The sequence below is a fragment of the Dermacentor albipictus genome, chromosome 8 (assembly GCF_038994185.2).
Source record: "Dermacentor albipictus isolate Rhodes 1998 colony chromosome 8, USDA_Dalb.pri_finalv2, whole genome shotgun sequence".
NCBI lineage: Eukaryota > Metazoa > Arthropoda > Arachnida > Ixodida > Ixodidae > Dermacentor > Dermacentor albipictus.
In genome coordinates, this window is record NC_091828.1 from 39,465,848 (window position 1) to 39,537,193 (window position 71,346).

Consider the following 71,346-nt stretch of genomic DNA (forward strand, 5'->3'; position numbering starts at 1 on the left):
ACACTCAAAACAGTGAGAACAAAAAACAGCGTTCTTTCTGTACTAGCCTCCATTTAACTGCGTTTCCGGCAAAACTGTTCAACATACGAAAATTAACTTTGAATAAAATGTCATACAAGGTTTCTAGTAAGATACATCGCATGTGAAACAATTATAACTTTATATAGGCTCTAATAAAAAGAGATAAACCAATAAAAGTTTATGAATGAATGTTTTTTTTTTTCCTTTTCAACGCGGAAAACATTTTTGTGGTTTTCTAGGCTACAGCGCACTTATCACCTCTTCGAAATTGTTTTGTGTTCTGATGAACAGTTGATTAGTCACTATTACTTCAAATTGTCAATTTTCCGCTATACCTAATCACGCATTGTGGCCATATCACGCTGTCATTCTGATAGCGCCCAGACTATTAACACGTGACGTCTACGTCACCCCTTTCCAAGTGTACATATATCGCTCCCTCCCATGAATAAAGGACATTCGTTACCGGACCGCCGGCCGGCCTACATGGTGGCAGCGGAGCCCAGTTGAGATGTCGACGACACCGCCTACGAGGCTGCCAGTTCCATCGACTCTACTACCGACGCCGAAACCCCTGGATACGTCAGACGACGCCTGGCTTGGTTGGAGAACATGGAAGAGTGAGTTCGAACTGCTTGCCACTGCTACTCAATTGACTAAGCAGCCAACCGATGTGCAGGAAGCAACTTTTCGCGTGAGCATAGGCGAAGAAGGCCGGAAAGCATTCAGCACTTTCAAGTTTGACGCGGACGAGGACAGAAACGACGTCAAAGTTTTGATTAAGAAATTCGAGGACTACTATAAGCCAGCAAACAACTTAACCCTCCATGAATTTCGCTTTGGTTCAAGGCACCAGAAAGAAGGCAAACCATTTAATGACTGGTTGATCGAATTGAAAATTTTAGCCAAGAACTGTGAATTTGGACTTCCAGAAGACCGCATGCTACGCAGCCGTACCGTTCTAGGCGTCCGAGACAAACGTCTGCAGCAGAAAGTGGTAGCGGAAAACCCTTCTTACCAAAAAAAAACGGTAGAAATTTGCCGGATTGAAGAGCAAGGAAAGCAGCACTTCCAAGAGATAAGCGCAGCAACGGGCGGAGAGCGCACTACGATAGTGAACTCGGTTGCGACAGAAAAGAAGGTGTGCAGTAGCTGTGGCTACCAGATGCATCGTGGTGGAAAATGTCCAGCGAGAGGAAAGAATTGCAGGAAGTCCGGCGCACAGAACCATTTTGCCCACGTTTGCAAATCAGTCGGTGCCACGCGTAACGCCAGCCGTCAAGGAAAAGAGCTGCGGGAGGTACGGGCCGAGACAGACGATTTTTTTTCTTGCGGGGCTAGCAATAAACTCGCTTGGATTTGATAAATGGACAGCAGCAGTGTACATCGAAGGCCAACCTTTCACGTGCAAACTGGACACAGGAGCAAACTGTTGCGTTATCTCTAAAAACGAGCTGGAAAGATTACCTGCTAAGCCAAAGGAAGCCTGCAAGGTGACTCTAACGGCGTTCTTCGGTCACAGGATTACGGCACAAGCAAAAATCAAGCTTCTGCTTTGCGCTAACAACAAAAAATGCGAAGAAAAATTTTTCGTCGTCGAGCACGATGTTCCAGTCATGCTCAGCGGGGCAGTCGCCAAACGCCTAGGGTTTATATACCGCATACAGAAAGTCGCCAGTGAAGAACTATATCACCCAGCCCAACCTTTCGCATATGTTTTCAGTGGGCTAGGACCACTCAAAGGCGTGGAGTACTCAATGAAGCTAAAACCTGCCAGCGCGGGAACCGTCGTGCCTGCTAGGAGGGTCCCCGTCGCCCTGCAAGACAAAGTTCTGTCAGAACTGCAGCGCATGGAGCAGTAGGGCGTCATTACTAAGGTAAATGAACCAACCGAATAGTCTAGCCATATGGTGACCATGGTGAAAAAAAGAAAAAGTGCGTATTTGCCTCGATCCAACCGCCCTGAACACACAGTTGCTTCGAGAAAATTACCCCATGCCAACTTTAGAAGACAGTTCCGCGGCTGTCCGGGGCAAGATTTTTTCTACGCTTGATGCAGCATCGGGATTTTGGCAGACTAAGCTAACGGAAGAAAGTTCAAAAATCTGCACTATGAGTACGCCATATATACGGGTGCTATCGATTCCTCCTTATGCCCTTTGGAATATCGTCAGCCCCAGAAATTTTTAAAGCTGCAATGCATCGTTTGTTAAACGGTTTACCCGGTGTCGCAGTTGTAATGGATGATATACTAGTCTGGGGCAAGACAAAAGATGAGCATGACTGCAACCTGACAATCGTACTGACGCGCTGCCGTGAGCACAATCTGCGACTTAACATCAAAAAATGCACCTTCCTGCAGGCGGAGGTTCGCTACTTGTGACACATCCTCACTACGGAAGGCCTGCGCATCGACCCGGAGCGTGTTCAGGACATTCTGGAAATACCCGAGCCTAAGACCAGTAAGCAACTGCACATTTTTTTCGGCACAATGAACTACGTACACTCGCTCACAAAAAAATTGGAGGACGCTTAAGCTTCGCCTTCAAGAGTGGGACGCGACAGCGTTCCCGTCGACCCGCCAAGGGGTATAAGACAATGCGCTACGGCACAGCAATCACTTACGATGCGCCCCGCATCGGACTTAGCGCCCACCTATCACGCGGTGAGCGTCGAGCAACGCAGCGTTCGGCGCGTCAACGAAACGTGCGCCTGAGCGAACGAAACGAACCAAAGAACTCGGTGTCTCGGAGGGGAAACGATCTACGCCAGCCAAACGTCGTGATCGGCACGGGCAGAGAGATAGATAGTAATCTAAACCGGATGCACGGCGAAGCGTCGTCAGGGGAGAGGGAGTCCTGCGACGCGCCTGGCAGCGGTCCCAATGCGCGCGCGGCGCGCCTCCTGTCGGGGCAGCGCCGTACATTGAGAGGAGGGGGTCTTCTGTGTTTGCCGCAAGATGGCTCTGCGTGTGCGGAAAGCGCAGAAGAAATGCAGCGGAAACGCACTTCGCAACTCGTGTAATTGTGACTTCTGTACGTTACATGTTCATAATTACCGATATACACCGCAGTATAACTTTCCACGGCTCGTTTCGAAGGCAACACCGCATTCACTAGAGGCGCGTTTGCACCGCTTGGAAGCATCGAACTCGTGGCTGAGTGGTAGCGTCTCCGTCTCACACTCCGGAGACCTGGGTTCGATTCCCACCGGGCCAATCTTGGAAGTTGCTTTTTATTTATGAAGCGCCTGCCGTGATTTATCGCTCACGGTCAACGCCACCGACGCCGACACCCGACGCCGACGACACCGGCTTTTCTGCGACACGAGCTCCTTAACGCTATCGCGTTAATATTGCGGGGCGCGCGAGCGCGTGGCGAAACGACCCTCCTCCCCTACTAGCGGGGAACCCCTGGTGTCGAGACCGGCGCCTGCACGCATGCGCGTCCCTCGAGACTGCAAGCGCGCATGTTTCCGCGCTTCCTCCTTGCGCGCCGGCGATATCCGAATGCAGCCGCGAGGTGCCCCTCTTGCGTTTGGCGCTGTGGCGGCTTCGACGGGCAAAACTTCGTTTATACAACGGAAATCAAGAGCTCATTTTCGTCTTGCCTGTCTCCTTCTATGGAGCGCCTTTCCTCCCACGCTCTTCTGCAGGAGAACGCCCCGTTCGTAACAAGAAACAACGATTATTGGGCACGAAAAGGTGCAGCGTAGAAAAAAAATGACTTGTTGCGTTCACCACCTATGCGTCAGCGATTATGACTGGACAAAAAGCGGCCGCAGCGGCGCGCGCAAGCTCACGCTTCTAAACACGCTTCACATAGTTGTGCCCGTCGAAGCCGCCACAGTGGCCACAGCGCCAATCGCAAGAGAGCTACCTCGCGGCTACATTCGCATATCGCCGGCGCGCAGGGAAGAAGCGCGGAAACATGCATGCTTGCCGTCTCGGAGGGACGCGCATGCGTTCAGGCGTCGGTCTCGACACCAGGGTTTCCCGCTAGCAGGGGAGGAGGATCGTTCCGCCACGCGCTCGCGCGCCCCGCAATATTTTGTGAGCGAGTGTACGTACAGCGTTTCATTCCCAACATGTCTGTCTTGACGGAACCGCTGAGAGAACTACTGCGAAAAGATAACGCATGGGTCTGGACAGAAAAACAACAGGCCAGTTTTGAAGCACAGCGCCAGGCACTGATAACGGCGCCCATTCTTTCCTACTTCGACCCGAAGAAGGCAGTCACGCTTTCTGTCGATGCTAGCCAATCAGGCGTAGGAGCTGTCTTGATGCAAGACGGCCATCCCGTAGCCTTCTCGTCCAGGGGCGCTATTCTGGACATTCCGCCATTTTCTTCGGTGCGTGACGTAGGCCCGACGCAAACAAAATGGCGCTGGTGGCCCAGTTTTGCTTACGTAACGTGACGCTAACTTGTCGTTTCGCCTAAGAAACTGAAATGAAGGCACTGAATGTAGCGTTATCAGTAAAGCAAAAGTTTTCCTCCGCAGTAAAAATAAAGCAGCTATCTCAAAGCATATGATTATTCGGTCGAAAACGCTTCTCGCTTCCGTCGTCTGCTGCGTACAAGACGTCGTCTGCTTCAATAGCTAGGATGCGTGTCCCCGGAAAATGGAATGAGTCGTCGCATGTTGGCGCCAACTCGCTTGTTTTCTTGCTTGAGACAACATACGCGACCTACCAGTGGTGATGCGCTTTAATTCTAGGCCACGTTATCGCTATCTTGTGAAACCCAAGTGACTCAGCCCGACTCGGCTGGCTGAGAAACGGCCGAATTTCACCGATAGCGTTGCGCGCGCCAGAGAGATCCACAAGCGCGACGCAAGCGCCGGCGCTGCCATCTCTTTTTCATTTCGCTGGTTCTCGCACCGCGGGAGGAAACATTAAGGCGCCGCCTTGCGTACATTTCTTTTTATAAATTAGAAAGAGCCCGTCGTCATAACTTTTGATTGTGCAAAAAGGCATTATACTTTATTACAATACAAATGCAGCAGTGAAAAGTGGACAACATTGACGAAAGTTTGCTATGTTCAACCAATATTATTTCGTATAAACGCGTTGTTTTAAAAAATGATGGCCCCAAACACAAATGCCAACACCACCCGAGAGCGATGCAAATACTATGAGCACGCGTTATGAACAAAAGATTTTCGTGGCGCCAAACGACGGGGAAAGTGTGGCGATACGCATTCCTCTCGGCTGCCATTGGATATGGCTGCTCATTAGCATAATTCGCGCGGCTCGTCGCAGCAAAAATTATGGCGGAAAATCTCAGCAATGGCGGCTTAGCGCAACGTCACGCATCGTCAAAATGACGCTTACGAAACAGCCCTTCCTGTGACGCACATCACGAGATATTCCTTCAGCCAATCAGCAAGCTGGCATGGCGCATATCTTGAATCGCCAACACATATTCGCGCAATTGCACATGCATTGCACTGGTTGTGGATGCTACCGCTCTCATTCTTTTTGAAGCGCTAACATCGCAATATAGCTGCCAAGGACCAAAAAAATGTATTAGTCCACAAAATTTGCAGCTCCATGTCCCGTTTCGTCATCATGATGAAAACGCAAAATTGCATTTTGCAATACTTCCGTTTCCCGGCACAAATGTTAAAGCACGTGACCTCTCGACAGCCAATCAGAGAGCAAACATGGCGGATGATGCGGCCGTGCAGCCGCCATGCGTGTCCAGAATAGTACCCCAGATCTCTAACAGAAGCACAGCAGCGTTATGCGCAGATTGAAAAAGAAACGCTTGCGATAGTACATGGGTGCACGAAGCTCCATGATTATATTTTCGGCCAAGCAGACGTGATCGTCGAAACGGATCACCGGCCTTTGATACCGAAATGTCACGTTGTTTCACGTCAGTCCCACCATTTGTGAAATGTGGAAAACTAAATATTACAAAGCAGGAAAAACCCGGGAGGTTTCTTTCTCCACATCTCTGTGCTTGACTCACTCCAGTCGCTGCGCCTACCCCGCATTTCTTCAAGCACGCGTGTCTGTAACCAGGCATTCAATGTGGTCCTACGGGAGCTCACTCATTTGTGGTAGCTGGGGGAAAAAGGAAAGCGCCGCGCACGGCAAATCACGAATGAATGCCAGCTAGCCAGCAGGTTCGGCTCTTATTCCATTGTGCCCAGGGGGATAGCAGATAAAGTAAGATTCCAAATATTTCCTGGATGCTCACTTTTGTTCACAAAGGACTGTGGAAGCATTTTTCATGGGCACACAGAAGTTTCCCTCGCTTTATATTAGTTCCCAGACTCCTATGACAATATCTGGATACTTGCTATCTCCATGCGGTAAGGTGCGATGTGTTTAGGGGAGCACTGTACTTGCCCTGTTGTACGCGACGCCTGTTCAACGATAGGATAAGTTGCAAACAATGAGCAAGCCTTTATTTCCCTAAGGCCAGCGAAAAGCGCGGATGGCTGCGTGATCTGTAGCATTGCAAGCCGCGCGCATTTCGCCGAATAACACGTGTTCGTTGAATACCATTTCGCCGATTGCCATTTGACTATATATGTATGCGGTATAAAAAGACATTGAAAATTTCGGTAAAAAACTTTTTTTTTCGCTTTCTTACCAGGAGCAAATTAAAACAAAAGCAAGAAAAGACAGCTTCCACGCAGAATTCTTCTGCAGCGATGCGACTCCTTTCGACGTGTCTAAAAGCTTGTATTTAAACCACCTCAATCCGTCCATGCTGTGGCAAGGAATTTGCTTCAACCAACCCTTAAGGCCCCTCACCTGTCGCATACTGCAGATTCCCCGTACTTTCGCAGCATATGAAAGAAAGTGGTCCGAGTTTGAAATGTGCCCGCCGAGCTATGCAACAGGCTCGCAGGGGATCACGTGCAAAGAACTTCCGTAGGTGCACTCGAACCTCTATGTCTGGAAGCCGTCGTCCGTTGCCCAGATGCGTTGATGTATCAAATAGATAGTAATCGAACACAAATTGATACAAATGTCGGTCTGCACGCTTTGATGTTAAGTACATGCATTGACGTGAAGTTGTGTCGATAGTTTGAACCAAGAAGCTGTGCTTAGACTTCTCTGATGCAATAACGTAACAGTTAAATTCTTTTCAGTGTTAGAGAAATGAATGTGGCGGGTTTTTCATAGCCCTACACGCAATCGTGTTTGCTACTTTTTCAGAACAATACATAGAAGGACAGTGTTTTTCACGCCCTCAAATTTTATATTTTGTATCTCTAGTTCGGACACCCAGTGAAGTTTTGAAACACGTGATTTCCAGTAGTTAGTCTTCCCCCGTATCCAGATATATCGTATTTACCCCTTGATTCATTGCACTCGAATAATGCTCGAACCATCACATTGTCCACTTTCGTTTTCGAGTAATCGACTGCAACATATTTCGGTAAACCATCAAATAAGTGGCCATAAGCAATCAACAGATTACAAATGCTGAAATGTATTTATAAATTAACATTTTTTGATGTACGCACACACGCATATTCATCATAGCATTCAGTGATACCTATCAGTTCATATATAATGGCTTCTTTTCCTCCTGTTTTCATCTGCAGGGGAGTTACAGCGACATGTAAACAGCATTCCTTGGCTTGCATTCCTTCCTTCACCTGTTCGCTTGTCGAATTCCTAATGAATAAGCTGCTTAGCAGTGGCAGGACATGAAACGCGGATGATTTCTGTGTGATGTCATAATTGCGCGACGCATGTTTGTGCTAAGTGCAGCACATGGCCATCGATCTATACTAGGTGATATACATACTGTCCTTCTCAAGTTTCCCTCATAGCCCAGCTCACACCAATTGTGAGCTAAAACCATGCCCGCAGGTGGACGAAGGAATTTTAAACAATTTCCCGCCATTGCTGCAAGAGGTGAACAGGCATGAGGTAATCCCGGTTTTATCACGTGACTTCATGACAGGGAGTGCTCAAGCCTGCAGGTAAGCATTATCTTTCGGTAATCAGCCGCTCTGCAGTCGCGGCCTCCTTCAGTAGCTCTTCGGTTGTACTTGTATAGGGACATCAAGATAACTGAATAATGACCTGCCATTTTACGTGCATGCATTCTTTAATACCGATGTAATTCTTCATTCTGGCTATAACTGAAACTGCTCTCTAATATTTTACGTGCAAAAGCGTGCTATAAGGACCCAATTTTTTTCCTTCTAACAGGCAACGAACAATCACTTGCGTTGTTCAAGTTGTTTGTAGCCATGAAGTTATGAGCGAACGCTGAGCGCAATTTTTGTAGCCTGGATGGTCCATCCTTCTGTGAGAGTTGCATGGTGCTCCTTACACATAATTACATCTAATTGTGGCAGGGTTCTTCTAAACCCTGCCACATCCTCAATTAGGTGTAAGGGAAACGTTTGAGTGGTTCCGCCTTCATGCAAACAGATGTCCGCACCTATGGCTAAGACATGTAATCCACCCCACCGTATACGTGGGCACTTGCGCGTGATGCCTAAGCGAGCCAACTCTCGCCCACATTACGTGGTTTTGCGAGCGCAGGTCACGCAAAATTAGTACCTCACATTCCGCAGCCAAAATTCAGAACGCACCATTGGGAGACCTGGCTCGCCAGCGAGGAAAAGGAGGTCCAACAGGCACTCCTCGACCAAGCAGGGCACGCGGGTGAGGGCAGTGGAGCCCTGGACTAAGGGTCCCACCCACCTGTTCTCGCAACCCTTTCCTTACAAGGTGAACGTTTTTTAATTCGTTAATTCTGGAAACACTGCGTCCTACTCTGCTTTTTTGCAAATTGGCAGGCTACCCAACGTCTCTACCTTGTGTTTAGTGCTTTTCTTCTGTTCCTTTGTAGAGAGAAAAGGTAGTGATCGCAATTAACTTCACTTAAAGCGAGATAAGACAGGTACTCAACAAATGGCAGCAAAAACACTGTCCTGCTAGTAACAGCACAAAATGTAGACAAGAGACGAGACAAGAAGAACTTGAGCTTTTGCACGTGCAACCGCTATCTTGAGCGCATAAAAGAGAAAAAAAAGAGTGCTTGTTTTACATGATGTGCGATCACGTGAGTGCGACACGTGTGGGCAATGGTTATAAGAAGCCGTGTTTCTTTCGGAATAAACGTTGTTGAAAGTCAGCGCTTGTGGTGTCTTCTTGTCTCGTCTCTTGTCTACATTTCGCGCTGTTACTAGCAGGATGGAAAACCAACAAGCCCAAGCTGCTATTCTAGCGAAAAAACACTAATACAGAAACTTTGCAAACCACTCAAGTCACCGAGAAACACCCCTGCTCACGCGCATCAAAACAAAAATAGATGGTCAGATCTTGTGCTTGCTCCTAATGCAAAGCACTCATGAACTTGTCTATGGCTGTCAGCAACCTATCCGTGTGCCTCGCAGATGGCCCTGCAGACCCCAAGAGCTTCCAAATCCAGCAATTCCACAGATCACTTTTTGTACAGAAGTTTTACACCACATGGGGGGGGGGAATGGCGGGGGGGCATACGGACCTACAAGATTTTAATTGGCGCCATGACACTCGCACTGTACTAGACGAAAACAGAGTGCACGTAAAATAATGACCTCCCCTTGTGATGCGGCGGAGACGAGCACCAGCTGCATTTATTGCAAGGAACCTGGTGTGACGCTTCTAAGACACATATCGCGCCGGCACGCGCGAAATTGCGAACGTCGCGGCCGGTTTGTGTGTGTGAAGGGGTTTCTTTGTGTTTTTGCGTAACGGAATTTTGTTTTCTTGTATAGTGAAACTACAATCCGACAGCTATCGTGTCTCTTCGCTGTGTGCAAGTCGTAGTTGACGATTTTTCACGCATTTTACTTTATAAAATTGAATCACTTTACTCAATTCCTTGCGTCACTTGGAAGGCCTGGGTATGTGTAGTTCGGAAATCTTTTTTTACGAAATCGCGTCCGATGCCGGACGCCGACGCGGGACGCCGACAGCGACGTCGGATTTTCTGCGACACAGGCTCCTTAACGCTATCACGTTAAAAATGGCACAAGATGAAGTAGCATTGCGATACATAAAGCTGACATAAACGCACAACTGATGGCGTTTGAAAATTATTTTATGTATCTTAGATTTTCTATCTAATGCGACTGCTCTAAACTGCCTTCCCTGCGAAAGTCCCTGCTTATTATTACGCCGCTGTCTTCGTGTCGTCGCTATCAAGGTAGCCCGTGATTCTCACATTCATACCTACCACAAGCAAAGAGATATCTAACTTTGCCCACGGGTACCACTGACGTCGAAGCAAAGCGCCTGCGGCAACAGGCACTCGTATACCAGGCGCGAACCCAGTCGAATATATCATGCGCAACAAACACGTACAGTAACTCGTGTGGAGATTTGCCTGTCACGGAGGTTTTGCAAATGCAGGCGCCTCTACACGTATCACGGACACAACAGCAAGCGGTATTGGCATGAAAAAAACATGACGTTAAGGACATCGCAGGGTTCTCTAGAAGAACATGGCGCTGTCCACAAGTAGAGCCTGCTGGTGTTGCAACAAAAGAGTTGAGGGCCGCAAAGACTGCTAGGGCCTGGTGAGTTTATTTCATAATTCTTGTATGAACCGTCTTGGAGCTTTATACATATATCCTGCCTTTTGAATGTAAAAGAGTAGCTGTTTGCGCGTCACTCTGTGTTTGAGACAGCTCCTTTTCATGTAGAAGCGAAGCGTATAGGCTCTGTAATGACGCGTTAAGCTTGTAAAATATAATGACGCACTGTGTTCACAATTCTTGGCAATGAAATAATAAAACTACTTGACTGATTATTTCTTCGAACCAAAAGCACTAATTATAATATTGTTTCATTCTACGTAAATATGTTATTCTTGCTCTTGTATCTTCAATTCCTTGGCTCAAGTATTTAGAGACCGCCGTCTCTGAATCAACGAACATTATTCAAGCAGATGTTACGTACGTAAATATATATATAGACTAAAATACAGATTTCGCTACCTAAATACATTTCGTATATTGGCTCGCTGCTCACAAAATTTCCAAGAAATACAGTCGGCTTTGCTCTATGAATCGGGTACTTGTGGCGGTGTCTTTCCCGCTGAGCCGCGCAAGTTGCATCCCATACCGCGCAGCTTAAGCTGCCGCCGTTACGGGGAATGACTGGTCTTCTTCTACCACTGTTGCCGCGGGTTCCCTGACATCTTCAACTTTAAGATGACGTCTCACTAGACTCCAACAGTCTTCGTTGAGGTCATCCAACAGCATTTGACCACCTTCGTGCCGATGGCAAGAGACGCGGTCTTTAACGACGCCAGTCACTCGCATGAAGCCATGCAAGCACTGGATGCTCTTCAGCCCAGCTCGAACCAACGTTTTGGCCTCGGCATCAGTGACTGAAAGCAGCTGCGTCAGCTCTTCCAGCAGTGTTGGATACTCGATGATCCGCTCGAGGGCTTCGGCACCGTACCTGCGGGGTTGTTGGGACGCCGAGATACACGTTGCTGTAATTTCGAAAGCTGCATTTTACGCCGAAACCGTATACAGGATGTCCCTGGCAACTTTAGGCAGAATTTAAGAGTATGCAGATACCACGTAGCTGGACAGAACAAAAGTAACGTTGTCTGCCGTCCGCTTGGAGATACTCACACAATTTTCTTTTTCCATACCACCTAATTAGATCATTAGTCGTAATTATTTCTTCAAATTCTCAAATATTGTAATTAGACGAAAAGGGTCAATGAGAAAATTGTAGAGCAATATGAAAATTTCTCGCTACAGCTTTCCGTTGCTCGACACGTGCCACATAAAAGTGTTTTTCCGAGCCTGAAAGAAGAAGCCCGGGAATACACGCAAAGCGCCTCGAGTGGCCACTCACGCGGCAGTCTTGCAGTCAGGCGAACGCATAAGGGGTTACAGCAAGTACGGACGCGAGCACTTCATCCGGTACTTTAGCCCTTTACATGTACATCACACCCACACGGACAAGACAACCAGCGTTGTCTTGTCCGTGTGGGTGTCGTGTACCTGTAAGAGGCTGAAGTACCGAATGAAGTTGGCTGGATCTTTATTTTTAAAAATGCCAGCGTTGTCTTGTCCATTTCCTACATGTGCTCGCGTCCGTACTTGCTGGAAGCACTTATACGTTCACCATGCACCATTTGGCCTAGCAAACCACACTAGTAAACTTGCAGTCAGGCATTCGAATTTTTTTTTTTTTTTGTAATTGAACAGGCCCAAAACGATGCGCGACTGCAACTACCGCAATGCGACTGGAATGGGCCAAATAAAGCTTCACACTAATAAATAAAACTTACCCGCAAGCAAAGAGAAAACAACACGTTCTTTCACGATGTTGCCTGCACATAGGAAGTAAGGTTGGTAATGATCGTTGCGAAAAGCTTTGGAATGATTCAACTCACCCAAACTTACCATTCCTGCGTTCACCCGAATTCATATAACAGATATTGGGCATATAATATTGTTAAAAATAAGCACTCTTGCAGTGGCATAATGCACAGCGTCAAAAAAAGGGGAAGGAGTAATCAATCAAATGAGTGGGACATCTCACACAACTGACACTCACTGCATGTACTTCGTAGCAATACTGAATGTTCTGACTGTTTTTTGAACTCAATTAGTTAAGTGTGTACGTTGATTGCACAAAATATTAAGCTTTCCGATAAGGTCCCTAATATTTTTCCTATAAATTTTAGAGCATGCTGAGAAACATAAAAATGAGTTTACGCATCGTTATTTATATGCCACCGTTTTTCGAAGCCCGCAAAAGCGCGTGAATAATATTTTTCTTTACATGACGTCACTGCGCATGTTTTGGCGTCACGATTGCAGTGATCTCAATGGTGCATTTAGTGAATGAAGCTCACACACCGTTCAGTAAAAGAGGCGATCTGTCATGGAGCCGAGTGGTGTCAGCACCTTTGTTTAGAACATCGAAATTGGTTGCCGTTGTGAATAAGAGCAGGCCGGCCCTGAACACGAGTGCAAACACACCCATCAGATTTTAATGAGAATCGGCCTTCATTAAAAAAAAAACATGATTGAATGCCCTACAGTCAAGACGCGCAAGACAGCAGTGACGTCCTGTTCGTTTTTTTTTTCACTATTACGCGGATTTCCTTCAAAGCTCGGAAAAGAAAGACTCTCGCAAAAGACAACGACCTGGCAGCAAGTCCATCTGTTTTGCTCAGCATGCTCTACAACTTTTGAAATGCGACTCACGTCAAGAAAAAAATTAATAAATTGTTGGATAAGTAAACTTAAATAATATGATGATATACTGCACTTCATCGAACAGTATGGCTAACTGAAGACCCCTGGTAACAATTTTCCGTGGTTCTCAATACTCTAAAAATATTTAGACCATCAATGGTGTTATTGCGTCCCATTGGTAACACCCTTACCGTTAGGGCCTTGTAAAATTTTTTAGAGGCCAACAACGGAGCTCTAACTAGACGTGCGATAACAAAACACGTAGCTTAAAACAATGTAATCATTCTGACAGCCGCGGGCGAAAATAAATATCCGACAGGAGGATTTCACCGCGAGAGATGTGAAACTCGCCTGTCGGCTACTTATGTACGCTCAATGCTGTCAGAATGATTGCATAGTTTTTAACTACGTCTTTTGTTATCGCACGTCTAGGTAAAGCTCCATTGTCGGCCTCTATAAATTTTTGAAAGGCCCAAACCGTAATTGTGTTACCAGTGTAACAAGATACTATGATTTACACCCTTAAGGGTGTAAACATTTTTACGGTGAACTCTTGAAGGTGTACTATACCGTATAAATAATGTTTGTTTCTAATTACGCGAAACACAATTAGGAACTCTGACGCAGTACATATTATATTTACTAAACAGCAAGAATTCTCGATAAGTTATCTACCTTGTCAAACACCCAACGATTAGTCTATAATTTAAAAAATATTCCTCCTCCTTTGCATATTTAGTGTCGCGCAAGTTGTGCGCACTTGTTACTATACATAATGTGTTACAAACTATAACAGTGTGCAAGATATGCTGCATACTATACAAACTGCAGAAAACGAAATATGTAGGTTGGAACTGAGGTTAAACAGCCCGAATCAAACAAAGACACAAGGAAACAAATGCCACAGATAAGCGCTGACTGCCAACTAAAAGTTTACTTGAAATTCTCTAGTCATTTTCTACCTTTTTTAGCATAGGCATGCGTACACCAGTCGCAATAGAGAGTTTTAGCAGAGTGTTTACGGTCCGCTCCGCTCAGACCGGCCCATCATAACAATTGGCACCCAGCCGCTCATCAAAACGCTACCGGGAACACTGACGCGCGTGCGCACAGCACACTTAGCGGCAGCGGAACGTGGGACGCTGACCACGTTCCGCTAGGAACCTGATTTAGCGGTGCGTCAGTGGGCGTGTAGTTGCTTTCGTAATCGTTTTACCGCCAAACTGAGAGCACGTCAGTGCCGTCTCTGGGAGACGCGCTTGTTAGATAAGCGAAATCAATGCATTCTATGCAGCCACCGGCGCGCGTGAAACGTGTGCGGAGCGGAGCGCAAGCAAACGCTCTGCTAAAACTGTCTATTGTCATCCGCAACTCATAAGCATCACAATCTGTCATCCAAAAAGGCTATTTCTTTTCCCGACAAGGCAAGAGAGGGAGTGCATATGCATTTATCTGCTTCCTTTCTATTGTAGTAAACCTCTATTATTTCCCGTTCCCTCTTACATTTTCCTTTCCCTGTGAATTTTTTTTTCAAATATCTGAGTGCACTGACACTTGTTACAATGTCCTGCTAAACGTATCCCATAGCCACTCGTTAGGTTATTGCTTTGCTGACGAGCACTTTCATTGAAACACTGTACCGTTTGACCTATATAAGTTTTCCCGCAGCTCAGCGGTATCCGATAGACAACCTTGCGCCTTCAGTCAGTGAAATGGGATTTACGATTTGTGTTGCACAGGGGCCTTTCGCGCGTTTTCATATGATTAAATATCGAGGACAGCTTACAAGGGGCACTCAAAAGCAAATTAATATTATGTATGTTGGAAACATTTTTTTAGATTGTATGGCAACTTGTGCAAGTATGGCACCACGTGCACTTGTTTGCAGTCTTTATTCTTTTTTTTTGTGATGTTCCGGAACTTGTTCTTTTCTCTTTCTGCAAGATGGCTTCACATACTGAAGTGATCACAGAACTGGGAAAGCCTGCGTTCTGTAATCGCGCTATCTGATTAAATCGAACTCATGCTTGCACGACTTACTCGGTGCTGCCTTAATGTACGTGGTTGCTATGGTTCTTTTAATCAATTTAGAGTGTGCGCTGTCGTAGCGCAACAAGGGTTTCTTAGATATGGGATGATATCCCCAGCATACATGCTCGTCCAAAGAAAAAGAGAGAATAATATCGAGAAACTGAATGGGGTTGTTAACAAGCAGTTCATACGGGAACTTAAGTCCTCCCGATAATATAATGAAAAAGTCCAAAAGTTCTTCGACCGCGTCATGAAAATGCACACAGGCATCTTTCTTTATAACGAATAAGTAGTCTTCACCGTATCTAAACACTCGCGTTACAGGCATGTCAACCAACTTAGCAGAAATTACCTTGCCAACCAAGGAGAAAAAAAAATTCAGATACAATGGGGGCTATGGCTGATCCTATACAGAGATGCCAGTGCGTTGGATATAGAATTGGCTACCAGAATTAATAGCAGTTGAATGAAGATAAAAATCTAGAAGCGTTAAAAAATTGTCGCTCTTGACATCTACAGAATTCTGAAAATTGACTTCAGTTGATGTAGGTTGATGCTGATAGACCACTGATTTCAGTAGTCGTTCCCCGTTGCTCAGTGGCTATGGTGTTAGGCTGCTGAGCACGAGGTCGCGGGATCGAATCCCGGCCACGGCGGCCGCATTTCGATGGGGGCGAAATGCGAAAACACCCGTGTACTTAGATTTAGGTGCACGTTAAAGAACCCCAGGTGGTCAAAATTTCCGGAGTCCCCCACTACGGCGTGCCTCATAATCAGAAAGTGGTTTTGGCACGTAAAACCCCATATATTATTAGTAGTCGTTCCCCGTGACGTGCACGATGCCCACTTACCTGTCGACCAGGGTGCCGCTGACAAACTGTGCCGCTTGTGTGACAAGGTCGGAGTTGCGTCGCGTTGCTTCGCAGACCGCGAACCACACTGTATCCACCCTGGATCGACTGAGCAAGCACCCGTCAACAGTCATTCTGAGAAGGTTGTGGTTGCACTCGATCCCAGCGTGCAGTCGGCGAATGAAGACGGCTGCTACTTCGGGCTCCCCGATTCTGACGTGCGCCCTGCGGATGCTCCGGCTGGAATTCAGTGCGTCTGCCAAAAGCTGTATCTCTGGTCCGTTCGTGGATCTTGCGACGACACGCAGCTCGTTCACGCTGGTGTTCCGACGCAGCGATTCTAAGATGACCGCCCAACCCGTCTTCGCCGCTTCTGGAAATAAGTGCCGGATCCATATCGTCAGGTGGAGCTCCTTCAGCGTAGTCGTTGAGGCGATGTAGTGAGCGATATCAGAGCTCAGCGCCTCGTCCACGTCAGGTATCCATACCTCGAGGTGGGCCGAAATCACGTGAGTGAAAGTGGACAGCCGGCGAAATGTTTGAGATACTTCACCGTGATTGTCTTGATAGGGGAAGGAGTGGAATTTCGAAAACCCTTTGCATTCTAGCATTTCGTGCTTGTCCAAAATGTACAGAGTTGTATCGAAAGAAACGTGCTCCTCGACGCCGCTCCTTCTGAGTGCACAGCACAGCTTTTCCCATAAGTGACGTTCGCTGCAGTGTCCCTTGATGGTTAACTTCAAGTGCCTTTCTCTCGTGGAGAGGAGATCGAACAGGTCCTCCCATCGCTCAGGTTCCCAGATACGCAGGGGCAACGTAAGCGCTTCGAGTGTCTTGCTTTGAGCAATGGTGGAAAGCCAGGGATCAAAATCTATTTGACACGATGTTGTTGAACCTCCTACTCGGCTCATCCAGGCATCGTAGGTCAAAATAGAGATGTTCAGTGTACGCAAAGCACGGTTGTGAGCTATAACCTTGGTCATTATGTCAGCGCTCTCTGCGTCTACGATGAAGTCTTCGAGCGTGACGTGAGCGAGAGTAGTGTTGCTTAGCAGGCCTTCAAGTACCCACTTAAGAGACTGCTGTCTAACTTCATTGTAGGCTGCTATGGTCAACTTTGTCAGCGCTTTGTCGTCCCGTAGGAACTTCGCAAACAAGTCGCGGTGTTCCGGACGAGCCTCACTGATTGCGGAACTATGAAACGATAGTTCGCTAAGAGTGGTGTTTGCCACCAGCGCCGGCAAAAAAATTATTGCACCACTTCCATTCATATGCAACTTGGGAATTCGGAGCGCCGTCAACTGTGTTGTCGTTCGTAGAAGCTTCGCGAGCGCGCCGCAAAACTGCACCGGACACTCGCACGCCGTCATGCATTCGATTTCTTTTAAGTTCACGAGGGAGGGTATCACGGAACAAATGTCCTTATGTACGGTGAACGTGCTGAAGTTTATTTTCAGCACACCAATGGAGCGGTTTCCTTGTAATGCATCACAAAGACGCACTTCAGACCCCTTGAAGCTCTCTGTGTCGATGTCAAGCATAGTCAGACAACGGTGCGTCGTAAGCAGCTTGTGGACGAGTGCTGCCGGCTGAAGAACTTGCTCCTTGGTGCATGGTAAAAAGGGCTGTGCAAAACTCATCAGCGACAATCCTCCGCGAATGGTTTGTCGCAGTTCCATTCGAGCGTTTGAGAGCAGTTTATTCCAGCTGCATACGTGCTTGGGTGTACAGCAAGTCCTGTTCTCACTTTGCGCGCATGGAAGGCTTTGCTGAATGGCTGCGCCAGTGTCCCAGGCCTTGACGCCCTCTAGGTCGGCCAAGCAACTTCTTTTCGACGTCGCCAGCTCCAACCCACTAGGTGCTAGTGTGTCATTCGCCAGGTATCCGGGTCCCGCCATTTTATCTGCATCAGCAAGAAAGCGTTTAGAATTTAAACCAGAATAATAAAATATAGAATAAAAGTGGTTTATTCGCTTATTAAACAGTGTTTTAGGCAGATTTAGGTAAGAGGTCTGTTAATCTGGCCCTCTTGCGTAGCGGATTAATCCCGGGCGGAACGTGACGTTCTTGAGATTCGCACTAATAATATCAATTCGATCACCATTACGTCTCCAGAATCATTTGGAAGCTCTGAGATAAAATGGCCCCTCGACTGTGCATGCAAGAGTGGGCCAAAACCTTTCACCAATACGTCGGACGAGCTTATGGGTTCCGAAATAGCGTCGCAATAGTTTCTCACTGAGCCTGCAGGCACAGAAACCATGTCAATGCTGGCCATGTGCCTACAACGAAATGTGCGATTGTAAAGGTAAAGTATGAAGGCCAGCAGTAGCCTACTTACTACATCCCGGCATTACAGTGCAATGTGTACTCAGTAGAAACAACTACGGTATATACTCTTGTAAGGACCACCCTCATGTAAGGCTCGCCCCCCCCCCCCAAATTGGAGCATGAATGTTTAAAAAAGTTGCACTAAGCATCACGCTAGTACCCTCACGATGGTTAACTTCGGCGAGTTCCTAAGAGGTGGCGCTAGTTGTCTAGCCAGCAATGGTATTATCATATAGGAGGTATACACTGGGACTGATCCCCCAGAGGGCGTCGGCGTCGTTCCGGCTTGTCCGCCATGCTTGCGGTCCGTGCGGCCTTTCCGCTCGGGTAGGTCGTGTAAAGAAGCCATGTTTTCTGATTTGCGAGTTCACCTCGGCAGCGACTCGTCCTTCAAGTGTGCCAGCATCTGCCAACAATCTCAGCAACGCGTTCGCAGTGCGGTCGCCTTTTGCAGTGAGTGTAAATACTAGCTATGCATATTTCCCGTTTTTGCGGCGTCGACCTGCTGCATACGCGAGAATGGTGAACTGCATTGTGTTTGGTTGCAAGAACAGCACAAAAAAGAAGCGCGGCGACGAAAATGTCACGCAGGTCGGGTTTTTCTTTTTTTCACTACCCAAGGTCGTGAAAAACCAATGTAAGAAAACCGAAGAGACGACTGCTCGAAGGAGGGCGGAGTGGCTTCGTCGAATCCACCGCAAGGACTTGGACGACTCAGCAAAGCTTTACCGAGTGTGCGGCAAGCACTTCCTTTAAGGTGAGCGCTGATATCTCGGAATGAGCGCTATTTCAATTTTAGTATACCTTTAATGACGCCCAGAGTACCGGTGTCGTCGCGTTGGCGGTTCTAGGGTCAGCGAATGTCTCAACATTCCCGCGACCGCCTCAACCAAGCAGTCAACCTTTACTGCAGTTTTCTGGGCTGGAATGATCGTTCTGTTTTGTACTTTGTTGAAAAAAGAAAATAAGCTCAAGCGAAGGTAGCGGGCACGACAAAAATATTCTTTGAACAGTGCTGTGTGTACATATGCAAGCTGGAAAAGAAAACGCGTTCCGTTTAAAAGCGTACGTCGTTCTGAATCAGCTACTGTTGACGAGCCACTAAAACAGCTCTGCTCGTCATCTTTGGGCCTCGCGTTCTATGCGGCTGTATTTCCGAAAATATGAGGCGCAAAACGAGTGTTCTTCGCCTAAAATAAAACAAAAACCTCGATAAAGAATTCCTAGTGAAAGCCTAGAACCCATACTGTGCTGTGCATGTAAATCCACATCACACGAGAAACAGTTTGACATTCATTTTTTGAAAGGTTGATAGTTTTATTTTTCGCAGGTCGACTAGCATATGCAATGGCCGAGGCAGACCCAGGCTGGGCACCATCACTTCATTTAGGACATGGAAAAAGTGTGGACTCTGAAGGTTTGGCATCCCGGTAAATGCCCTTACTTTTTCAGGTGCTAGGTAAATAAGTGTGCATGCTGAAGTTCGTTATGCCATCAGCAGGAATGGGCCACGTTTATTTTCAGATGCAGGAGAAAGCAAAGACGCTCAGAAAGAAGAGCCAGCCCCCTGAAAGAATGACAAGTGAGCCCAAACACAACAGTTGAAGATGACATAGTGATTACAGAAGACGCACTTTCATCTGCTGATGGTCAAGTACCAGAACAGCCATAGATTCCTGTCGAAGTCTGTAAAAAGAGAGGTACGTCCCAGAGAGCTCATCACCAGTAGTTATGTGGATTTAAGCAGTGGAAAGAAATGCATTTTGTCTAGAAGAAATTCCTGGTGCCAGGATCACACATATCTGCATCTTTTCAGGGAAGGCTGACTTCAGTCATGTGACCAAACTGACAATGGCTCACATCGAACAGTTGAAGGAAGAAAATAGGCACCTTCTCAGAGCTTGCAGATGAAAAACAGGAGCTCAGCATGCCCGTGTTGTCAGAAGACATTCTGAAAACAAGGGAGGATATGGTCCAGTTTTACACTGGGCTGCCCAACTTTGCCCTCCTGCTTGTGCTGTTTAACTTACTAAAGGAAGGCGCAACGCACACAAGCCGTAACTCTCTGACAGCATTTCAAGAAATGGTCATATTTCTGATGCGCCTGCGGCTCAACACTCCTCTACAAGATTTGGCCTACAGGTACTACCTTGTGCTTAGCTTTCGTTTGATGAAAGTTGCTAATAGGTGTAATTGTTATTTGCAGGTTTCACGTGTCGCAGTCCAGAGTGTCAAGGATTGTCAGCAAGTGGCTGGACGTGGCCTATGTTCCGCTCGCCCGAGCTGTCCAGTGGCCAGACCAGGAGACTCTCCGGGCAACTATGCCCATGACTTTTCGCAAATCATTCGGCGTGAAGGTAGCAGTTGTTATAGACTGTTTTGAGGTTTTCATTGAGCGGCCTTCATCTATGCTGGCCCAGTTGCACACATGGTCCAACTATAGAAGTCACAACACTGTGAAATATTTGATGGGCATTGCACCGCAAGGTGTAGTCACGTTTGTTTCCAAAGGCTGGTGTGGTCGGACAAGCGATAAGGTTATTGCAGAAAAGTGTGGCATTTTGAACAACCTCTTGACTGGGGATGTTGTTCTAGCCAACCGAGGCTTCACAATTGCCGACAGTGTTGGTAGCAGTGTGCCAAGTTAGCCATGCCTGCCTTCACTAAGGAAAAACAGCAACTTTCGCCAGTGGATGTGGAGAAGACTCGCAAAATAGCGAACGTGAGGATTCATGTAGAGAGGGTAATTGGGCTCGTACGAAATAAGTATAGAATCCTCAAGCACACACTGCCTGTGGAAGTGCACACTGGTGAAGAAAATGGACCAACAATGCTGGACAAGATGGTTTTTGTTTCTGCAGCATTATGCGACATGAACAGCTCAACCGTCCCATTTGGCTGAACTCACGCTCTTGTCGTGCATGCGCACATGCGCACATAATCTGAGGTAGTATGTTCTTGGACTTGTCTGACTTGTTCACAATTATGTACGAAGGAAGACGACACGGAATAACCACATGGGCGCAATGAAAATAAACATTTTATTCGTCGACACAGGAAAACTCTTGCCAGCAGATACTTGTTCCTGTGTCAAGAAATAAAACGTTCTGTTGTTAGTCCGCCTTTCTGGTTGCCCCCTGTCGTCTTCTTTCGTCCGTCGTTTTATTTCGCGGCTTCGTTGCAAACATGAAATTATCAACTCGCCCACCAGTACGTGCTGAGTTTGTCTCAGACGTCAAGTGCATATCTTCCTGGAGTTAGCTAGGATGGAATGGAGCATTCTTGAACTCTGCATGGATCTTGATTCAATTTCTGTTTTTTGTCCGTTGAACGTAGAAACTAGGAATTTGTTGTGACTTAGCTATGTGTCAATGTTTGTTTCAAAGAAACTGGCTGTGGCTTAGCTAAGGTTAAGCCCAGGATGCGAAGCATACTAGCCTTTATTTTAACGCGACAGCGTTAAGGAGCTCGTGTCGCAGAAAAGCCGGTGTCGTCGGCGTCGGCTCAGGCGTGCGGCGCTTGCTCAGGCCACATTTCGTTGTCGCGCCGAACGCTGCGTTGCTCGACGTTCACCGCGTCCGATGTGGGGCGCGTAGTCAACGTGAAGGTAAAAGATCGCTCATGTTTGCTCATCGATCCAAAGAACCGAGAGGTTCACTTAAAGCTACACTGGTTGCTGCATGGCGTGACCGACGAAGACATTCATGTGGCCCTGACACCCTGCGGGAAAGTGTTGGAGGTGACGCGGGAGAAGTGGCGTGTGCAAGGCGTCACTGAAAAGGGCTCGACGACTCGCTCAGTTGGACTGCAATTGCATGGCGACGTCAAAGTCCACGACATTCCACACCAGCTCAAGATAGCGGAGAGCTGACTCTCGTCGTTGTTCCAGGCCGCGCTCCGCTCTGTCTGCGCCGCAAGAGCACCGGGCACATACGTCGGGACTGCAAAGTACCTCGCTGCAGTCGTTGTCGCCGCTTCGGCCATGAGGACGCGGATTGCCCAAAGACGTACGCCAGCGTGACCGGATCAGTCCAGGCAAACGATGCATTGGACCACATTATGGATGAGGCAGACTCCGACGAAACAGCAGGAGTGAGCCGAAACCCGACTACTCAAGAGGGTGCCCCGAACACTCCACAGGACGCCCTCCTTGAAGCTCCAGGGAAGCCCGAAGCCAGGCTTCTGCATGAAGTCGTGGAGGACCGGAGTAGGAAAGCTGCTCCAAGTAGTACCGGCCACACTTTTTCCGGCGGAGCTGTAGACTACTCCCGAGGCAGTGCCGATGACAGGCATCGATAGCGACAGTGGCAGTGCGACCGCAAAGCGGCCCCACGAAGCAGGCGAAAAGGAGAAGGGGCCCAGCGCCCTCGCAACGGACGAGCCGCCTGCGAAAACGACTCCCGTGCGGCGTCTTTCCCATCGGCTTCGGCCGAACACTTCGACGGAGCGCAAGACGGCGGAAACGCCGCCTTTGCCTCCCTGAGTACTGCACCGTGACAAGGCACCCAGGAAAAAAGCGCAGTAGTGAGGTGAGCGTCATTCCCCCGGGTTCTCACCGCCTCGCAATGATGTTTATGGATAGGTCATTTCGTGTGGCCACTTTAAACGTACGTGGGCTTGCCTCAAGGAGGAAGCAAAGTCAACTCTATCGACTAGTTAGCGAACATGACCTGGACATTCTAGCAGTACAGGAGACGAAAGTTGAGGGCGACGACGAAACCGGGGGCATGGTGCGTCAATTCTTAGCTCGATACTGTGTTTTAGTGAGCCATGCTGTGGGAACTTCTTCCGGGTGCGCTTTGTTCATCCGACATAGTCTTGGAGCAAAAGTAGAAGCTGTGACGTCATGCCCGTCAGGTAGGCTTATTGTCTGCGATTTTTTATTATTGTCATTGGAATGGCGTGTTATTTGTTTGTACGCGCCGACTGTCGCTGAGGAAAGACGCAGATTTTTCGATCAGCTAAAACAGTAGACCCAGTGTAATAGGCTCCTCATTATTGACGGCGATTTTAACTGTGTTCTTTCAGCCCGTGATAAAACTAGCACCCGACCGTACAAGGATGCAAGCACCATTGCCCTAAGCGATATGATAAGGGACGATGGTTTGGAAGACGTGGCTGAGTGTCTCGGTGGTGGGAGGACTACGCACTACACCCACTTTCAGGCAGCCAGCCACGCCCGTCTTGACTGAGTATGTGAGCCTTGATTTGATACCCCTTAGTAAGGAGTACCACGTGAGCTCACTTCCATTCAGTGATCACTGTTTGGTCAGCTTTTCAGTAGCAAGCACGAAAAAAAAGAAAAAGGGCTTCGAGTGGCAACTATGGAAATTTAATTCGAAATTACTAAGCGACGAAATGTTTACAGCGGATGTAACGAAGTAAGTTGAAGAAATGAATGCTGTTGATAACACGACATCTGATGAAAAATGGGAGAACTTCAAGCAGGCGGTTAAAATCAAGGCTTTAGAGCGTGCGAGCACTATATGCAGAGAAAAGGGAGCAGAAGAAAAACAGATGCGCAGGAATTTAGAAAAATTGATCAGTGAGGAATGTAGGATAACCGGCATGTTCATGGACGATATTCGCGCACTGAAACATAAAATAGAACAGTTCGATATCGAAAGATACCGCGGTGCTTTGGTGCGGGCAAGGGCTGAAAAGCTGATAATGGGAGAAATACCGTCGAAAAGAGCGTTAGGCTCAGAAAAGTGGCATGCGCGCCGCAATCAGATAGCGGAAATCAAATATTGCGGAAAAGTTAGCGACGCAGCAGAAGATATCGAGCGTGCTTTTTTCGAGCACTACAGTGGTTTATTCACTTACTGCGCAGTCGACATTGATCATTTTAAAAAGGACTTTTTGTTGTTGATGCCAAGGCTAGATGAAAGTACGAAAGAAACATTGGAGGAACCAATTTCGGAAGAGGAAGTGAAAAGTGCTATTGAAAGTATGCATCCGGGGAAGTCCCCTGGCCCTGATGGTCTAAGCTCAGCCTTTTATAAATATTTCTAAGGTGCGATCTCACCAGCCTTAGCGGATGTATATAACGAAGCATTCCAGCTGAAAGTACTACCCCCGTCCTTCTCATCTTCCCACTCTATTCTTATACCCAAGTCAGAAGATCCCGTTGCATTGCGAAGAGTAACTTCTTACCGCCCAATTCGTCTCACTAACGGAGACTATAAGATAATAATGAAAATCTTAGCAAAGAGGTTGCAGACTGTCATTGCGAAGCTTGTGGGGCCGCATCAAACATGTGGCATTAAAGGCCGAACTATCTCCTCAAATATACACGTAGCACGCAGTATCCTCGAATGTTGCGATGCCATGGGTGCACGAGTGGCAATGTTCCAAATTTATCTCGAGAAAGCATTTGACCGGGTGCCTCATGACATTCTTTTGTGCATTCTACATTATGTGAATTTGGGTAGAATAATTAGAGAGGGGGTTGCCATGGCGTACCGGGACTGCTCGACGCGGCTCATTGTCAACAAGGTGTTGGGAGCGCGATTCCAAGTTAAGCGGTCGGTGCGTCAGGGCTGCCCTCTCTCGCCGCTGTTGTTTTGCTTGTATATAGAGTCATTTTGTTTGAGTGTCATGGAGAATGACTGTGTCCGCGGGTTTAAACTGCACGAGGTTCAAGTCCGCCTGTTAGCTTATGCAGACGATATTGCTGTGTTCTGCACTGATTTGGACAGTATAACACAGGCTGTCAAATGTGTTAAATGTTTTTGTGCTGTGAGCGGCAGCGCGGTAAACTGGGGTAAGTGCCTGTGATTCTGGCACGGGGATTGGCGGGCGACCCCAGACACTTTTGCCAACATGAGTTTCGTTACGACTCCGGTGAAATACTTGGGTGTTCCCCTTCAGTGCTACAAAGACAGTGAGTCGTACTGGAGGAGTGAAGTGGATAAGCTGCGGGACACAGTAAACAAATGGAATGACTGGAATTGGTCTACGTTTTCGAGAGCCACAATTTGCAACATATTTTTAGTGAGCAAACTTTGGTACATCCTCCAAGTCTTGCATTGCTCAAGGGTAAACATCCAAAAAATTCACCGGGTGTTCGCACTGTTTGTGTGGGCATTGTCTTGGGAGAGATCAAGTCGCACCAATTTGTTTCTTCGAGTTCGAAATGGAGGACTTTGATTGTCACATTTGTTTTTGAGACAGGTAGTCAATCGTTTTTTTTTCCTTCAGGGACGCAAAAAAACCGTTTTTATACACTGTCTGCCAAGTTCGCCTGGGCAAACACTTGCCCGAAATGGTTGTCTCAGCGGGCAGTTTGCCAGGAGGTGTTTATGGTTTTCTACGTGAAGTTGTGGCTTCATGCAGGTTTTTGTCAGCGCGTTTTTCACTTCGATATTTGCGTGACGTTAACCGGAAAAAACTGTACAGGGACCTGTGTGATGTTGTTCTTCCCGTGCCTTTATATCGGTCTCTCTACGGAGCTAGCCATGGGCACAATGTTCTGAAGCGCGTTAAGGCGATGCTAGTACCGTCAGGCGCTAAGACGTTCTTTTTTGAATTGCACTCCGGAACGCTGACTGTCAAACCGTGGCTGACTGAAAGAGGTTTCTTTGTTCCTTGGGGCACTCATTGTGCAATTTGCAGGCAGGAGGAGACAATTGAACATGTTTTTCTGTATTGTTGGGATGCCGTTGTGCTCTGGGATGTGCTCCAGCGCACAATCAAAAAGTATTTCCCCCTGGATGCGTATGGGATTCGCTACTTGCCAATAGAAAGTGATGATGGTACCCAATTCGATGTGATCATGCTTATGGCCCTGCATAGCATTTGGAAATGTAGAATTGCGGTAAGGCATGCCGATCTCGATGCAAGAGCGGCTCGCCAGTATTTCAAAGAAAGCATACGGAACTTTGTAGAGCAACAAAAGTTGCTGGAGTGCATCCCAGAGTGGTTGCCACGAGTGGAATTATTATTGGCGATAAGGGAATTTTAGCACAAGCGCAGCCGCACAAGTTCTGCGGTCGTTTTCAACATATTGTGAGTGTGCCTTTTGATTATTTGTGAATGTGTAATTTTTATCCGGGCCAACGACCGGCAATAAAGAAAAATAAAAAAAACTCGTGGCTCAGTGGTAACGTCTCCGTCTCACACTCCGGAGACCCTGGTCCAATTCCCACCCATTCCATCTTTTCTGAGGGCGAGGTATCACGCGCCGGCGCAGCGCCCCTAGCGGGAGGAGCGGGAGTCAGGTGGTGGCTGCGGCCGCGCGCGACCGCGCGAGTTGGGGCCCAGCTTTTCCTGCGGCTGTGGTGACTTCACGTCACGTGGTTGCGCTCAAGGTCAATGGTGGCTGCCTGGCCGCGCCCAAGGGCTGAACTGAGCGATTGCAATATGCAACGCATAAAAGGCGCTGGAACTGCGAGCGTAAAGAGCCGGCATTCACCTCAACAAATCCTGCGACGAAGTACGTCTGTCAACTCCAAATCCTTTGTATGGACTAATGTAAACACGCATATACAAACACACATGAACGTACAAATAGGGGGTAGGACCGCCTTCGATTCCCCAAAATAAAATACTCCTGTGGCTCGAACAGCTCCAAAGTTTGCTCGCAAACGCGCAGTACGTTGCCACAAAAGGCGGTGCAATGATTTTCAGCATGCATATGAAGTTGTCTTATCATTGTCAGAAAGCAAGAAATGTTTTCAAGAGTGTTTAAAACTTCACACACGTAAGCTGGACACTTAGCGCATTTTGGCTGCCGAAACCAGCCGATTAATGACCGTCGCCAAGAGAGCTATCGTGCCTGCAGTTATGTCAGTGACCATTAACGGAGCGTCATTTATCACTAACCATCGTTCACAACAGCTGCATATTTTCGATACATGCGGTGCAGACACAGATTTAACCGCATTTCAAATGTTCACATGCGCACATTTTAAGCAAAGCTTACTTTTACGATTCATTCATACCGCAGACTAATCAGCTATATAGTAGCAGCAAATCTACAAGTAGAAAAAGATTCAAGATGCAAGAGCTTCTAGATCAAATTTATTTCCTACAAGGGAATGCATGAACGGCTGCTGGCAGCAGGCCAAGTGTGCTGGTTCTTGGAACCTTGGGGGCAGAATCCAAAGAAAATGGAAAGGCAACAAGCTTATTAAGAGTAACAACAGGTTATTTTTATTGCACTAATCACATCAAGATGTCAAACTTGCAGAGTAATTATTCACACAATGCAGACTGTAATCTGACAACACATTTTTGGCATCGTACTGGCACAATACAAGTGCCAGTACGATGTGTTTCGTATCACTTCACCAAGGTCCTCGACTTCACATCGTCGAATACCGTACCTGATATCCGCAGCTGCTGCTCTCAACGCACGATCGACGGTCCGCTGATTGCAATGGCGATGGCACTGACGGAAACGACGAGTTCGCATGAGTCGGCGATGCGCCCGTAAAGTTGGCTTCGCAGCGGCGCGGATCATTTGACGTCATTTTTCGCGCTCGGCCAATAGCTGTGCGAGCGGCGCCGGAAAAGGTATGCGCAACTCTGCTCCCTGCGGGAGCATATACAGGAACACTATTTCGCGGTAGTGTTCCTGTATATGCTCCCGCAGGGGGCATATACAAGAACAATATTTTGTGGAGGAGAGAAAAAGGAGAGGGCCCGGAACTGACTTTACGGGACAACGTGGCAGGCATCTAGTAAAGGAGGCATCATGAGGCATTGGCTAGACCAACGCCTTCTTTAAAAAGATGCCTGCCGCGTGCGCCGAATACCTGCTGCCCTTACCTTTCCCCTTTTCCTCCTTTTTACTCGAGGCGGTAGCTAGCGATCGTTGCGGTGGTCGCTTGCAACACATGCGCGCATGCGCACATCACTGCATGGCAGCGCGGCCGCCGCTACCGCCGTGACACCACACCGCCCCAGTCCCTTTGGCGGAGGTAGGGACGTAAGTGGCGCCATCTCTTGAATACTGACCGCAACTCAAGGCGCGACAACTACAATGGGTAAGCGAGCGACGCCGCAGGCATCTTTCTAGAGGAGGCGTTGCCTGGACGCATAGAGTTTTCACCAGATTACCTAGAAGGAAATCTGGCGCTGCTGCGCTGTGGTATGCATGGGAATGCCGGTATATTGTAACTTTGGATTGGCATCGTTCTCGGAGAGACAGGACACCTTGAAGACGCGCTTGGCAAGCACCGTTCCGTCTGTCACAATGATTTATTTTCCACTTAAACAGCAGGTAAAAAGCTGTTTTGGTTTTGTTATTACACAAAAATATGTTTTGTTTAACTATAAGAACTTTTTATTGCGTGTAGGATTATACGTTACATGAAACGTATTAGCGGGCCGCTCAAGTTGGAGGACAGACAAGGTTCGCGCTCGCTTTGAAATAGTTTGTCGTCTGTTCTCGCTTTTCTTCGCTTGGTCATGCATTGTAGATGAGTAAAGATGTAATATGAGTGAGTGGAAACATTTTATGAAGATTTTACTTTGAGAACGCGTTATTTGTGTAGCCATATCCACGTTTTAGACGAAGCCTCTTACAACACCAGCCAACACGAGCCTCGCAGACACACATACCGTCATTCCCATGACGGCACTGTGCCCCCTTAAGAAACTCCCATAGACGGTGGCGCCAGATTTCCCTCCAGGTTTTATAGTGAGAAACTCTATGGCTAGACACCTCCAGGACCGCCCCGTAAGACGTCCTCGCCAGTCTGGGAAAGTGGCTTGTCGTCAACTTTCCTATCCTTCATGCCCCCAGGCATTGCCCTGAGGTTCATGCGCCTACCCGTTGGTGTCTTCGCAGGCGATCCCTCGATGCTTCGTGCGCCGATATTTTCTCCTTGGCTCGTGGCGTCTTCCAGGGGTCTAGCTGCTGTGCTGACGCCAATACTCCCTTAGACGCCGCTGGCGTTCGGTGACGCGCCGACAGCGTCCAGGTCCGCACTTTCACTACGAGGAACGGTTTTCGCGGCCCCCCATTTAGACACTTCGGGTGTGGAAGCTTCAGCTACTTGAGAACTTACATATTTTGCCTCTGATCGATCTTGCTGGAGTTGTGGCATCGCAATGTGGCCCGGTTGTGGTCACATCCCCGCTACCTTTCGCTGCGTCCTATGCCTCGGTTACGTGACGTCCGTAATGTGCACCGTTGAATCCTAATCACTGGCTGTTCCGGTTGCTGCGACGTAGGAACGAATGCAATCGGTGTCGACATGGCCGAAAGGCCGGCAGTGTGAGCAACGTGACCACGTGCACTCGCGACGTACATGTCCCGAACCATGGCAGCACAAGCACTGCATAGGCCGGCCTGGTGCAACCAACAGCGCTAGTTCACCGGCGACGCAAATCTGGTGTGGAAGGTCGTTAACCTTCAGGAGCACAGCCCGGGTTGTCGAAGCTTTCTCCTTCACTCCCTCCACACGCCACCACTCCCGAGTAACCTCGGTCACTTTGCCAAACGCCGCGAACGCCGTACGCACATCGTCGTCTGCCATGCCGTGTAGCAACCAATGAAGCCGCCGCCTCACCTGCTGCTCGTGCGGGTCGATGACGAGACAGCGTCGTCCCTTGACCGGAAGTTCTTTTAATCCAGCTAACCGCTTCGTAGCCTCCGGGATGGTTATTGTCACGGCCCACGCGTGGTTGGTCTGGTATAGGCACCCAAGCACAACGTCAGGAAGCAGCCGTTCCTCTTGCAAAGCGTGCCGGAAATCTTCGACCCTGAAGGGCCGCGCTCGAACATCTCCGCGCAAGAACACTATGTTCAAAATGACACACCCTGTTGGTAAATGCGGTGAAGTAATCTCAAAATCCTTGTCGGCTTCATCTACAATCATGTTACCGCGTCCCGGGAGGGCCGGTGAGACTGCTCGTGAGGAGCCCGACATTCCGCGTCCGCTCACCTTGGTGGCTGAAGAGGAAGTACTACGCCACGGACGCATGCATCGACCGGTGATGTGAAACGCCGTTATGAATTCCTCGCTTGCTTGCCTGTACCTTGAGACGCTTGGCGCGTTTCGATTTGGCCCCCTCGACAAGCTCAACCGTTTCATGTAGTAGCGATTGTGTGTGTTCGCAGAGTTTTCTGCACTTTAAAGAGTATAGATTGCTCTGAAATTTACGACAATGTAGGCAATAAAGCATAATAAACAAAGTCGCAAGAGCCTCTGAATCCAAAAGCACAAACATCGGACAAATCTATGTACTGCCCATCATTCCCATGGTGCGTCACCGACTGCAGAGCCAGAGTTCCCTCTAGTGTATTGTATGAAACTCTGTGGTGGTCACCAAGCCGAAGGCGTGGATACTGGCGGTGGCACCGGGCATTAGGTGGCGGCATGGTAGGCTCGTTAGCATGGATGTGGTCGGCGGCGCGCATTGAAATGTGCACGCGGATAACAATGGGGCCCATTTAGGCTGATTGTTTGTTACTAAAACAAGTAGACTTCAGTGAAACGATAACATGCGATGCCATATTCTTCCGTGAAATATACGGAACATTCCTACTATATATTTATTTATTTATTTATTTATTTGCTTATTTATTTATTCACTTACTTATATATTTATTCATTCAGTTACTTCATAGACTTCCGAACGATAATTGCGTGAATAGAGAATACAGGCAAATAGCAGCAATAAGGGGTACAAAGAAATTATACATTGTCAGCGGGTAAAGATGAAAGAACAGATATCTAACACAAATCACGCAATAAAAGAAACAAAAAAGCTATATTAAATATCAAAAACGGAGAAAGAAATTATACAAATGCTAGCCGGTAAAGATGAGACAACCCTCTAAAAAATTCGGATATTGCAATGAGCGAAGCAAGAATGACTGTATGCATCACTGCTAGAGATAACTTAGGTGCGAAGTAGCGTTAGTTCTGATGAATTATGGAAACAAAAACTGGCTGTGGCTTAGCTAAGAGGTTAAGCCGAGGATTCGAAGCATACTAGCCTTTATTTTAACGCGACAGCGTTAAGGAGCTCGTGTCGCAGAAAAGCCGGTGTCGTCGGCGTCGGCTCAGGCGTGCGGCGCTTGCTCAGGCACACATTTCGTTGTCGCGCCGAACGCTGCGTTGCTCGACGCTCCCCGCGTCCGATGGGGGGCGCGTAGTCGCTGCGCCGTAGCAAAGCCACCTAGAAACAGTCTCTGTAGCACGCCACAACCTTCGCTTCTCATTCCAACGAGCAGCTCTGTCTCCAGGAGGCATCTCACCTCGTGAGTGTCTAGCAGAGGCAAGCGCAGCTGCTTATATACCGCCGCGACGCCGCGAGCGGCGGCGCGAGTTGGAGCCCCGTTTCTCCTCTGTCGTGACGTCACGGTGTCACGTGGTCAGCCTTGAAGGCGACTAAAGTGTACTAGACCGTTGGCTAGTGAGCTGACTCTCCGGTGGCGGCGTGCGCTCCCGCGTCGCCGGAAATGTGAACATTTTTATGTTTTCCCGGGGACCCGCGCGGAGGCGCTGTCGTCGTCGTCAATGTAAACCTCCGCTGCCTCCGCCGCTGCCTTCCTGGCTTTGCGCGCCGCTGCCTCCGCTGTGCTTTCTTTCATGTGTTCCGAAATTTACATTACCAATTCTAATGTTTATAAGAAATCATCGTAGGGAAGTATATCGTGCGTCGCTATTGCGTGTGAAATGGCACCACGCCGTTTGAACCACTGTTTTGCGCCCGGCTGTAAAACGGGCTATGTACATGTAAAAGGTGCCCCAAAGCCGTCGTTATTCAGCGTGCCCAAGGATGAAGCACTTCGAAGACTGTGGGAAAAAAACCTCCATCGAGCGGACAAGCCTCTCGAAGACACAAGTGCCGTGTGCGAACTACATTTTGAGTCGCGCTACGTAATTCGCGACTATGTACACATCATTGGTGGCAAGGAAGTGCGGATCCCACGTGGTAAGCCACTGCTTAGCAGTGATGCTGTGCCAACCATTCTTCCAAACCTACCCGCGTATTTGACGAAAAAAGCTGTGAAAGAGAGGCCTGCTCGTAAAAGGAAGTCAGAGAGTTGCGCGTCTCCGGCGAAGCGTAGACCGTGCTCGAACAGTAACACGACGGTGTCCTACACAAGCGCTGCAACGATTGCTGAGCAAGGCGCGGCCTCCTCGACGGAAGCAGGCGTGGAGCCGGACGTCGATGCAGAATTTTCATGCCCACTGGGTCAGCACGAACCCATGCTGTTATTTGACAGTCTTCAGGTACCGTCGGAGCAGTGGACCAAGCACAGGTTTCCTGGACACGACGGTGTCGTGTACTGCACGTCTGTGTTGACATCAAGAAATGAGGTGTGCTCAGAAAAAGTGGTAATGTTCTTTCAGTCACAGACGCACAGTTACTACAAAGTGTTTGTGAGAGGAATTCTGCTAAAAGAAAGCACATTGCAAACAAGCGGGGAAGCAGAAGATGTGCTGAGAGCAACTGATTCCATGAGTGTTTGCACTGGAGTAATGCGACTTGAAGATTATGAAGAAAGGTGTTTTACGAAGAACCTTAAATCCCACGTAGTGACCCTCGAGCAAATGTACTTCAGCAGCAATTGCCTGGGTCAGGTCGCTGAAAGAGGTAATTATGCTGTCCATTTTGCCTAATTTGCAACTCATTTTATGTTGCGTTCATTGATTTTTTGGCTCCGTGGGAACTCAATTCAATGCACTTTTCTTGCAGGTACGCAGTGTGTGTCTTGCCGCTACTTGAAACGAGCACTGCAGATCAGACGAGCGAGGGTCAAAAGAACTGATAAAAAGAGCGGCCGATCTGTTGTGCTTAAACTGCGAGCTGCAGCGAGAAGAAACAAGAGGCTAGTTGTTCGCCTAGGAGATGTGAAAAATGAACTTGCTAAAATGAGAGGGGAAAATGCTGCCATTCAAGCAGAAGCATTAGAAGCACAGATCTCAAAACTGCCCCCCAGACAGCAGGAAGCTGTTCGACAGTGCTTCGCAGCTTCAAAAGTGAAACCTAATGGTCTACGCTACACGAAAATGTGGGTCCTGGACTGCATAATAATGAAGATGAAAAGTCCTCGTCTGTATGAGCATCTTCGCCGTAATAGCATTCTTTCCCTACCGTGCAAATCAACCCTCAAGCGCTATGTATCTGCATATCGCACTGTGTTTGGCTTCAGCGACAAAGTTCTGAGGCAGCTAAAAGTGAAGTCAGCTGAGCTTGATGCCTGGAAAAAACATGGTGGGTTAGTTATAGACGAGCTAAAGCTGTCGGAACACTTTGCAGTTAAAACGTCTGGGGTTATTGAGGGTTTTGTAGACCTAGGCCCTTTCACAGCAGCCAAAGACAAAGGTGTCCCATGTGACCATGGCACGGTTATACTATTTGTTCCCTTTCAGGGAAAATGGAGCCAGGTAATTGGCTATTTTGCCACACATGGCAACATGAAGGGGGACATTCTTGCCAAAGTTGTTATTGAGGCAACCGTATTGGCCGAAAAGAGTGGCCTTTTTGTTGATTTCATTACATGCGACGGCGCAAGCTGGAATAGAAGGATGTGGAGGATACTTGGGATACAAGCATCAGCTGAGTCTACCACCTGCAAAATTCAGCACCCCAGCGATGCATCACGAAACCTCTTTTTTATATCCGACTTCCCTCATCTTATCAAATGTCTACGCAACTCATTGTTGAAATCTGGATTCAACACTCCAGCTGGCCATGTAAGGCTCTTCTTCATCTTATTGAGGATTTTGTTGTGCTATTACTCACTCTTGAAGCTTAACAGGGTCCTCTCCAATTTCTTTTTAGGTGGATATGCAACACGTAAAGGAAGCCTACAAAATGGATTCCTGCAATGTTACCCTCAAGGTTATGCCAGGGATAACACGATGTCATATTGAGCCAAACGCATTTGAAAAGATGAGAGTCAGTTATGCGTTCCAGCTTTTCGGCACTAAAGTGCTCCAAGCTTTTCACCTGTATAAGGACACGTTAGAAGCCACTCTTGGAAGAATGGATGCAACTCGGGAATTCTTCAGGTGAAATGCCTATTTTCTCTTCTGCTACTTAATTTTAAAAGTAATGAAACCTTTGCATTATGGTTTTGTTAGCTGGAAATGATGTTTAAGTCTAACTTGGTGCAAGCAACATCTGAAGAGCTTTTCTGTGTATTTCAGCAAAATCCACCAGCTGATATCTGTGATGACCTCACGGTTCCCTGCGGAAGCCCTCCGGCCAGATTCTCGAGCAACAGCTGTGCTGCAGGATTTTTTATCCTATCTTAAAGCATGGGAGGAGCATGTAAAAGGGACAGGTGGCTTTGTGAGTGAGTCTACGGCAACAGGTCTGCGTGTAACCATTTCAAGCACATAGGCTTGCTAGATTACCTTACAAGAAAAGTAGGTTTTAAGTACCTAATGACCTCCAAAACTAGTCAAGACCCTCTTGAAAACCTTTTTGGGATCGTTCGACAGTCTTCTGGCAGTAATGACCACCCAACACCAAGTCAATTTCTAGTTATCATTAACTGCTTGTCATTTTATGGGCTAGTAAAATGTGCCAGTCAAGGTAACTGTCAGCAGGACGAACTGGGCTCCCTCCTGGAAGTTGACAGCCTGCCAGACACTGCGCAGAATGCAGCAGACTTTCATCTGCCAATGAGTGCTGCTAAGAGCATGCACACAGCTCCATCCTCCCAAGACCATAACCAGCACATTGCCAGCAGTGACTCAAGAATAATTTTTCACATCGCTGGCTATGTTGCAAGAAAATGCGTTTTAAAAACCAATTGCCAAGACTGTCTGACCCTTCTCACTATGCCTGCCCCAGATGAAACTTTCCAGCTTGCGAGGCTGACAAAGTTTCGTGACAATGGAGGGCTCCTCTATCCAACTGGTCGCTTATTTGGTTTCATAAAGAAGCTTGAGGACTTGTTCACAGGCTGCTTCTCCCATGGACAGCTGCACTCTGACAGCATTTTAGATATGCTGACAGTTGTCAAAGCCAGACTTGGCCAAGAGGTTGGTTGTTCCAGTCATGCTTCCACCCTTTCTCCAAAAATAATCAAATTCTATGTCACTACACGACTTCACTTCTATGTTAAAAGTATAAATACTGACAAGTCGGGGAAGCGCCAAAGGGCAAAACACTTGAAGTTGAGCCGCAGCTCTTGAAATGTGCATGCTGTCTGCATTGTCTACTTGTTGCATTGTGCTTGTCAAGATAATAAACTTTTGTTAAAGTTGTTCAACCAACATTTTGTTTGCATTTTTTTTCTCTTTTTCTTTCATAAAATATTTCCTTAAAAATAAGTGTGGCTATACCAACATCACTCTCTGGAAAGGCAGATATAGGAAATTATGCAGTATGTTAGTGTCGGGAGAATTAAATGCGTTTTATGTTGGAATAATGTAGAGCAACGACTGATGTATAGGCGCATGTTTTCTGGCACATATGTGACAAGCTACAGCATGGAAGGTGTTTTAAACGGTTTACCTTTTGTTTCAACATTCATGTGCGATTAAAACTTCATATCTATGCTGCTTAACATTTCATTGATGTACCTCTATTTTTCTTCCACAATATGCTCAGCCAGAGTCAAATAGGTGGGTATACAGGAAAGGCATCGTTCCAAAGGTGCCTGAATTGCTGTAAGGACTGCAAATAGGGTAACGCCGAAAACGAATTTCTGCACGCGCGCAACTCTATAACACCGCGACATATGGATCACTTACGTTCTAATCAAAGACAGCAGTAAAACTGCTGTCTTTGACAAGAATGTAAGTGATTCATTTGTTATGTCACGCTATTATTGAGTAAATATACCCAAACTTGCTGTCAATGGAGAGGAACCCCACAGCCTTTTACTAGGCGCAAGACGCGAGTTTTCGATACGAGTGCAAGCTCAGCAAAGCCAGCGTTACAAAAATGGTGATTAAAGAAACTTTTCCCTCATGAAAAGAAAGACGAAGTACTACTGACAAACAAGCATACTGTCCAAGCTCTTTATTTATATGAGAAACGAGCATTCAAGAAATTAGACCGTTTCTACAGCGGCGACCACGTACCTTTCGCATGGCCAAAGCGCGGCCGCTTACGTTGAATACAGTGGTGGCGCCATCTAGCAGGCGAGACGTAAACCGCGACAGCGGATGGAGCTCAGTCAGCCCACTACCCAATATTCTAGTACACTTTAAGGCGACGCCGCGAGCGACGGCGCGAGTTGGAGCCCCGTTTCTCCTCTGTCGTGACGTGATGGTGTCACGTGGTATTGAAGGCGACACCACCGCGCCTGAGGAGCTGGGTTGAGCTCTAGTAATATGCTTCGCATAATATGTGTAAGCCTGAGCTGCAAAATACAGGTTCAAGAGTGTCAACTATTTCGTTTGCCAAGTTATTCCAGTTCTGAATGACAGGTGGCAACGCTGTTGAATTGAAAGCATTGGTTCGGCCAAACACACGCTGGAAACTGATACGATTATGCAGACATCGAGATGCGCGAGATGGACGTAAGGTAGACGGCCACGTCCTATGAAGTGTATTGTGAAACGGGCAAGGCAATGCTGTGGTTCTTCGTTATTCAAGAGATGAGAGAGTAAATATGACTTAATGCTAGTCACGATATAGTCGTGCTAACAATCCCTGACACTGAAGTGGCCGGCGCGGTTTTCAACTCGAGAGTCGCGATTAAGAAAGCTTTATGAGGGGATCAGACAAGGGCCGCAAATTCATGTTGACGCCTTATGAATGACTGATAGGCAGGCTATCGGGTGAGGGAGGGAGAACCACGAAGGTTACGTTTAAGATAACCGAGCATAGGTGAAGCTTCAGCAGCTAATTTTCGATGAGCGCCGACCATGACAGGTTAAATGTAAGGAAAGTGCCGAGTTACTACTATGAGTTGGAGCACGTAACAGGGCTCTCGAAGGAATGACGTCGTTTAGGATGGTACATCGTTAATAAAAATGAATATAGCAAAGTAAATTAACGGATTTTACGTGTCGAAACCACGATCTGATTACGAGGCGCGCCGTAGTGAGGGATTGCGGAATATATAGGCCCACATGGGGTTCGTTAACCTTCCCCTAAATCTAAGCACACTGGTGGTTTCACAGTTCGCCCCCAACGAAATGCGGCCGCCGTGGCCGACATTTGATCCCGCGACCTCGTGCTCAGTAGCCGAGCACCTTAGCCATTAAGCAAACATGCATGGTGGGTGTCAGAAAAGTAATGGTGCGAGTACGCTTCCTTATCGTACACAAGAGCTTACATCGCTAATACTGGAAATGTAGTGATTGACAACAATCAAGTGCTTAGAGAATAACAAAAAATTTTTTTTATTAGAGATACTGCTAGGGAGTCAATGTTTAGGCAAGAAAGTTGAGCTATGAGGCCTAAATATGCACCAGCACTGGTTTTATCCCTTTTCTTTCTTTTTTTCTTTTCGGAGGGGGGGGGGGCGCATTTACTAAACACATTGGAAAGAATATTTCACTACAAGCCGTTCTGATGAAACGGGAGACGCATTTCGGCCATGAGAGAATTCGTAACAGAGCAAGGCCATCAATCTGCAAAAAGTAAACACGGCCGTGCGGTTGCTTATAATGAACATACCCGCTGCGGCAGTGCAGTAGCTATGACGCTGTGCTGTTGAACTCAATGTCGAGACGGCCGCATTCCGATGTAGCAGAATGCAAAGGCACTCGTTTACGTTGAGTTAGGTGCGCAATAAAAAATACACGTGGTCGGCACGCTTCATAATCATGTGGTGGGTGGGCATCAATTTCGTAGAGAAGATAACAATAAACAGATGGGCGAACTAATGACTAACAGATTTTAGCGAGAGAAAGCTCACTAGAAACAGGTTTAATTTCGCGAGGCGTTGCGAGAGCTGCCCTGAGCTCGCTGAACTCACCGGTAGCAGCCGGGGTGACGAGCCGCGCTTGTCCACAGCTCTGCTCACTTCGTCATTGTCAATATCACCAGAGGTGATGACGGTGATACTGGTGCCGCTCGAAAACTCGACAACATTGACGAAAAAGCTCCATTGCAATGTAAGGTCCGCTTCTGAGCAAATTTATTTTAATTTACCAGATATTGAAAGAGTTACCCTCTTTTACAAATGGTTACAAAATCGGAAAGAAGAGGAAATTGATGAGTTGTGTCATTCTCCGTGTCATTTTCTTTTGTTTGAGGCAGGTTGTGGAATCTGCCAAATTTCGTTCGGTTATTTGTTCCAAGTTCAATTCAGCGCCGTGAGATGCCTCTGAAATTTAGTGAACATATGACCTATTGACAATATCTTAAGGCATATCTGTTGGATTCAGACTGCAGTACTGCTATAGCATTATAGTAAACCTGGCGCCCTGCCATTACAAGCGTTCAGTAAAACCAGTTACCCCGAGGAACTCGGAAAACATAGGCAGCAATTTCTTGTGGGCACCTTACAGCCTAAACAATGCAGAAACTTCAATCAGAGTCTACGAATATTAACTTCCAGCCCGACTCACGTGATCAAAGAATGTTGGCAGATGATACTGGCCGCGGTAGTTTAGTGGCTACGGCCTTTCGCTGCTAAATACGAGATCATAGAATGCAACCCAGCCTCGACAGCCGCATTTTGATGCAGTAGTAGTAGTAGTAGTAGTAGTAGTAGTATGTGACTTTCAAAGGAAAGGAGTTGAACAGAAAAGTGCGGCGCCGTAACTGTCTCTAGCTCTAGGGACACCTTAAGGGACACTTTCTATAGCCAGAAAGTGCCCAAAACTCTGCCAGGCGAAAATCCACTCGGCCAGAGAAAAGCGAACGCGAACCAAAGTTTGCCGCGCGGTGGTCGGAGCAACACGAGAGAAGCGCATGCGCGCTGGTTGCCTCTAGGAGCCCGCGAGTAGCGAGGACAAAAATTGAAGAGGCTCAAACTGTCCTCGCGAATAAAAGTCAAATTCGAAGAAATAATTAGGAACGTAGTTACCTTCGCTGGCTTTAGTGTATTGACATGGATGTTTTGGCTTAAGTGAAAAAAATGTTGATATTTTTTTTTATCTGACATGACGGCACAAATGAACCACCACAACGCTTCTTCTCATCGAACCTCGCTGCGTGTTTTGTCAACTTGTCTCCTAGTGTGTTGATTTGGCTTTTCTCGTTGTATGTTCCAATGAAAGACTTTAGAAAAGTGAGCAGACCTTTATCGTCAAATGTTTATAACAACAATAAACCCACAAGGTTCCGCAATGGAAAATGTAAAGCAGAACTTTGTAAATGTCAATGCACCTTATGCATCAAAAGTTTATGAGCTTTATACCCATAAAATTTCGGAATTGACATTCATGCGCTCCATAGATTCCGCGGCCTCCCCGCGATGCCTCGACGAGCCCGTTCACCATCGAAACGCCCTTGAAACTTTGTGCTCGGATGGGGCTGCTTGCGTTATGTGACTCACAGTGCATGGGCGCTACCGCTAAATCCAGCCCGAGTTCGCAAGGTTCACTCTGAAATGTCTTTTCGAGCGTGAAAAAGACATTCTAGAGAAAAGTCAGAATGATTTCCGGCACCGCAAATTGCTTGGGTTGGCGGTGCATGAAGAGCACAAAAAAATTTCGGGGGGGGGGGCTGAAGCCCCATAAGCACCCCCCCCTTCCCCTTGGCTATGCCCCTGACAGCATTCATTTAGCAGCGCTCATCCTTGCTTACTGGAACCTGCGCGGCACAAACACAACCAGCACAGTTTCCAGTGCGAACCAGCGAAATACAGCGAGAACCAGCGCCTGTACATCCAGCGTTCTCACTGGTGTCCCAGTGAGTTCCAGCGAGCGCCAGCGTACCGAGTGCGACCAATTGCCAGAAAACGCGCTGGTTTCACACTGGAAGACGCTGGTGTTTGCAATAGGGTTGCTAGGTGACTATGTCACCGCCGCGTTTCAAAGGGTATGTCAACAAACACTCATCATCATCACTCCCATCGTATCGTGCCAGTTGCCTTGCGTTGTGAAATGCGCGTGGCGGAGCCTGTATACGTGCACCCTTTGCGTTGCAGTTGCATATTATTACATCAGGCGGCACGAAACGTAGCAGTCGCATAGGTGATGGTACAAAGTAGACAAAGAATTCTTGAAAAAAAGAACTAAATAATCGAGACGTGTAAGGATTGATATAATGAAAATCATGGAGTGCGTACCTCACCAATGAAAGAAGGCTACGTGACTGTTTGTCACCGCCCCAAAGCACATGGAATGCCATTAATCATGATCATCCTTAGCATCGTATCGTGCCATTTGAGGTGCGATGTGTCATCCGCGCCACGTAGCGTCGATACGTACAAACTTTGCATGGCAGTTCGGTTATATTCCACTAGGTGTCCTGACAGGTAGCAGTACATATAGCAGTTGCATGCTGCATGTAGCTGGGCCACTATTCGTCACCACCCCTCTTCGAAGGGCATACCAATAAATCATCTTAATCGTCATTATCATCATCAGCACCAACGCGTCGTGCCACAAGTCAAGGGATGTGACATGTGCGCCACGTAGTCTGAATACCTGTGTTTCTTCTTCGGTACGCGTTATATGGCGCCAACTCACGGAGAATGAACCACTGCTAAAGAAGCGAATTGTAGAGCTACGCGCTCGGCTGCAACCAGGCAGTATCGGGCTGAGAACACCGCGGTGGAGAGAGCAGGACAAACCGCTGCACAATCTGCAGCTCGCCGTCGACACCGGGCGAACAGTTCAGATCGTTCTCGTAAATCGATCGCGATGAAACTTCGGTGCGTGGACTAGGTAGTCTGTGTTGCCGAAAATAGAGCTGCTATGGAGCCGCTCCTCGAATTTACAATGTGATTGTGTTGCGTGTGCCACGTAGGCATGTGACTTTTTCTAGTGCACAATATTTAGTCCTCATCACCCGCCCACACAGTTTATGCCGATGTCAATGGTGTTCTGTCGAGGTTAGGCCTATTACAGTCACCAGGACATGCGTCTGCCACTGTTGAACCTAACCGGACGTTCAAACTATTAGGACGAAGAAAACTGTTTTATAGTTCCTTGTTGATCATGTAGATTAGAGATCCACCAATCTGCATTTCGTGCTTTGCGAACGCAAAAACGGTTGTTACATGGCATCCCCCATTATACCGGGCATCCGACGTGATTAGACGGAAACATCAAAATGTGCAAGTGACACGTAGCTGCACAGAACCAAGATGTTGCTGTTTGCCACTGCTTGGAAATGCTCACATTGCTTCTTAACGTTATCGTACATCCTCCCGTCTCTGCAATTTAAGTACTTTCACCACACCACGTCGACAGCCGGAGAACTTGCGGCTCTCCAAGGTGCACTCCATTACGTACTCCAGCAGCCACCAAATCGTAGAGCCATTTTCTGCGACTCAAAAGCAGCCCTACAAACTCTGCAGTTTGCGCTACCCCATTGGATACACGAACACCTAATGTACGAAATAAAGCAGGCTCATCACCACGCGGTTGAGAAAGAACACGGTATCGGATGTTAGTGGTTGCCGAGCCACTGCGCAATTGTCGGCAACGACAGCGCAGAGAAAGCTGCTCGCTCGGCTCATCAAAAACATCAGAGGGTGTTTATACCACTATCAAAAACGGATGCTGCGCGGCAACTACAGTTGCTTGCTCGCCGCATCACACTTCTACGATGGAATTCATCGGGTTTCAGGAACTCACGCGTGCACTCTCTCGACCCCAATTTGCGACGTCACCTGCCACCGTGAGTGGTTTTCGCGGCCCCCGTGAACGGTTTCCGCGGCCCCCCATTTAGACACTTCGGGTGTGGAAGCTTCAGCTACTTGAGAACTTACATATTTTGCCTCTGATCGATCTTGCTGGAGTTGTGGCATCGCAATGTGGCCCGGTTGTGGTCACATCCCCGCTACCTTTCGCTGCGTCCTATGCCTCGGTTACGTGACGTCCGTAATGTGCACCGTTGAATCCTCATCACTGGCTGTTCCGGTTGCTGCGACGTAGAAACATGCAATCGGCGTCGACATGACCGAAAGGCCGGCAGTGTGAGCAACGTGACAACATGCACTCGCGACGTACATGTCCCGAACCATGGCAGCACAAGCACTGCATAGGCCAGCCTGGTGCAACCAACAGCGCTAGTTCACCGGTGACGCAAATCTGGTGTGGAAGGTCGTTAACCTTCAGGAGCACAGCCCGGGTTGTCGAAGCTTTCTCCTTCACTCCCTCCACACGCCACCACTCCCGAGTAACCTCGGTCACTTTGCCAAACGCCGCGAACGCCGTACGGACATCGTCGTCTGCCACGCCGTGTAGCAACCAATGAAGCCACCGCCTCACCTGCTGCTCGTGCGGGTCGATGACGAGACAGCCTCGCCCCTTGACCGGAAGTTCTTTCAATGCAGCTAACCTCTTCGTCGCCTCCGGGCTGTTTATTGTCACAGCCCACACGTGGTTGATCTGGTAGGCATCCGAGCACAACGTCAGGAAGCAGCCGTTCCTCTTGCAAAGCGTGCCGGAAATCTTCGACCCTGAAGGGCCGCGCTCGAACATCTCCGTGCAAGAACACTGTGTTCAAAATGACACGCCCTGTTGGTAAATGCGGTAAAGTAATCTCATAATCCTTGTCGGCTTCATCTACAATCATGTTACTGCGTCCCGGGTGGGCCGCTGAGACCACTCGTGAGGAGCCCGACATTCCGCGTCCGCTCACCTTGGTGGCTTAAGAGGAAGTACTACGCCACGGACGCATGCATCGACCGGTAATGTGAAACGCCGTTATGAATTCCTCGCTGGCTTGCCAGTACCTTGAGACGCTTGGCGCGTTTCGATTTGGCCACCTCGACAAGCTCAACCGTTTCATATAGTAGCGATTGTGTGTGTTCGCAGAGTTTTCTGCACTTTGAAGAGTATAGATTGCTCTGAAATTTACGACAATGTAGGCATATAAAGCATAATAAACAAAGTCGCAAGAGCCTCTGAATCCAAAAGCACAAACATCGGACAAATTTATGTACTGCCCATCATTCCCATGGTGCGTCAACGACTGCAGAGCCAGAGTTCCCTCTAGTGTATTGTAAGAAACTCTATGGTGGTCACCAAGCCGAAGGCGTGGATACTGGCGGTGACACCGGGCATTAGGTGACGGCACGGTAGGCTCGTTAGCATGGATGTGGTCGGCGGCGCGCATTGAAATGTGCACGCAGTTAACAATGGGGCCCATTTAGGCTGATTGTTTGTTACTAAAACAAGTAGACTTCAGTGAAACGTAACATGTGATGCCATATTCTTCCGTGAAATATACGGAACAGTCCTACTATTTATTTATTTATTTGCTCATTTATTTATTTATTCACTTATTTATATATTTATTCATTCGGTTACTTCACAGGCTTCCGAAGGATAATTGCGTGAATGAAGAATACAGACAATTAGCAGCAAAAAGGGGCACAAATAAATTATACATTCTCAGCGGGGGAAGATGAAAGAACAGATATCTAACACAAATCACGCAATAAAAGAAACAAAAAGGGTATATTAAATATCAAAAACGGAGAAAGAAATTATACAAATGCTAGCCGGTAAAGATGAAACAACTCTCTAAAAAATTTGGATATTGCAATAAGCGAAGCAAGAATGACTGTATGCAACATTGCTAGAGATAACTTAGGTGCGAAGTAGCATTAGTTGTGATGAATAATGGAAATATGTGTAAGCCTGAGCTACAAGATACAGGTTCAAGAGTGTCAACTATTTCGTTTGCCAGGTTATTTCAGTTCAGAATGACAGGTGGCAACGCTGTTGAATTGAAAGAATTGGTTCGGCCAAACACACGCTGGAAACTGATACGTTTATGCAGACATCGAGATGCGCGAGATGGACGTAAGGTAGACAGGCACGTCCTATGAAGTGTATTGTGAAACGGGCAAGGCAATACTATGGTTCTTCGTTATTCCAGAGATGAGAGAGTAAATATGACTTAATGCTAGTCACGATATAGTCGTGGTAACAATCCCTGACACTGAAGTGGCCGGCGCGGTTTTCAACTCGAGAGTCGCGATTAAGAAAGCTTTATGAGGGGATCAGATAAGGGCCGCAAATTCATGTTGACGCGTTATGAATGACTGATAGGCAGGTTATCGGGTGAGGGAGGGAGAACCACGAAGGTTACGTTTAAGATAACCGAGCATAGGTGAAGCTTCAGCAGCTAATTTTCGATGTGCGCCGACCATGACAGGTTAAATGTAAGGAGAGTGCCCAGTTACTACTATGAGTTGGTGCGCGTAACAGGGCTCTCGAAGGAATGACGTCGTTTAGGGTGGTACATCGTTAATACAAATGAATATAGCAAAGTAAATTAACGGATTTTACGTGTCAAAACCACGATCTGATTACGAGGCACGCCGTAGTGAGGGAATGCGGAATATATAGGCCCACCTGGGGCTCGTTAACCTGCACATAAATATAAGCACACTGATGGATTCGCATCGCCCCCAACGAAATGAGGCCGCCGTGGCCGGCATTCGATCCCGCGACCTCGTGCTCAGTAGCCGAGCACCTTAGCCACTAAGCAAACATGGTGGGTGTCAGAAAAGTAGTGGTACGAGTACGCTTCCTTATCGTACACAAGAACTTACATCGCTAGTACTGAAAATGAAGTGATCGACAACAATTAAGTGCCTAAGGAATAAAAAAAATGGCTGTGGCTTAGCTAAGGTTAAGCCCAGGATGCGAAGCATACTAGCCTTTATTATAGTTGTTGAACCACTGTTTAGCCTGGTGAACTGCTGTTGGTTGGCTATATTTGGTTCGGCTAGACGAAGAAACAACTCATGCGTTACTCTGCTTCGCCTTCAAGAGTGGAACGCGACAGCGTTCCCGTCGACCCGCCAAGGGGTGTAAGACAATGGGCTATGGCACAGTGACTACGCGCCCCGCATCGGTCGCGGTGAGCGTCGAGCAACGCAGCGTTCGGCGGTGCACCTGAGCAAGCGACGCACGCCTGAGCCTTAGAAACAGCTCGTTTCTAAGGTAACACCGCATTCACTAGAGGCGCTTTTGTACCGCTTTGAAGCATCGAACTCATGGCTGAGTGGCAGTGTCTCCGTGTCACACTCCGGAGACCCTGGTTCGATTCCCACCCAGCCCATCTTGCAAGAGTTGAGCCAGAGCCACCCAGAAAAATTGGAGGACGCTTAAGCTTCGCCTTCAAGAGTGGAACGCGACAGCGTTCCCGTCCACCCGCCAAGGGGTGAAAGACAATGGGCTATGGCACAGTGACTATGCGCCCCGCATCGGACGCGGTGAGCGTCGAGCAACGCAGCGTTTGGCGGTGCGCCTGAGCAAGCGACGCACGCCTGAGCCTTAGAAACAGCTCGTTTCTAAGGCAACACCGCATTCACTAGAGGCGCTTTTGTACCGCTTTGAAGCATCGAACTCATGGCTGAGTGGTAGTGTCTCCGTGTCACACTCCGGAGACCCTGGTTCGATTCCCACCCAGTCCATCTTGCAAGTTGTTTTTTGTTCATGAAATGCCTGCTGAGATTTATCTCTCACGGCCAAAGCCACCGACGCGGACGACACCGGCTTTTCTGCGGCACGAGCTCCTTAACGCTATCGCGTTAAAATCAGTCTCTGTAGCGCGCCGCAACCTTCGCTTCTCATTCCAACGAGCAGCTCTGTCTCCAGGAGGCATCTCACCTCGTGAGTGTCTAGCAGAGGCAAGCGCAGCTGCTTATATACCGCCGCGACGCCGCGAGCGACGGCGCGAGTTGGAGCCCCGTTTCTCCTCTGTCGTGACGTCACGGTGTCACGTGGTCAGCGTTGAAGGTGACGGCGCGAGTTGGAGCCCCGTTTCTCCTCTGTCGTGACGTCACGGCGTCACGTGGTATTGCATGGGGTCACTAAAGGTCATTGAAGGCGACACCGCCGCGCCTGAGGAGCTGGGTTTAGCTCTAGTGATATGCTTCGCATAAAAAAAATATTAGAGATACTGCTAGGGAGTCAATGTTTAAGCAAGAAAGTTGAGCTGTGAGGCCGCACTGAGCAACGCGATTGAAAACCGTAGCGAAATCAATGAAAATAGAATCTGTATTTTGGCCCGTATTCATGCTTAGAAAAATATCTGTATTAAAAAGGACTCAGTTCAAAATGCGCGTAAGGTCAGGGCCAGAAAGGGCGGAATGCGGCGTGGCGAAGTTTCAGACATTTCTCCCTGGCGTCATCATGGCTTTCCACCGCTTTCACAGCGTGGCCACCCCATCGCGTTCTTTTTGATGGCAAATGTAACATGCGCTTCTTGCAAACAGCGTTTTTGCCGCTGTGTCACAAAGACTATTATCCGCCTACTTGGACGTGTCCTATGTAGAGACGCGCGAAATGTCTCGACGGTGATGCACTACCGGAAGTGATCGCTCGAGAATACTGTCTCTGAATAGAACTTACTTTTGCACTTCGTGCGCCATGACGACCTAGAGTATCATAGTGATCTCGAGAAGGCGTTTGCGAGCAGATCTAGCACGGCCGACTGCGCTCGCAAAATGTAGCTTCTGCAGCTTCGTCAAGCGCAGTTTGCCTACATTGCGCGCATTGGCATATCCGCGGTGCACTTTCCTGCTGCGGCGCAGTGTACGCTTGTGCTCTGATAGCTCGGTCAGGAAATGTGTGTTCCGCATCCCTCTACGCAGCTTTGTGCACTGGACGCCCGTCGCCCGCGTTCGAGTGCGTGTTCCGGTACCCGACGGCCGCGCGAGTCGTACGCGTTCCTGCAACAGCTCGAATCACTTTGCGAATGTTGAGCGAGCGACAAGCTCGGGCGCCTACACATAACTGAGAGATCCGCAGTCGTGTACCGCTCTGAAACTTCCGCCACATCAGTATCACTAACCCTCGCCGCCATGTGCACGCGTCGTCTTCTTAGGCGCCATTTAAGGGCTGCTAATACGAAAATTAGGCAGTTACCAGTCCTGCGGATTAGTCAAGATTACTTTGATAGTATATGTTAAGCAGTTGTGGGCAGTTTAGCCCAAGTGAACTTTCATTGCAGTTGGCCTTTAATATACTGACTCAACTACCCAATACAAGCGATGCGAAGCTGCATCGCAGATGCAAACCTGCCGATGCTTACAAGTACCTGCTTTTAACAAAAGTCTGGCAGTATGGATAAACGTACGTGTAGTAACCGCCTACTAGACATGACTATTTTGTAAGTATTCCCTTTCCCCGTGCTTGTGCAATAGCAAAATTCGCACGTCGATTTGTATATATTCTGTAAATACGCACCAGCACTGGTTTTATCCCTTTTCTTTCTTTTTTTTTGGGGGGGGGGTGCGGATCTACTAAACACATTGGAAAGAATATTTCACTACAAGCCGTTCTGATGAAACGGGAGACACATTTCGGCCAAGAGAGAATTCTTAACAGAGCAAGGCCATCAATCTGCAAAAGGTAAACACGGCCGTGCGGTTCCTTATAATGAACATACCCGCTGCGGCAGTGCAGTAGCTATGACGTTGTGCTGTTGAGCTCAATGTCGAGACGGCCGCATTCCGATGTAGCAGAATGCAAAGGCACTCGTTTACGTTGAGTTAGGTGCGCAATAAAAAATATACGCGGTCGGCACGCTTCATAATCATGTGGTGGGTGGGCATCAATTTCGTAGGGAAGATATAACAATAAACAGAAGGGCGAACTAATGACTAACAGATTTTAGCGAGACAAAACTTACTAGAAACAGGTTTCATTACGCGAGGCGTTGCGAGAGCTGCCCTGAGCTCGCTGAACTCACCGGTAGCAGCCGGGGTGACGAGCCGCGCTTGTCCACAGCTCTGCTCACTTCGTCATTGTCAATATCACCAGAGGTGATGACGGTGATACTGGTGCCGCTCGAAAACTCGACAACATTGACGAAAAAGCTCCATTGCAATGTAAGGTCCGCTTCTGAGCAAATTTATTTTAATTTACCAGATATTGAAAGAGTTACCCTCTTTTACAAATGGTTACAAAATCGGAAAGAAGAGGAAATTGATGAGTTGTGTCATTCTCCGTGTCATTTTCTTTTGTTTGATGCAGGTTGTGGAATCTGCCAAATTTCGTTCGGTTATTTGTTCCAAGTTCAATTCAGCGCCGTGAGATGCCTCTGAAATTTAGTGAACATATGACCTATTGACAATATCTTAAGGCATATCTGTTGGATTCAGACTGCAGTACTGCTATAGCATTATAGTAAACCTGGCGCCCTGCCATTACAAGCGTTCAGTAAAACCAGTTACCCCGAGGAACTCGGAAAACATAGGCAGCAATTTCTTGTGGGCACCTTACAGCCTAAACAATGCAGAAACTTCAATCAGAGTCTACGAATATTAACTTCCAGCCCGACTCACGTGATCAAAGAATGTTGGCAGATGATACTGGCCGCGGTAGTTTAGTGGCTACGGCCTTTCGCTGCTAAATACGAGATCATAGAATGCAACCCAGCCTCGACAGCCGCATTTTGATGCAGTAGTAGTAGTAGTAGTAGTAGTAGTAGTAGTATGTGACTTTCAAAGGAAAGGAGTTGAACAGAAAAGTGCGGCGCCGTAACTGTCTCTAGCTCTAGGGACACCTTAAGGGACACTTTCTATAGCCAGAAAGTGCCCAAAACTCTGCCAGGCGAAAATCCACTCGGCCAGAGAAAAGCGAACGCGAACCAAAGTTTGCCGCGCGGTGGTCGGAGCAACACGAGAGAAGCGCATGCGCGCTGGTTGCCTCTAGGAGCCCGCGAGTAGCGAGGACAAAAATTGAAGAGGCTCAAACTGTCCTCGCGAATAAAAGTCAAAGTCGAAGAAATAATTAAGAACGTAGTTACCTTCGCTGGCTTTAGTGTATTGACATGGATGTTTTGGCTTAAGTGAAAAAAATGTTGATATTTTTTTTTTATCTGACATGACGGCACAAATGAACCACCACAACGCTTCTTCTCATCGAACCTCGCTGCGTGTTTTGTCAACTTGTCTCCTAGTGTGTTGATTTGGCTTTTCTCGTTGTATGTTCAAATGAAAGACTTTAGAAAAGTGAGCAGACCTTTATCGTCAAATGTTTATAACAACAATAAACCCACAAGGTTCCGCAATGGAAAATGTAAAGCACAACTTTGTAAATGTCAATGCACCTTATGCATCAAAAGTTTATGAGCTTTATACCCATAAAATTTCGGAATTGACATTCATGCGCTCCATAGATTCCGCGGCCTCCCCGCGATGCCTCGACGAGCCCGTTCACCATCGAAACGCCCTTGAAACTTTGTGCTCGGATGGGGCTGCTTGCGTTATGTGACTCACAGTGCATGGGCGCTACCGCTAAATCCAGCCCGAGTTCGCAAGGTTCACTCTGAAATGTCTTTTCGAGCGTGAAAAAGACATTCTAGAGAAAAGTCAGAATGATTTCCGGCACCGCAAATTGCTTGGGTTGGCGGTGCATGAAGAGCACAAAAACATTTCGGGGGGGGGGGGCTGAAGCCCCATAAGCACCCCCCCCCTTCCCCTTGGCTATGCCCCTGACAGCATTCATTTAGCAGCGCTCATCCTTGCTTACTGGAACCTGCGCGGCACAAACACAACCAGCACAGTTTCCAGTGCGAACCAGCGAAATACAGCGAGAACCAGCGCCTGTACATCCAGCGTTCTCACTGGTGTCCCAGTGAGTTCCAGCGAGCGCCAGCGTACCGAGTGCGACCAATTGCCAGAAAACGCGCTGGTTTCACACTGGAAGACGCTGGTGTTTGCAATAGGGTTGCTAGGTGACTATGTCACCGCCGCGTTTCAAAGGGTATGTCAACAAACACTCATCATCATCACTCCCATCGTATCGTGCCAGTTGCCTTGCGTTGTGAAATGCGCGTGGCGGAGCCTGTATACGTGCACCCTTTGCGTTGCAGTTGCATATTATTACATCAGGCGGCACGAAACGTAGCAGTCGCATAGGTGATGGTACAAAGTAGACAAAGAATTCTTGAAAAAAAGAACTAAATAATCGAGATGTGTAAGGATTGATATAATGAAAATCATGGAGTGCATACCTCACCAATGAAAGAAGGCTAGGTGACTGTTTGTCACCGCCCAAAGCACATGGAATGCCATTAATCATGATCATCCTTAGCATCGTATCGTGCCATTTGAGGTGCGATGTGTCATCCGCGCCACGTAGCGTCGATACGTACAAACTTTGCATGGCAGTTCGGTTATATTCCACTAGGTGTCCTGACGGGTAGCAGTACATATAGCAGTTGCATGCTGCATGTAGCTGGGCCACTATTCGTCACCACCCCTCTTCGAAGGGCATACCAATAAATCATCTTAATCGTCATTATCATCATCAGCACCAACGCGTCGTGCCACAAGTCAAGGGATGTGACATGTGCGCCACGTAGTCTGAATACCTGTGTTTCTTCTTCGGTACGCGTTATATGGCGCCAACTCACGGAGAACGAACCACTGCTAAAGAAGCTAATTGTAGAGCTACGCGCTCGGCTGCAACCAGGCAGTATCGGGCTGAGAACACCGCGGTGGAGAGAGCAGGACAAACCGCTGCACAATCTGCAGCTCGCCGTCGACACCGGGCGAACAGTTCAGATCGTTCTCGTAAATCGATCGCGATGAAACTTCGGTGCGTGGACTAGGTAGTGTGTGTTGCCGAAAATAGAGCTGCTATGGAGCCGCTCCTCGAATTTACAATGTGATTGTGTTGCGTGTGCCATGTAGGCATGTGACTTTTTCTAGTGCACAATATTTAGTCCTCATCACCCGCCCACACAGTTTATGCCGATGTCAATGGTGTTCTGTCGAGGTTAGGCCTATTACAGTCACCAGGACATGCGTCTGCCACTGTTGAACCTAACCGGACGTTCAAACTATTAGGACGAAGAAAACTGTTTTATAGTTCCTTGTTGATCATGTAGATTAGAGATCCACCAATCTGCATTTCGTGCTTTGCGAACGCAAAAACGGTTGTTACATGGCATCCCCCATTATACCGGGCATCCGACGTGATTAGACGGAAACATCAAAATGTGCAAGTGACACGTAGCTGCACAGAACCAAGATGTTGCTGTTTGCCACTGCTTGGAAATGCTCACATTGCTTCTTAACGTTATCGTACATCCTCCCGTCTCTGCAATTTAAGTACTTTCACCACACCACGTCGACAGCCGGAGAACTTGCGGCTCTCCAAGGTGCACTCCATTACGTACTCCAGCAGCCACCAAATCGTAGAGCCATTTTCTGCGACTCAAAAGCAGCCCTACAAACTCTGCAGTTTGCGCTACCCCATTGGATACACGAACACCTAATGTACGAAATAAAGCAGGCTCATCACCACGCGGTTGAGAAAGAACACGGTGTCGGATGTTAGTGGTTGCCGAGCCACTGCGCAATTGTCGGCAACGACAGCGCAGAGAAAGCTGCTCGCTCGGCTCATCAAAAACATCAGAGGGTGTTTATACCACTATCAAAAACGGATGCTGCGCGGCAACTACAGTTGCTTGCTCGCCGCATCACACTTCTACGATGGAATTCATCGGGTTTCAGGAACTCACGCGTGCACTCTCTCGACCCCAATTTGCGACGTCACCTGCCACCGTGAGTCTCCCGTAGCGAAACAACCTTACTGTGTCGCCTGTGGTAGGACGTGCATTCACAAAGGTATATTCATTCCTAATAGGAATGGCCAAGAGTGAGGCATGCAATTTGTGCGGGTGCGCTGAGACTCTAGAACACCTCATTGCCCATGCTATGACGCTCAACGACTTATTCTACAAGCCAAGCTAAGCCTATTAGATAATAGAAAGCTCTCGAAGGAAAAGTAATAATAATAATATTTGGGGTTTTATGTGCCAAAACCACTTTCTGATTATGAGGCACGCCGTAGTGGAGGACTCCGGAAATTTTGACCACCTGGGGTTCTTCAACGTGCACCCAAATCTAAGTACACAGGTGTTTTCGCATTTCGCCCCCATCGAAATGCGGCCGCCGTGGCCGGGATACGATCCCGCGACCTCGTGCTCAGCAGCCCAACACCATACCTCGAAAGAAAAGATCCTAGGACCATGGCCTAAGCATTCTTGCATGCAAAGGGCCATAAGAGCCCTTCTGCACTTATTGGAGGCTACGGCACTGTACGAGCGCTTGTGACAGTGAACGGTCCTCTGCGACTGACTCTGTGAATGACTGACTCTTTATTATTTTTATCCTCTCTCCTACTTCTCCATTCTTCCACTTCCCCCTTCCCCAAGTAGCCAATTAGGCACGTGCTTTCTTATGCTCTCCACTTTTCCCCTCTTCATTTCTCTCTCTGATGACAGCATGTTGCTAAACTAACAAAGCCAAATGGAGCTCAAGAACGTATGACTATAATTTATTAAACTGCCTGCCTAAGTTAAACTGCGTGTTTTGAAAGGAGCAAAGTATATGTAAAATTTACAAAAAGAAAGCAATGGTCAGTATGTTAGCCCGTAAGAAAGAAGTGGTCCTCAGTAAAATGTTTCGAAAAACCAGCGTAGTTTGAGTTACCTTTGACCAATGCGCAAGTTTTCTAGATGTTGCCCTCCTACGCGCGCCTTCGACTACTTTTAGAAAACAATGAAATGATACATTGCTTTCTTTCCACCGCGATGACATGCATATTGGCACACAGTAAGCCTTTCGACTTGCGCTCTTGCCTTCAGACTCGAGGGTGATGGCATCACGGCGATTATGTGACTATGAGGAATTCAGGGCATGGCGTCAGAGAAGAGGCTATTTTCGTCTAAAGCCTGAACATGGATCGCCTAGTGCTCGCACGGCTGTCAGGCGGTGACCGATTACATGGAATCGCGAATACATAAACGAGTATATTTATGCGTGTTGCTATGCTGACCTATGTTTACCTTTCGATATTTACTTGTTTATCGAGTTAATGTTTACCTATTTGCATGTTCTCCCAAATGAGCATAAAGCAGTGGACCGATCTTTAGAGCAACGTAAACGACCGCCTCATATATATGCCAACGGTATTAGTACTGGCAGCAGGAGTTTCCTCGCATGAACTATTGGTTTTGTAAATGAGCGATTGCATGCTCAAAATACTCCTTTATGTCTACTTTATCAAACGTGAAATGTCGGCATTAGAAGACCACGAAAATGATAAATATGTGGTATGAAAATGCGCACTATCCACGGAGTCCCACTCGCTGTTATTTATCCAAGGTGTACGATTGCCCACAGCAGCGCACTCAGTGCGATGCCACAGTACTTACATGGGCAAAATGTGCGTCTTTCGCTATGTTCAAAAATTATATCACGAGACGGGGACTCGGATCGCATTATGTTTGAAGCCAATGATGAAGGAGTGGTTGGTGTACTTGCCGATGTAAGTGAAGCACCTGTCATTGGGACGTCATCTGCGCTCTGTTCTAGAAATTTTGCACTCTATGAATTTACATAGAAACGCTACTAGAAATCTAAAAGCGACTATGCGAACCGCTTTCTTTAGTCACCTTTGTTCCGAAATTATCTGCAGACAGTTGCGGGTGGCACTGTGTGAGAGGGCATCAAGTAAGACGGGTACTACCGTCGTCGGCAACAGTCGCACAAAAATGCGAATTTGGCTGCTAATGGTACGCGATGCCGTCATACGCCCGCCCACGTGCATCCTTTCAATCCACAACGCATGCACTACGAACTGGCTCTTGTGGTGGTGGGTTTATTGCACGTGGCTATTTAAATCGTCAGAATCGCAGCTGTTCCTGTGATAGTTATCAACTGAAGAGATGGCGCCAAAAGTTCTGCGTGGTCAAGAATCAACTCTTCACCGGCTTCGTTCTCCGTGCCTGTGAAGCTGGCAGGCTTTGCGCGCCTGCGCCATTGGTGTGGCCCAAGGCATATCAAACAAAGGAATTCATTGAACTGCTTCATCAAGTTTCGATTTCCTTCTTGCACTTTTGTTTGTCTCTTCCATTTCTTTAAATTTAAATTGTCTCTTCCATTTCTTCCATTTCTTCCATTTCTTTTTTAGTTTTAAGCTCCTGACAATGTGCTGTCACCATTTGCTCCAACTCTTAACTGTCGGATTGCGCGATGGCGCTCGCCTGACGTTTGCTGGCGTACCAGCCTTGATAGTCGACGCCTTCAATTCTTGCATTTTCATTCATTTTACCACACTCTCATTTCGGTTTGGATGTGTCTGGTTCATACTTTCTCATCCTCTGCGCGCTATTCGTTGCTTTTCAAATCATGCACCTGCAAGCCCAAGAAGCTATGCTGCTGAATGTGTTTTCCTAGCAGAGTAAGGTCGCGTTCTCAATTGTTTCTCGAATGCTACGTTTCCTAAAGGTAAGCTGGTATCTCGGGATCGGAGCTAAGTGATAATGTAGGAAGGAGCTCCTTTTTTCAGGCCTTCAGACTAATGATTTTAGGCCCTTTCGTAATGTTATAACACCATCCGGTGACTTCACTTTACATGTCAAACAATATCCTGAGTTTAAAGAAAGTTCGGCAGCATAATACTGTCCTCTAAGAAGTGTATCAGCTATTGCTCATTTTTCCTCTTGACTTTCTTTTTTTTTTTCTTGAAACTAGACGCAGTTTCTTTAGGGTATGAGCTATTTTCTGCAGCCGCTTACGGTTCCCAATTTTGGAGAAGATATCCTAACTATTCCACTAAAATCCGCTCGGGAAGTGTTCTTTATCCTGCAGTCGTTGCACATCTACATAACTCTACGTAAGCAGCCATGCGTTCTAAAGATTCTCTAGAACGCTGCACACCAAATGCAGTCTACTGCACTGCGTGGTAGAGGTATCAATAACCAGCATATGCATTTAATATACTTTTATTTACCATGTTTAAAACATTCTGCATTGCAAAAGACGCAACCGGTCAGTTATATATGTGCAACTATATACATATAGATATATACAAGTATGCAAATATATACATGCTACTATACATTTGTGATAAGCAAATCAGCGTAATATATATACATAAGCATGAGGTCCATATACACGGGGTGAGCTATATACATGGGTGACGAGCTGGAACTCCCGGCCGGGTGTACTCTAGATCACGTTGGCATGGGATTCACCGAGACGGGCCAGGTACATGGGATCCACCTGGCAAGCCGAATAGCGTGACCGGCAGGGATCCCCGCTGCGACCGACACGCGACGCCTCCTTGTAGGGTGCCACGGGTGACAACGCTGAGGGCTTGACGTCATCGAAGAAGTCGACGACCTTGCGACCGTAGATGCCAAACAGTTGCGGATGCGCGGCCATGGAGCAAACCATGAGCGCGACGCAGCGCCCTTCGTCGTTGGCTTGAATGATCCTAAAGTAACGGCCCATCACGCCGGCGTCGACGGAACGGACAGGACGGCTGCGGTGGACGGGCGCCGACAAAGCGGTGACGCTCTGCTCGAGCTGACGGTTCTTGTGCACAACGGTGAACTGTCGTGGCTCGACGGGTGAGACTCGAGTCGGCCCAGGATTGGACCCCAGCTGGACGTCAGCGGCGGGGCCAGCACCATGAGCAACGCGGAATCCGCCCTTAATGTAGCCGCTTTGGTACTTGGGACCGCCAAGAAAGGCGGCGGACTTGCTGCCTAGCTTATTGAACTTGCTGGTCAGTCGGTCAACTTTGGACTGCACGACTTTAGGAATAGCGATCTCCGACATGACGATCTTGGGGACCATCAGCTTGGGCACCACAATCCTTGGTAGCTGGGGAACTGCGAGCTTAGGGACACCTGCAGGCACCACAGTCGTGGGCATCGACGGCAGCGTTGGAAGGTGGGTCGTGGATTTCGTCACGCTGGGCAGCCACTCAACTTTCACCTGAAGTCAAACAATTAAGGAACAAATTTTGTATGATCAACAGTACGAACAACCGAGAAAATCCACGAATACGATGGAATGCATGTAAAGTTTACTTTATCATCCTATTCAACAGAGCTTCCTTAAGTATGTAACGGACAGCAGCCTCGAATGCGATGTAGAAAAATATTCGCGTGAGCTTTGGAACATGTAGTGAAATTGAATTTGACAAATGCTTTAAACATCGCAACACGCATTCAGTATAAATACTAACGAGGATGCAGAAGAACTAGCACAAATTCTAGCGGGAAAAGAATCACTAACCTCGTTTTCTGCATGGATGGGCTTCGGAGCCGCCGTAATAGACGCGGCGCTTTTCAGAGCGCCCCTGACCACGTTGTCTTCAACGGTCGCTGCGGGAGCGTCTTCGTAACGCTCAAGCTGAGAGTTGTAGGAGATGGTCGCCCTGAAAGAACGTTTACCGGTGATCATGGCGAGTGCCTTGGTAGCGAGAGACAGCTTGTGGGCGACCATCGTCTGTTCCGCGTCCTTGGCCAGGTTAGCAGCACACACGTAGGGCGCCAAAGCGAGGCCCAGCTTGACTCCGCAGGCTACGCAGAGGGCGAGGCCAAAGAGCAGGCAGAGGATCTTGGGGAGGTTCATAGCTGCAACCGAAGACACGATTCAAAATTTTCTGGCTCCGAGCTCACGTTTTAACCAGTCTGCTGCGCGCTCACTGGTACCCAGGTCTAATGACGTCGTGGTAAACTGAGGCTTCTGATTCGCCGCTTCACTAACCCCCTCGTTTCGCGCCATTCTCGCACTTCTCGCATGTTTGCTCTTCACTTCTTGCCCTTGCTCTTGTATGACCCCTTTCCCAGTCCATCTAAAAAGTCTACGTATATTTTCCTCCTCTAAATGATGAGGAGGCAAAGCGCCCTTGTATTCCGCGGCTTTCTCCTGCTCACATGACTAAGCGAAAAGAAGGAAGCTTTTGACGTGGTGTGGGTAGTGTTTCTTGAGAAGGCTGTTTTTTATGAAAGAGAAAAAGAAGGGAAATCTCGTGTAACGCACCTAGAATTGATATCCTAAGAGAGGAGACGAAGTAAAAAAAAAAGGGGGGGGTTAATAGAAGCGTGGGTGATGTGTGTGTGTGTGTATGTGTGTGTTTTTTTTTGCTGAACACTAGCGGAAGAACAAAGAAGGGCAGAGTGTGCTTGTTCTAATGTTTGTCACAGCCTACATTTTAAGTTCCCAAACTTTCTTTTCCTACGTGACAACACAAATAGCGGTACCGAAAACACTGGGCACTAATAAGAACGTCGAGAAAACGTTAATCAGATTCAACCATATTACACAAGCGACCAGCACAGACTCCTGAAATATTCATAATATAAAAGGTGTCAAATAGATAGTACATCCGTTCGCTTGTGTGTAGTGGTGTACGTACAACAGCACGTGTTAGCACCATGCTTCCAAGGACGATGGGCGTTATAAAATAAGCAAGAATGGACCACACTTACGACTCTTTCGCGCCAAATAATTGGTCGTGGGTCTTGCCATTTTAACAAAATTCTTGACGAACGTCAAGGTTTTCTTTTACCCATTCTAATTCTATTCAAACGCGGTTTGCAAAATGTTTTGTCTTGAGTGTCATTACAAAAACAAATTTTAGCTCGCTTGCTGTACCTTTAGTTAAATTTGCTTAAGACCGTTAAACAACAATTTCTTAAAGTACTTCTGGTGGTGAGGAAGCTGACTAGAAAAACATTGGCTTTGAGTCGGAGAACAAAATTCTCAAATCGCGACGTTGAAGAAATTGTCTTGCGCCGTTACTCGCTGGTTTTGGAAATCTTCCTCGTATGGGTTGCAATGTTGCTAACTAATTTTAGAAGGCGTGGGTCAATTATGTTAAATACGATTTACTGAAAAATATTGAGACTCGTTTTGCGTACGGGAGCAAATAAAGGTTCTTTTTTTTCCTTTTTTTATATTCAAGTGCATTAGAATTTGAGATGGGCCCTTATACAATAAAACAAAGCGACAGTTTTTCGGTCCCTTTAATGTTGTCTTCAGTGCATAAGTACTTAAGTACGAACGTATATCAGTTGTGACAAGCTAATTTATGCGGCATATTCATGAGACATATATGTCTTATTTCTTTCTTCCGGCAGTCCTTCTTCGAAGCCTCCCACGTAATCACTGCTAATCCCTACTACCCAATTACCCTACTGATTACTTCGATTGCTCATATGTTGCGATCTAAAATACGTGATAAGTGCCCTCACGTCCATTGAATAGAGCGCGGTTAACATCACCTTGCAGTGTTTGGCGTGCAGGCAATTATAGAAGGTAGCGATGTACCAGCCATTTTATTTTTTCATGGATAGAAAAAACACTTGTGCGGAGCTCCTAGAGTTTGCCATGAGCTCAGCGCATCTCAAAATCGGACATGGCAAAATGTATTGCAGTTATGATAAGCAGTGGTGCGTGCATTGTACCACCGATATTAATCTGTCTAGTTTATCTACTTCAGCCAGGATAGAATCCATGATCCGTGAGTTGAGCAGCGGAACGCCATAAGCAAACAAAGCCTGCAGAATCGGGTCTCAAATCAGGTATGTTTTACTGTCGATTATTTTATCAGACATTAAAAAATATTGTACTATGATTGCGCCTGATTTAAACAATTATGCAGATAAAATTGTCTATACTGCAAACAGTTCAGCTTGTCGCGTCGCTATGAGAAATCTAGTAAACGGTGTCTACTTTTTCCTTCAGAAACTGCTTAAACAACAAATCAGCAAAGAACATGTGTATTCAGCTCTGACGTGAACCGTCGTCCATTCGGGAAGAAATATTTCTTAAAAGATGGAATAACGCGTCATGACCACGTTTTGTTCGAAAGACCTAATTATATTAAATACCTGGAGTGACATTGTATCTCTTTTTGCAAATATCCGGGTATGAGAGTTCGTGTTTTATATATTTGTATTGCAATATTAGATAAATAAATTTCTCTTGATTGAATATCCGCCTAATCTGCATTTCTTTTCTTTTTTATAATGACTGTTAAGTACGTTTTCGCAATTAACTTTATTACAGAAAAACCTTTTTCACCACATCATGCTATCGTCTCTATATCAGCCAACAATGATTTTTGGCTTAGAGAGAGGCAGTAGAAGTGGTAGAAATACAAATACAATTTCTGCGATCATACGTAATTTCATTCAGGCTAAATGAGAGCATCCTAACGTTGTGGTTTAGCTTGTATATACTCAGACCCACTAATAAAACATATTTTATAATATTCGTACTGTGTTGTTTTGATTGGCACCTATTTGCAGCGTTGACGCGAGTGTGAAGCAAAATAACATAACTGATGTAGGGAAATTCGCACTACTATACAACGCGCTATTGGAGACTGCATAATTTGACAAACTTCGAAAACTTCGGGCATTGCTACAAGGTGGGAAAACACGTGTTTGTAACAGCCCATGTGCAAGTTACTTTTCTTGCAAGGTGCAACATTTCGCCCCATGAGTTTTCAGAAACCACGTTTTCCCTTGAGAGCTTCGTTGAAGCGTACAAATCCCGCTTCCTTGAGTAGCCCCCCACACACATCCCATCAGAACTGGAATGGCAAGATAATTGCTGACATCTGTGCGCTCGGAAACGCAGCAGTGGCTCTGAGCTCGCATTCCTGGAAGTTGTCTTTGTATACCACCAAATAGGCGTGCCTAATCGGGTGCGAGGGAGCTGAAATGGGAGGGGTAGTGCGAGAATGTGATAAGGAACGTGAAAACTGCGGCTCTTTGTGAAAAGCGTGGTCGCAGTGGGGGCTTGGTGTGTAGCTTCACGTTCCAGACTGTCATCGAGCAAGGCGACGCTGTTAAAACAGAAATTCCAGGACGCTTGAAATGTATTTCTCCATGCCTTGCCCCTCCAGATGACACAAAGGATTTTGTGAAGATCAGCTTCAACTTCAGACCCCTTCGAAGACTTGACAGGAAACGAACGTGCGTAAAGACGGTGTCAACGCACCCACTGTCTCTGTGTCGCTAACCACGTGTGCTGTTTAGAAGGAGCCATTTTCTAACCACGTGGCGAAGCCCGATGTCCCACATTGTGGTGCGAAAGGTTGTTAAAATTGTTGTAATGATTTGTTCGCCAAAATTACAACAGCCTGTACACAAACACACGGGAAAAGGATAAAACGAACAGGCGCCCGGAAGCACTCAATCGCACATGTTGTCGAAAGGATCTGCAACAGCCAGAGAGCCTGTATAACAAATTCAAACCAAAACACGAAATATCTTTGATAAGGCAATGCATGCACGAGAAATAAATATTTGGGAGCTGATAGCAATTTCTACGGTGCAGAGTACTTCAAAAAGATTAGCCAATGAAACCCATTAGCGAATAACGTGACCTAATCAAACCTTCCTTATATTGTTATCCAGTACTTCAAAATTAAATTGTGGGGCTGCTCATGCGCTAACCACAATGCGAATTTAAGGCACACCGTAGCTAGGCAGCCGGGTTAATTTTAACCACATGTGGTTTTCAGATTTGCAACAAACACACGGTGCTCAGCTATCACTTCGGCCATCTCTGTATCGCACAATCAAAACACATTGTTTGATGAACCATGGATTTCTCACATGGTGACGGTTCCTTATGCGATTATTGCTATACGCCCCACACAAAAGTGCAAAAGCCATGATGCCTTGTTTTCGTAGTATGGTATAAAAATTTCGGTATTTGCTTGCTTGCGGTGTGGCGCGTTAAAGGCAGTAATTTCTCTTATGGCACTTTTTCGCATATGTTGCTATGACACTGGGATGCAAATATCGTCTGCGCGATGAATCTTGAAACGCACACGTATGGGCCTCACGTACAGCACGCACTCGTGGAATAATTGATCTGTTTCAGGAATGATTCCGCCCGATAAAAAAAAAGGAGCCACAACCTAAGACAGGAACTTTAATTCAGCAATCACTGCATGCGTCTTTTCATTTTCTGCTAATTTCTTGTTTGGCTGTGCATTCACTCATTCTTATCGTTTCGCAATCGTTTTATTTTCCCAAATTTTATAAAACGTTGCGGTAGCTTGGGTAATAGGCGCTGTACTTACAGGCACCAGAAAACTAAATACGGCAACGACGTGTACAAGCGTTGCCTATTTTGTACTGTCGGCACGTTGCAGCGTCTGGTGTACTTGAACCTCATTGCCTAGAAATGAAATGACGAAATAGAAATGACGAGAAAGTGAGAGAAAACATGAGAAGCCAACAAACACTGACACCATGGACAACATAGGGGAGATTACTTGTGCTTAATGAATGAAATAAAGAAACCATAAAAACGAGAGTGTGATTAGGCAAGTGCGCTTTGTAACGCGCTGTTTACCTCTTTGTTATGAACTTTCCTGCATTGACTTTTTTCCTTCAATGCTTTCATACGGATCTCCTATATTGAATCACATATCTATGATATGAAAAATTTGCTATTGTAAAATTTTCTTTCACGAAGAGTTTTGCAAGCGCAACAAAGTCCACATTCAGCGTGTGCTCAGCTGCCTGCACCACTCTTTATTGTCTTTTCCTTGTATGAAAGTTCTAAATAACATTTCTAAATTATTTTTCAAGCGCCGTACGTCTCCATAGACAACTGAAAGTATTGTTCCAGTCTGTTGAGGCCATGTACATTTTGATAACATGGTGAAAGCATCCATCCATCATTATCGACGCTGTCGGAAAATGGACGTTCGCAGAAGAGAACAGATAAAAAAATACATGTTCCCAGTTTCTTTTGAAAATCACAATCACATTAGGAGCTACGCCGTAGTACTAACTCCGAGATTTATTCGACTACCTGGGGTTCTTTAACGTGCATTTACGTTTAGCCTTTACAACATTTGTCCTTACCGAAACGGATCTACCTCGGCCAGGATAAATCCACAATGTCGAGTTTTGCATCGCAACACCATAGTCACTAGGCTAATGCTTATTACCCGTCGTGGTTGTTTTGTGGCTATGGTGCTGGGCTGCTAAGCACGAGGTCGCGGTATCATATTACGGCCGGGCGGCTACATTTCGATGGGGATGAAAGGCGAAAATACCCGTGTACGTAGATGTAGGTGCACTTTAAGGAACCCCAGGTGGTCCTAATTTCCGGAGTTGCCCACAACGCCGTGCCTCATAATCACACAGTGTTTTTGACATGCAAAACCCCATAATTTAAGAAGCTTATTATTGATATAGTCAAGCAAGATGTTTTATCATCGCTGCGCCCAAATTAACCAATTTTATGGATAGAAGCTTAAATGACGCAAAAAATGCAGCCTGTGGCAATAATACGACGGCAACACAAAAAGTTTCAAAGCGAAGCTTTCTTTGCCACTTCTTTTGACTTTCCTACTGGTGCTGCTGTTGTGGTCTGGTATCCCGCACACCGCGTCGGGGGGTGGTTCAGAGCGTGTATATAGATGACAGGCGACCGCAGAAACTCGTTTTCACCCCACCACGTCGAATGTGCACAATGCCCTTTGGAGCTCCCTGGCCATCGCCACTTTAGCCGCTTGACTGCTGTAATTATCCGTGACTCCCCTCAGCAGCATTGTAGAAACTGCAGAGGTTCACTTTCCACTAACGTGCGAAGCCAGAGGGGACGCAGATAGAACTGCAGAGAGAAGACACAGTTCTAATATTATAGTGGGGGAGGTGACATGAGAAGGCAAGGAAACCCCACTACTATACGACAGTGGTTGCGGGGAAACGAGATACCTTTAAGTTCAAACTACGGTACAGGACGTTGCTGCTACTTCTGAAAAATAAACGCCATGCAAATATGTCAAGCGGGCAACTTACGCAGGGCGTGCAGAAGCACATACCCAATAATTAAAGCGCACCGCAGCGTCCTGGAGACCCAACGGAAGCGGTCGACCGTCAAATCAACATTTCTCCGACCGCCGCCTTAGCTTTGCCCCTATGGCTTTGCGAGAAGTCGTGGATTTGATCGCAATCGCGGCAGCCGCATTTCGACAGTTGCGAAATAGAAAACGCACGTGCACTGAAATTTTGGGACACGTTAAAGAACATCACAGTGTCAAATGTTATCTGGAGTCCGCTACTACGGCTTGCCTCATAATGCGAGTGTGGTTTTGGAACGTACAGCCCCATAATCCAATTCGAGTTTGACACTTCTCTTACAATGCGATGTGCCATGCAAGGAAATGACAGCGCTCAACCCTCTCAGAAGTTATAAAATAATGCGCACTACAACGCCTCAAGCAAACAGCTCTCCGTGAGCGTTCTGTGTACTACGCAGACAAACAGCAGCGGTGTACGCAAGATAACGTTTAACATCAACTCACCACTCTCGTGTTAATCTAAACGTTGAAGAAATTGAGCTTTAGCCGTCAACATCACTGCTAATTATCGTCAATCGAAGCATCCAGCACGGAAAGCTTCGCTTACATCGCTTCCCACAGTGCGTGGGATTTGCACATTTTTTTTTCTTAATAAACAAAGTGATTCATGCATAAACAGCAGACATGTGCACTCCGGTCCTTAGTGAACTGTTTTTATGATCGTCCATTTCTAGAACAAAATTTTATTGGACCATTTATTAACACGTAACATCAGAGCTCTGCTCTAAAAACCCTTAAATCTTGCCACTGCAGAACTGATATGGTAGTTCAATTATATATAAAAAAAAATATCGGTCTCCAAAAGTTGCCTTTTATGTTTCCTTTTATAAGATTGACTGGATTCCATTGATAATTTTTTATCAAAGAAACTTTAAAAACGTGCAGCTCTGTATCTGTGCTCTGTGCGTATCTTTTGCGGAACTAAAGCGTGAAATCATAGTAGGTGGTTATCAAGCACATTTTCATCCTGGAATCGCCTCTTATTTCGGTTTACATTTCACATCAAGAAGCAAAATTTTTTACAGCTTCTCTACAAGTGTGAGGCAAATACCAAAAATGATGAAGGGCTATTCGTGCTGGTGCAGAACAAGAGCCCAAGTACTGCCCTTCGCAAAATGAAATTTGAACCTTCGTTCCATTACGTTGCGGAAAAGCACGTGCTGCAACGTTTCGAGAGCATGCACTGCCACAAGTGACATTTTTCCTGACAGCTCGGTGACAACGCAATTAGAGGCTTTTTAGCGTGTCCGCTATTCTGACAAACGGGGGTGGTTTGGGCGGATGCTCGGGGGCGTAAACGTGAGCGGCGCGAGCGGTACAGCCGCCTGGTGGCGTAGAGTTCAACCAGGCAAACACAGAGCTAAAAATGAAGTAACCTACTATATTCTGCTTCCCTGCTGGTGCAAATTTTCAGCAGCGGCGTAATTTTGAACGCGATTACGCCGCTGTCGAAAATTTACACCAGCGGCTATGAAGAATATAGTAAGTGGCTCTGTATATGTGGTTGAGCTCTGCAGCAACAACTGAAGCCACTAATCTGGCCTCTCATGCTTACGTCCCCGCTCAACCGGCAAACCGCCCACGCTAAAATTCTCTATCATCTCCCTTCCTTGAGCAGCTCCCACACCCATCCCATCCGAACTACAAGGATAGCAAACTTGCTGACACTTCTGTGTGTGTTCGAAAACGCAGTAGTGGCTCTTTGTGTGCGCATTCCTGCAGGCTGTCTTTGCATACCCTGAAAATAGGTACGCCGAATTTGGTGCAAGGGAGGTTGAAATGGGACGGTTAGTGCGAGAAGGTGACAAGCAGGGAGAAATCTGCGGCTTTTTGTGCAAACGCGTGGTGCCAAATAGGCTTGGTTTGTAGCTTCATGTTCCAGACCACTATCGAGTAAAGCGGCACTGGTCAACTAGGCGTTCTGGGAAGCCGAAAACGTGCTTGTCAGTGCCTCGTTCTCTCTCAGATCACACAAAGGCTTTTGTAAAGAGGAGTTTGAGCTTCACGCCGCATTAAAGACGTGGGAAGGAACGAGCACATTTTAAGGACACTGCGAACGCAGCCTTGTGTTGATACTGTTTGGCGTACGAGCTGTGTGAAACGCGTATTTTCTGAGTATATGGTGAGGCGCGAAATGTCATTCTCCTGTGAAATACCACCAAAAATTTTGAAAATGGCGCATTCCTGAAAACGCCCACAACTTGTACGTGCACACGAGAACAGCAAACCGAATAGGAGCTTGTTTTAGTTGAAAACACTTCTTTACATATTTGTCGAGATTGAAAAATTCAATTGCGGGGTTTTACGTGTGAAAACCACTTTATGATTACGAGGCACGCCGTGGTGCAGGACTACGGAAATTTCGACCACCGGGGGTTCCTTAACGTGCACCTAAATATAAGTACACAGGTGCTTTCGCATTTCTACCCCATCTAATTGCGGCCGCCATGGAATCCACATAACAATCGCGAAGTATTATTATTATGGTAAATCATGGAATTAATTTATAGAAAAAATTTTATAGAAAACTTCTGCTGCACACTGTGTCAAAAAACTTAGCGAGTGAAACTCATAAGCAGATAAGGTAACGAAATTAAGTATTCTTTTTAAGGACGTCTGGTATTTCAATAATGAAACTGCTCGGTTTTACGTGCCAAATCATAAAAATAATTACTAGGCATGGCCGTTGTAGGGGACCCGGCATGTGTGTCGTTACCATCAAAAAAAAAAAAAAGACATGGACGCTTTTGCATTTCACCCCAACTGAAATGCCGCAGCAGCAGCCGCTCTTGGATCCCGCAATCACGTGCTTAGTGCTCCGAAGCAATAGCCACCATGACACAATGCGGGTGACATCCACTATGCGAGAGCTTGTTCCATGGTAATTTTATCCGGCTTAATTGTCGCTAAGTATTGTCATTTCAATTGGCACTTATCAGGGTTATCTAACATCGCCACTCCGGCTGACACCAAATATAATGCTCTCGGAACCATCAATTTTAACCATATACCATACTACGTTTGTGGGTTAAAGTGGCGCAGGCGGCCAAAATATACCCGAGAATTTATTAGAAATTTCTTACAAATATCAGTGCAGTTTCCTTACAACCGTGTACAAATACCAAGCAATTTGTTGAACCTTCATAGTTAATTGGAGGGCACAGTCCACAAGCTTTCTACAAAAAGAAAGAAGCGTAGTGGAAAAAATATATTTCCTCTCATCGCCTAATTTTTTACTTTATCAAGCGCGAGTAACATGGTGTGGTTTTCCGTGCGATCTGTCGTACGGCGCGTCGTGTGCGACTTGCCGCATGCGGCAATTCGGGACATACGGTACGACTGAGCGAGCAGCGGGTAGCTCCGCCCAGAACCGGCGACCCAGCGTGGAGGTTCGGAATGCTGCGTAACTTCGAACAGAAAGTGAAAGCAAACGTATTTGCACAGCTCTCTTGTTTGCAACAAACGATGACAATATAAACACGCCTATGGAAGCCCTGTAGACGTGCTTCCGCAAGGCCGCGTTAACAGTAACGGCTCCGTTGACAGCCGCCGATGGCTAGGAGCCGGCAGGCATAGCTCGCTCGGCCATCTAATCCGACACCGGCGCTTGTAACACGATCGCTTGCAGCTCGTATAACGAAGCGCCTTTGTTAGTCGGCACACCTTGTACACAGTTATGTCACTCTTAAAGTGTAGCACATTTGATTTCATTGGCGCCGACGGAAGCGAACGAGCATGCCAGGCGAGCTTGCGATCGCTGATAGACTATGTAGGCCTAGCTCGACGGCCGTCTATCCGAGACCGAGGGCCCATGCCGGTGCGTCCGCAGCTCGTAATAAAGCGCCTAAATTAATCAGCACAATCAATTCCTGAACATTGACGTTTCTCTTAAGTGAAAATACAGTTAGTTTTCTCGGTGCCGTTAGTAGCGATGAGTAAACACGCCAGTCAGGTGAGCCGCTTCTTACAGACGATTGCTGGCGCGTCTGCGCTGACGGCGTCCGATTAGTAATCACGCCAACGATTTACTCCTTCGCACAACATTTTATAACACGCACTCTTTCGAGGTCACCGTATTCTATAAGTTATTTGGTGTGAGGTAGAAATTGTAGCTAATTTATGTGCCGCCGTCAGCGGCGAAAGAGGCCTTCGTTTCGACCAGGGAGAAAAAAAACAGACATGATCGGAGCGGCAACGCGCTCGCTCGCCGGCACCGCCCCGTCGGGTCAACCACGTGGCCGTGACGTTCGCGCTACCGGCGCTGTCATTGGCTGCGGTCGTCCGACCGATGCGGCAGTCCTGTATCGTGAGTAATTGCACCGAAATTATTGTCGCAACAAAGCGCACGCATAAAAAGCAGGAGTTCTGCAAAATATACGAGGGCGAGTCAAATGAAAGTGATCCAATCCAAATATATGACAAACGGAGTACATTATTTAAAAGTAGCCTCCGTGAGCAATCAGATATTTGTCCCATTGACGACCGAGTCGCGTGATGCCCGTTTCATAAAACACCTTGGGTTGCTGCTCCAAAAAGTCTGCAACTGATTCACGTCATCGTCCGACAAGAATCTGGTTGCCATGTGCTGTTTTTTTCAGTGGTCCCAAAATGTGAAAGTCACAAGGCGACAGATTTGAGCTGTAGGGCGTGTATTGCAGCGTTTACCACTTTAAATTCACCAGTTTTATACTACCACATCAGCGACGTGGGGGCGGGCATTGTCGTAGAACAAGATGACCCCAGTCGTCAATTTTCCACGTCGTTTCTTCTTGATTGCGACACGTAGCCAGTCCCGCGTTTCAGAATACTGGAAAGAACTGATAGTCTCTCACGATTTAGCAAATTCTATGAGTATTAGCCCCTGACAATCGAAAAAAAAGTCAACAACACCATTCCGTTGGAAATGACGGCCTTTGCTTTCTTGGGGTTGGTGAATGCGAATGTTTCCACTGTAAGCTTTGCCGTCGAGTTTCAGGCTCGTAGTAGTGTCACCATGGTTCGTCTCCGATCACAATTGCAGACATGAAGTCGTCACCCTCATTGTGATACCGGATCAGGTGTGTCAAAGCAGCGCCGAACTTCTCCGTCTTCTGGTGGTCGTTCACAATCTTGGGCATCCATGGCGCGCACAAGGGCCGATAACCGAGATGTTCATGAATTATGGCGTGAACGGAACCCTGACTAATATTTACGCGCTCGGCCGGTTCATCAATGCTTATCCTCCATTCTTGTCTCATCAGCTCCTCAACCTTTGCAATTTTGTTGGAGATGATCGCATGGTGGCTTTGGCCCGGTCTAGGATCGTCTTTGCAACTTTCACGTCCTTCTTTCAACAGTTCGCTCTAACGCTTCACAGTGGCCTATGAAATGCAATGTTCAACGTATACAGCAGCCATACGGCGACAAATTTTTTGGAGGCAAAAACTCTCAGCTGTCAGAAAACTCACGACACCGAGCTGTTCAACGTCTGGAGCGTCTATTATGTCACGCAACTATGTGCAACCCAGCGTATGAGAGCATTAAAGAACAGTTATCCTTATACCTACTTGCCACTTTTGTAAATGAGAGATGCCTGTGTGCTATGCGCATGCCTCGCAGATAATGAACCAAACCATTATTGCGTGGGGTGGGCAGACGCACTTTCATCTGACTCGCCCTCGCGCATTAGAAATGCGAAGATACGGTGGAATATACAAACGCGAAGATAAAGATTAATAAAGGGCAAAAAAATGTCACTGGAAAGAAAGTTCGCTGCACGTATACACAAAACCTCGCAACAAGATATTTAAATATCCGTATAAGTGTGCAATAAATCTACGTATCTAAGAGCAAGTCACTGTATATAATGCATCAAATAAGGCAAATAAGCATGTTGCGCAATCACAGATTCACGGAATCCTAGATCCCGCCCGCACTCCGTCCACTCACCCCGATGTACAGCGCGCGACGGAGGGTGGCGCGCTTCCTCCCCGCTTTTCCCCATTGTGCACACAAGAATGGACCACCATTGTTGGCCCACCCATGCCACCACCCCCCTACGCTTTCACTCGCACATACAATATGCGGCGCCCGGTCCCAATGTTATCGCCTTTGGACTTTATACGGAACGTGAGGGCGATGGCGACGGCAGGAATGCACCCGTAGCGTCCGTATAATTGAATAATATAATAAGAGTATCCGGCAAGTGAAGCGTCCCGTGGCCCATTGCTTTTCTTTCCGCAAAAGAGGTAACGAAATCGAACTTTCACCACGCGACAATTCTCTGCGCCACAACAATGCCCCTTTTTTTTCCTTCTGTGGGCCGGGGCACCGAAATGAAGAAACGCAAAGTATCTCCACAATCGAATGCCTACTTTGGGCCCCTAATGTGGCTACCGAAGGAATATCGAAGAAAACGTGAAACGTTCGGTCCACCGAGAACCATGCGCATACGGCTCGGTGTCCTACACCGGCTAAACAAGAATTTCCGGAGATGTTGCTTTCAAGGGAACGCGGTGCGATCCGTCGAGTCCCCCCAGTGATGGCGGCGAGTGACCATTGTCCCCTTTTCTCGCCTGCTAGCCAGAAAGCGTACAAAACTCTGCTAGGCGAAAATCCACTCGGCCAGAGAAAACCAAAGGCGCGCCGAACTGATCCACGCGGTGGTCGAGGCAACATGAGAAAAACGCATGCGCTCTGGCTGGCTCTGGCAGCCCGCGGATAGGGTAGCGGGAACGAAAAAAATTGAAGAGGCTCAATGTGTACTCGTGAATAAAATTCAAAGTAACATAAATAAATAAGAACGCAGCTATCTTTGCTGGCTTTAGTGTCTTGACATGGATGCTTTGGAGTAGGCGAAAAAAAATTTTGATATTTTTTGTGTCAGATGGCGGCACAAATGAACCACCTCAACGCTTCGTCTCATTGGACTTCGCTGCCTGCTTTGTCAACTTGTCTCATAGTGTGTTGATTTGGCTTGCCTTGTTGTATGTTCCGATGTACGACTTTAAAAAACTCAATACACCTTATGCGTCGAATGTTTATAACAGCTATAAACCTACAAATTTCCGCAATTGAAAATCGAAAGTAGAACTTTGGAAATGTCAATGCACGTTTCACATCAAAAGTTTATGAGAACTTTATACCCATAAATATTCGGAATTGACATCCATGCGCTCCCTAGATTTCACAGCCTCCGCGAGATGCCGCGGCGAGCCCATTCGCCTTCAAAACGCGCTTGAAACTTTGTGCTCGGATGGGCCTCCTTGCGTTATGTAACTCCTGGTGCATGGATGTTGTCGCAAAATCACGCCCGATTTCGTAATGTTCGCGTTGAAATGTTTGGTCGAGCGTGAAAACGACATTCTAGACAAAATCCAGAATGAGTTCCGGCGCCGGGGGTCGCTAGGGTCGGCGGTGCATGGACTGCACGAAAAAATTTCGGGGCAGGCTTAAGCCAAAGCCACCTAGAAAAAAATGTAAGGCCTCCGCATCACCTCCTCTCCCCTGTCAATACGTCACGAGAGTCGGATGGTAGCGGTGGATGGGGGAGCGCTGCGTTTCTAGAACGCGGCGCGCGTTCTGAAAACAAATTTTCTCCGTGGCTGCAACGCTAGAGCGGCAACGCGTGGAGCATTTGCTTGGTGGCTATGGTGGGGCATGCTGCACCGTAAACGCGATTGCTTTTCTTCGATTGTGCGTGGTTCGTCGTACACGGAAGCGCAACGATGCCTGGCTGTTGTTGCGCACCAAACTGCAAGTCCAATTATGACGGAGGACAAAGTGTCCGAGTGCACAAGTTCCCATCTGACCGAGCCACTCGGGAAGCATGAACGAGAGCAGTTCCTCGGAAGGACTTCTCGCCAACGAAGTACACAGTGGTAAGTATTTCTTCTCTCTATTGTTATTCTGGGTTTCCAGACGAATAGGTTTCGTCAGCACAGTGTGCAATGCATTCGTGCACGCGTGCACACTAGATGGGTCTCTGCAGCTGTCGACGCCCTTGTAAATTCAACATTTTCGTCGAGCTTCATACCTGTAACAGCTAGTTTTTTTTTATTTCAGCTCTGTGAAAAGCATTTCTCGCCATCGGATTACTTGAAGACATCTTACACGGACGTCAAGACAGGAAAAGTGGTCGAAGTTGCCATGAAAAACATCCGTCTGAAGAAAACTGCAGTTCCGAGCTTGTTTCCCGATTGCCCTGCCTATTTATCGCGTCCGCAAGTGTACGTTCAAGAAGCGCCGGC

At 47.3% G+C, this 71,346-nt stretch overlaps 3 protein-coding genes across 4 annotated transcripts; 1 reads left to right on the forward strand and 2 right to left on the reverse strand.

Annotated features, from left to right (window-relative positions):
• Positions 1-494: 494 nt before the first annotated feature.
• On the forward strand, positions 495-26,535 carry LOC139048730 (uncharacterized). 2 transcript variants are annotated; one of them, XM_070523267.1, is made up of 7 exons: positions 10,442-10,569; positions 19,056-19,191; positions 19,765-19,864; positions 19,959-20,134; positions 20,251-20,576; positions 20,641-20,791; positions 23,463-26,535. In XM_070523267.1, exons 5-7 carry the CDS (start codon positions 20,362-20,364, stop codon positions 23,514-23,516), a joined length of 420 nt encoding a protein of 139 aa, XP_070379368.1. In that variant the 5' UTR covers positions 10,442-10,569; positions 19,056-19,191; positions 19,765-19,864; positions 19,959-20,134; positions 20,251-20,361; the 3' UTR covers positions 23,517-26,535. The 2 variants fall into 2 exon arrangements, 1 of the variants encoding a protein (XP_070379368.1); XR_011507882.1 differs by lacking the exons at positions 10,442-10,569; positions 20,251-20,576; positions 20,641-20,791; positions 23,463-26,535 and adding exons at positions 495-641; positions 1,745-1,898; positions 2,384-2,483 and having other exon boundaries at positions 19,959-20,249.
• LOC135915218 (uncharacterized) lies at positions 10,981-38,352 on the reverse strand. The gene is made up of 3 exons (XM_070523266.1): positions 38,293-38,352; positions 16,104-18,006; positions 10,981-11,458 (listed from the first exon to the last, which is right to left on the reverse strand). The coding sequence occupies exons 2-3, from the start codon at positions 17,999-18,001 to the stop codon at positions 11,125-11,127; spliced, it is 2,232 nt and encodes a 743-aa protein (XP_070379367.1). The 5' UTR covers positions 18,002-18,006; positions 38,293-38,352; the 3' UTR covers positions 10,981-11,124.
• Positions 38,353-55,198: 16,846 nt separating this feature from the next.
• LOC135915216 (uncharacterized) lies at positions 55,199-56,990 on the reverse strand. The gene is made up of 2 exons (XM_065448241.2): positions 56,509-56,990; positions 55,199-56,205 (listed from the first exon to the last, which is right to left on the reverse strand). The coding sequence occupies exons 1-2, from the start codon at positions 56,845-56,847 to the stop codon at positions 55,432-55,434; spliced, it is 1,113 nt and encodes a 370-aa protein (XP_065304313.2). The 5' UTR covers positions 56,848-56,990; the 3' UTR covers positions 55,199-55,431.
• Between the last annotated feature and the right edge of the window lie 14,356 nt (positions 56,991-71,346).

Bases quoted from the DNA above. Each gene is read 5' to 3' on its own strand.
- LOC135915216 (XM_065448241.2), bottom strand. From the start codon at position 56,847: ATGAACCTCCCCAAGATCCTCTGCCTGCTCTTTGGCCTCGCCCTCTGC. The intron at 56,206-56,508 runs GTTAGTGATTCT...GTTTGACTTCAG, and splicing joins CCATCCATGCAGAAAACGAG to GTGAAAGTTGAGTGGCTGCC.
- LOC139048730 (XM_070523267.1), top strand. From the start codon at position 20,362: ATGCCCGTGTTGTCAGAAGACATTCTGAAAACAAGGGAGGATATGGTC. The intron at 20,577-20,640 runs GTACTACCTTGT...TGTTATTTGCAG, and splicing joins CTACAAGATTTGGCCTACAG to GTTTCACGTGTCGCAGTCCA. The intron at 20,792-23,462 runs GTAGCAGTTGTT...GTGTTCTTTCAG, and splicing joins GCAAATCATTCGGCGTGAAG to CCCGTGATAAAACTAGCACC.
- LOC135915218 (XM_070523266.1), bottom strand. From the start codon at position 18,001: ATGGCGGGACCCGGATACCTGGCGAATGACACACTAGCACCTAGTGGG. The intron at 11,459-16,103 runs GTAAGTGGGCAT...ACAACCCCGCAG, and splicing joins AGCGGCACCCTGGTCGACAG to GTACGGTGCCGAAGCCCTCG.